Here is a 72,089-nt window from a genome sequence, read left to right as displayed (position 1 = left end):
CAAGGAGAAACCAATGCAACGATTCTATGCAGGGATGCCGCTGAGTTCTCTGGGCCCGAGCTCATCTCAGATGGTCAAAAAGACAGTGGAAATGTGCTGTGGTCAGATGAGTCCACCTTTCAGCTTGTTTATGGGAAAATGGACATTGAGTTAACTCCCAAATATGAAAGGGATCATCCAGACATTTCATCAGCAACAGCCGACAGGTCCAAAAGCAAACATCTGTCATCAGTGCAAATGAAATGGGCGACTTGCACATGTGTGAAGGTGCCACTGACATGGAGGTGTATATTGGAACTGTACAGAGACATAGCGGCATCAAGCTGATATATATATATATTTTTTTTATCTGCAAGAGTCTCCTAGAAGGAATGGATGGATATTCCAGTGCAACTTGGCATTTCTGACTAGGCCATTGGCCAGTTTGGAGAATAAAATACACACACAACAGCTTGCCACTTGGTGGCAGTGTATAGTATGATGCAATCGAGTCCACTGTAGAGTTTGATGTGCAACTGTGCAATCAAACCCATGTAAACACAAGAAAATTCCTTTTTGAATAGCTGTCCACTGTAGTGACCTCTATGTGTCAGAAGGGTTAAATTGGAGGGCTTTTGTTTGTTTGTGGAGAGCTTGGTTATTCAGACCAATAAGAGACTTTTAACTACAACATTTACTTTTTATTATTTTGTTATATATTTAATTGTCATTAAAGGCACAGCATGTTTTTTTTTTCGCCACTAGGGGTCGCTAACCTCTTCAAAACAATAACAAAGGCGTAGATTGATGACGCAGTCAAAGAGCGTGGAATCATGGAACTTGTGGTCATGCCGATGGATCTAATCATGTTTATGGGGAAATAATGTTTATGGATGAGTGAATGCATTCATGTTTTTAACATGACTGTGGTATGAAGCAGGGCGTCTTGTTGAGCTATATAACATTGATTAGTCTTATGTAGCCTACATTTGCTTACCTTGTCTAGTATGTGCAAAAGAGCGGCGTCTCTGTCAAGTCAAAGTTGTCGCAAGGCTCTTGCCATCTCGAAAAAGCCACGCCGATATTGATTTATTTCTCCTTTTGTCCCAAAGTTTGCTTGCTATAGTCCATAATGTTTGAACGAAACAACAACAGTGTGTCGCTAGACCTTACAGCTGTCTGCTCTGTTGCCATGGTTACTATGCAGTAAGGTTAACGCAGATATTACGTCATTGACAGGCGACAAGTGACAAGGGAGGGACGGGCATGATTTAAAATTGTGAATTTCTCTGAATTTACAAATTCTTGGAAACATTTAGGATAATGTAAGTACACAGCTGAACGAAATATATAACACTGTGCAAGTGTTTTTTGGATATTTTAATATAAAAATCTTACATATAGACCTTATGTAGCCCCGCCCCTTTTCAGCGTTGCGCTCGTTGTCTTTTGACTTCCGGTTTGTATTTCCACAGCGATATTACATTTATGAATGAACTGCTCGTTTTAAAATCTTCCCGATCTACTGACATTTGTTAAGACATCTGCTTTAAACATAACAATGCTCATGATAACTTTCATTAACTCTACAACAAGTAAATCCACTTAACCAACTAATTATTCTTTGACAGCGATGCCATAGAAATGTACAGAGCTACCGCAAAACGGAAGTTCAAAGACAATTTTATAAAGATGGCGGCGCGCTTGTTTCTCTGGTAAATAAGGTCTATATGAGGGTATGCACGTGACGTCATCGTCGAACGTTACGACTGCGGTCACGGCCACTGAGTGGCAAAAGACTGAAGGGTCTCGCACACCGCGCCTCACCCCGTCTTTAAAATTCGAACGCATTGTTTTCTATGAGTGTATACCGGCGGCGACATTCGGCGCCTGTTCGCGGCGCCCAGTTACGACTCAGAAAAAAAATACAAAACAATGCGTTCGAATTTGTCGCGGCGCTGCGCTTCGCGTCCGGTGTGCGGGCCCCTTGAGCGGCAGCATTGGTTTTCAGCGTGAATGTCGCGAAAAACACACAAAACACATCCAAAACGGGAAAGAGCTTTGCGACTGACTGTACAAATAGCTTTGACACAAAACCTGAGGTATTTAAAAACTGCAGAAAGCAACAGGGAAAAAAGCAAATGGATCACTGCAATTCACAGAAACAGCTCGACTCCAGGCAGAGAAACATGGATTTGCAGTTATCATTTTGTGTCAAATTGTTGGATTTTGAGGTAAAATCATACCGTATATATTGTATTGTTATATATTAGTTTGACAACTCATCAATTAAATATTTTCCATCATATATTCTGCATAATTGGGTGTTTTTCAATAAACAACACTGACAAAAACTATAAAACTATACAGTACTAGTCCAAAAGTTTGGAACCACTAAGATTTTTAATGTTTTTAAAAGAAGTTTCGTCTGCTCACCAAGGCTACATTTATTTAATTAAAAATACAGTATAAAACAGTAATATTGTGAAATATTATTACAATTTAAAATAACTGTTTTCTATTTGAATATATTTCACAAAGTAATTGATTCCTGTGATGGCAAAGCTGAATTTTCAGCATCATTACTCCAGTCTTCAGTGTCACATGATCTTTCAGAAATCATATCTAATATGCTGATCTGCTGCTCAAGAAACATTTAATGTGTACAATTGTACAAAATATTTGTGTACAATAACAGTGTTTATCTGAAATCTAATCTTTTGTAACATTATAAATGTCTTTACTGCCACTTTTGATTGATTTAATGCATCCTTGCTGAATAAAAGTATTCATTTCTTTAATTTCTTTTAAAAAAAAATAAAAATTCTTACTGACCCCAAACTTTTGAACGGTAGTGTATAATGCTACAGAAGCTTTGTATTTCAGATAAATGCTGTTCTTTTGAACTTTCTATTCATCAAGGAATCCTGAAAAAAAAAAAAGTACACAACTGTTTTCAACATTGAAAATAATCATAAATGTTTATTGAGCAGCAAATCAGCATATTAGAATGATTTCTGAAGGATCATGTGACACTGAAGACTGGAGTAATGATGCTGAAAATTCAGCTTTGCATCACAGGAATAAATTACTTTGTCAAATATATTTAAATAGTACACAGTTATTTTAAATTGTAATAATATTTCACAATATTACTGTTTTTTACTGTATTTTTAATTAAATAAATGTAGCCTTGGTGAGCAGACGAAACTTCTTTTAAAAACATTTCAAATCTTAATGGTTCCAAAGTTTTGGACTGTACTGTATATGTTTTAAGGCTGGACAATATGACGATATAACATTGATATAAGTGATTACGCGGATTTAAACCTACCTATATTGTAGTTATATAAAATATTCACAGGCAGATTTGCTTTGTTTGTCTCCCCGCCGTCGAAATCAGGCACATATAAATGTCAGGAAACACGACTCCAGGCTGCATGTCAATATCCATGGATTAGGTTTATTTGACAAGTTGTAAGGAACACATTCAATTCCAACCTTTAGTGTAATCGTTAGTTTTACTCGCGTTTTCGCTGTTTCCCCTGTTAAATCCAGTCATGCAGCAGGTTCTTTTGCCACTCAGTCCAGCTGAGGGAGCGCGCTTTCGGCGGGAAAGTGACGTAGATGCATACCCTCTATTGTGCCTTTAAATGTCCACAAATTTTAAATTGGATCCAAGATCAGGTAAAAATCTAGACACGGGGTGCTTCTCAATATCCCTCCTCGTTTCCTCGCTCCTCCATCCTATGAGCCGGAAACCAATCGAGCTCAGCCATCTTGAAGGACATCTCAATTCTCATACCGAGAGGAACGAGGAGTGAGGAAGCTTCCTGAGGTGTCATGAGTGAGGATACACAGGTGTTTCCTTTGCGGAAGTCTTTCTTGTCGAGAAACCTGACGCACGTAGCCTATACATTCTCCTCCACCTTCATATCTGTCACAATAATTTAAATGTATGCTTTTCTTTTGCAGTTTAAATAAACTTCACATCTCACATATTTCAATGGGGCATTTTGCTTTATTAATATTAATTGTTTTTAAATAACCAAACTTTAACAACATATGGGTAGATCCCGTGAGTGCAGCTGATGACGCTTTGAAGTGATGATAAAGGGAGCGAGGATATCATTTCTCTTGATTCAATTCCTCCATCCAAGGAAGCGAGGAAAGGAAACGAGGATGCACAAATAAGAATCGAGAAGCACCCACTGGTTCATGAGTTCACGCAGGTTATCGCCCCTAGTGGCGAACCATTGAAATTTTGAAACATTTCGAAGCATTTTTAAAGTAACGAAGCCTGGTTTACTGAAATAATGTGACTTTGGCAGTTTTAATACATGCTCTGCACTGGCGTAGGAACCGGGGGGACGGGGGGGACGTGTCCCCCTCAATATTGGAAAATGCTGCATGTGTCCCACCCAAAAATTAGCCTATACACCGCAGGAACAAAAACTGTACATTTTGAACTTTTATTTTGAATACGCGACGAAGAAGATATTCGGTTTTGTCAGTCAAACCCAGAGTGATTTCATTCATGTTTGAAAAATCACCATTCGCCAATCACCAGCTTCATATTCTTCACTTTTCACCTATAGTCGGACTCGGAGCATCTGATTGGTAGAGAGAAGTCAACATTACACTACGAACATTCAAATACGTTATTGGTGCGCACCAGCTTTGAACGACTCGACTTTGTATGAGGTAAATTAGTCTCAGTCAAGCGGTTTAAATTAACAAGCTTTTTAAAACTGAATTATGGATACGAGGCATGACATTAAATCAACAGTGGAATTTTGTATGGCACGTATGTTATGCTTTGCGAGAGGAGGTTAACGTTACGTTAGGTAGATAGCCATATAGCGGGCAATCGATTTCTCTGTGTTAACCTTAGCAAAAGTAAAACGTTCTGTCATCTCTTTTCAGCATAATGCCACCACAGAAAAAAATAAAACCAAAGGAAATAACGTTGCTGAAGTTTTTTACAAAGAGTAAGGTTAGTGTAAATAGTTATAATACAACACATTTTACACAAGGACAGGGCGACATCATAACCTTCATTTACCAAGCCTATATTTACATTAAAAAATTATATAATTTGTCATCAGGAGAAGGCTGGTATTATCAGGAAAGAGGCAGGTGAGGAAGGAGTGGCACATGAAGTAACAGGTGGAGGTTGTGAGGTGAGGTCTTAAAAGGAATTAATGATGACTATGAAAGTTTTTGCCTTTTATAAATTTTTCACATACAGAAGAGCCCACGATAAACATAACTGACCATGTATAAGTCCACTATTACTTTGTTTGCAATATCATATTGGCTACATTTGTTAATTTATTAGGAGAGCCATGATGCAGCCATGGACGAGACAAAAGGAGAGGCAGGTGGCACAGCAGGGTGTGAGGTGAGGTTTTAAAATGTAGAGGACAAAAATATCAAAAATGTAAAAAAAAAATTAAAAAAAAAAACTGTCATAAAACCTGTAATATTGGGAGCCCAAACTTAAGTTTGGTCTTATTTTAAAGAAGACCCTTGGCAGATTTTTTGTTGAAGCCAAACTAAGTTTAAAAAGTGAAACCAAAAAAAAAAGTTATAGATCTTGATGTTTACAAAAATGATATATTAATAATATTTTATAGAAAATATATATATTTTTATGAAACAGAATTTTAAACAGTAAACTCTAAAACTAAAAAGCCATAAATCTAAAAAAAAAAAAAAAAAAAAAAAAAGTTGTGTTCCAAATTTGAGGTTGATATCTCAAAAAATAGCTTTCTGTCAGTTTGTTTGGGTGCAGTGCCAAAGTTTCCCCATTAGATGCCAGCAAAACTCCACTGATTCACACAGTGTTTGGATTTATGATTTGCAGTACAGTTGAGTTTTTCTCTCTCAAATATTACAAGCACACCCACACAATTTTTTATAACACACATACAAACCAATACCAACACACCCACACAGTTATAGCTGCACAATTTATCCAATTGTCTTTATAATAAGCAGAAGCCGTAAAGAGGAATAAAGTGAGTATGGACGTTGATTCATAATGGCCAAAATGTCCCCCCCAATGTCAAAGTGGTTCCTACGCCCCTGATGCTCTGTATTAAAAACAAATGATTCGCAAAGGTTAAATTCACTAAGTGTTTCAGAAGAGCCCATCATTACTTCATAGTGGAGAAACGACAAAAAGAAGCTTCAGAAGAGGTTTCTCATAAAGTCTCTTCTCCTGAAGCTTCCCCTAGTGTCCATAATGGTGAACAGGAGTTTACTGTATGCAGGGTAATGTTTGTACAGTGGTAGCATTTCATGTTTAATGAAGGTTTTAAAGGTGTCAGGTGAATAAAAGGATTCAGTCATAAATAAAATATTACTGGTTATCTCATTGTTAGTCAATTTAATGGTTAGAAATGTGTTGTCTTTTTATACTAATTTTGTTCTTGATGTCTAAGAGATTTCTGGTCTAATTTCTTTGGCTCATATATGATATAGTGAGAATATGGAGCTCATACACAAGGAGGAAAAAAAAACAATATTCAGAGGCCCAAAATGAGCAGAAATATACAATTTGATGCAGTTGCTCATATGGCCAAAAAGTACAAGCTTGTAATGTAAATTAGTAAGGTCTGTATAGCAGACTACTTATATAAATATGTATACATCGGTTGTCACTGTATATCTCCCATTATGTCTTATTAGGATGGTAGTTCAGTGCTTAGTTTTATGGTCAAAGCTCTGTGGTTTTATTGTGAGGGGTTAAGAGATGAACAAATAAACATCCCTCAAAAGCCTGTTGTCACATATGATAAGTCATTTTAGCGTGATTTGTCTACGAATTCTGCATGTATAATTAAGTAAACCAAAGTTGCTTCAGTCCAATAAAGGTTCATCTTGAAATATTACAAACAAAGACCCAGTTGACCTGAGCAAATATTCTTTCTGTTGTCAAAGTCACTTATTATCAAAACAAAAGCTGCAACATCTCAGACACCCGGAAACTAATCACATTCTCCTCTCTATTCTGTCCCCTCAGTCTCCACCTACTCCCACTTTTCTCTGACTGCTGATGACTTTGCCAGCTATTTTACAGATAAGTTGGCAACCATCAGCAGCCAGTTTTCTGCACCACTTATCCACACCCAACCTCCACCCACAAACATTTCACTCTTCTCTTCTGTCTCTCCCCTAACCAAAAACTAGGTCTCCAAAGCTATCTGTCAGCCATCCTACAACCTGTCCCTCAGACCCGATCCCTCCCACCTTCTACAAGACATCTCACCAACATCGCTACTTGCTCGGACTCTGATCATCAACACATCCCTCACTATGCACAAATTTCCCATCTCATTTAAGCAAGCTCGGGTAACCCCACTGTTCAAAACTACAGAGCAGTCTCACTTCTTCTTTTTTGGTCAAAAGCTCTTGAAAGAGGTGTTCAATCAGCTGATCAATCTGCTTTTCTATCACAGAACAACCTATGATATCCAGTCTAGCTTCAAATGCAGACACTCCACATATAGACCGCCCTGCTGACTCCAGATCATCTGTCCTTATTCTACTAGACTTGTCAGCTGCCTTTGACACTGAAGACCACCAGATCCTCCTGTCCACCCTAACTTTAGTGGCTTCAGCCTTAACTTAAGGCAGATCTTTCAAAGTGTAATCGCTGATCATTGGTGTGCCTCAAGGTTCAGTGTTTGCTCCTCTTCTTTTCTCCATTTGCACAACTTCACTGGGAAAGATCATAAAGGCACATGGCTTCTTCTACCACTGCTATGCAGATAATTTGCAGCTCTATCAGTCAGTTCAACTTGATTATCCAACTGTCTCAGATTGTTTCTCTGCCTGCCTTTCAGACATCTCTGTTTGGACGAAGGAGCGTCATCTACAGCTCAACCTTGCTAACATTTCATCCAGTCAAAGAGAACCCATGTCATACCTCTAATGATCTCACTAGTCACTACACTCCACATTGTGACCAGAATCAAATGTAAGGTTTTGACACTAACTTTCAGAGCTGCCACTCAAACAGCATCTCCCTACACTCTCCCGCCAGCTAAATAAACAATGCCTTGTTGTTCCTTCTCAACGGGGCAAAAAGTCACTCTCCAGAACTTTCACCCTCTGTTCCACTCAGGTGAAATGACCTGCCAACCTCCACCTGAACTGCTGTGACCGTCATTTTCAGGAAACAGCTAAAGAGACACCTCTTCCACAAGCACTTAACCACCCTACACCCTCAAACCAATGCACAAAAAAATCTCTGCATTTCTTCTCTAACTTGCTTCCTAATCTAGTTACCAATTAAACCTTGCATTGTATAGTATGAATAATGAATATTGTTGGGTCCTTGACAGTTTTGTTCCTCTCTTATAAGTTGCTTTGAATAAAAGCTTTATGCATAAATGTAAATGTATGTGAGGATTCAGACTGCAAAACAAAGAGAAGAGAGTGTGAAGTTCGATCAGTCCTGCCAGATTAATGCATCTCAGCACCACATGAAATGAACAATATACGATCAAACAAAATGTACTTAATTTACATGCATAATCTACAGTACAGTCCAAAAGTTTGGAACCACTAAGATTTTTAATGTTTTTAAAAGAAGTTTCGTCTGCTCACCAAGGCTACATTTATTTAATTAAAAATACAGTAAAAAACAGTAATATTGTGAAATATTATTACAATTTAAAATAACTGTTTTCTATTTGAATATATTTCACAAAGTAATTTATTCCTGTGATGCAAAGCTGAATTTTCAGCATCGTTACTCCAGTCTTCAGTGTCACATGATCCTTCAGAAATCATTCTAATATGCTGATCTGCTGCTCAATAAACATTTATGATTATTTTCAATGTTGAAAACAGTTGTGTACTTTTTTTTTCAGGATTCCTTGATGAATAGAAAGTTCAAAAGAACAGCAGAGTAAGAACAGTAAGAATTTTTATTTTTATTTTTTTGAAAATAAATTAAAGAAATGAATACTTTTATTCAGCAAGGATGCATTAAATCAATCAAAAGTGGCAGTAAAGACATTTATAATGTTACAAAAGATTAGATTTCAGATAAACACTGTTCTTTTGAACTTTCTATTCATCAAATAATCCTGAAAAAAAATATTGTACACAAATATTTTGTACAATTGTACACATTAAATGTTTCTTGAGCAGCAGATCAGCATATTATAATGATTTCTGAAGGATCATGTGACACTGAAGACTGGAGTAATGATGCTGAAAATTCAGCTTTGCATCACAGGAATAAATTACTTTGTGAAATATATTTAAATAGTACACAGTTATTTTAAATTGTAATAATATTTCACACTATTACTGTTTTTTACTGTATTTTTAATTAAATAAATGTAGCCTTGGTGAGCAGACGAAACTTCTTTTAAAAACATTAAAAATCTTAGTGGTTCCAAACTTTTGGACTGTACTGTATATAACATTATATAGTAATCAACATTTGAAATGGATCAAAACCACTTGGAATTTGGAAGTTTCTGTAACAGTCTTTCTGTTGGGATACTATATAGCATAACACATAGATTCATTTAAAAATAACAGCCTGCCACTCGCTGATTTTTATTATTATTATTATTATTATTATTATTATTGAAATGTACTGATTTTGATTTAAAACATATCAATTTTGTATTTTGTTAGTTATAACAGGACAGATTCAAACTGTGAGCGGATCAAGAGTGGCATCTAGATTATTTTTATTTATTTATTTTTTCATTTGAACAGACATCCCTCTGACACTAGGTGGCACTATAATAAAGGAATTTATAATTTCGATCAACCTATAACTCAAGAAACCTAAGGGTTAGAATCAAAATTCAAAAATCAGTCCTTCTGAATCCAGTGATCACATGCTTTTTATTACTGTCAAGATACTGTCAGAGTTTTCTGTCTTAGGTATTTTCACATGTCCAATTCATAATTGTGTATCATGTAGCAAAGATTGTAAAATAAATAAATAAATAAATCATCAAATAACAGATAGAATTCATAATTGTGTATCATGTAGCAAAGATTGTAAAATAAATAAATAAATCATCAAATAACAGATAGAATCCACTGAAATGACTAATTTGATTAATTGTGAACAACAAACAAGCTTGATGATAATTGTTACACATTGAAACTAGGACATTCTCAGGACAGATGCTAAATTTTGTCAAATTCTGGCCCTGGGGGAAGCTATAAGAAAAACCATTAAAGATATTGTTTAAATCGAAATGATCATCATCAAATTTGCCAACTGACCCTTCACTGAGCCCCATTTAAAAGAATGGCAATCACAAATCCTACCTTGGCAACTCAAGTCATGTGTGTGTTTAAAATCAAAGCAAACTTGCATTCAGGCCTATCCCTAACCATCCCTGATGTGTCAGCCCTATTTTCAAGATGTAATCAGTCATCTACATTTGCTCCAAGTTAATTAATTAATGTATTGATTGATTCAGTCATAGTCGTGGCAACAGTAAATAAGGAGTTCCCAGTACCATAGTGAGTATGCTGTAAAATGTAAAAATACAACCCGAATTCTGGAAATGTTGGGACGTTTTTTAAATTTGAATAAAATGAAAACTAAAAGACTTTCAAATCACATGAGCCAATATTTTATTAACAGTAGAGCATAGATAACATAACAAATGTTTAAACTGAGAAATTTTTAAATTTTATGCACAAAAAGGGCTCATTTCAAATGTGATGCCTGCTACAGGTCTCAAAATAGTTGGGACGGGGTCATGTTTACCATGGTGTAGCATCTCCTCTTCTTTTCAAAACAGCGTGAAGACGTCTGGGCATCGAGGTTATGAGTTTCTGGGGTTTTGGTTTCCAGCTGCTGAAGAGTTTGTGGTCGTCTTTGATGTATTTTTTTCTATAGGTGAAAGATCTGGACGGCAGGCAGGCCAATTCAGCTCCCGGACTCTTCTACGACGAAGCCATGCTGTTGTAATAGCTGCAGTGTGTGGTTTTGCATTGTACTGCTGAAATACACAAGGCCTTCCCTGAAATAGACGTCATCTGGAGGGGAGCATATGTTGCTCTAAAACCTTTATATACCTTTCAGCATTCATGTGTGTTTTCTGTGTTTTATTTCATTTCATTTACAGTTTATTTCCACTACATCTGTACATGTTTACATGTTTACATATACACACATGCACATATAGCACAAATTATACATATATGCATATACATACGTACATACATGTATACACATACCTACATACACATATACATAAATGCATGAATGCATGCGTGCCCATATATTCCCACACATACATATAGCAAGCACCTACCACGCATGTACATACATGTGCACGCACGTACACACATCTGCCTACGTAGGTATCAAACATTAACATGCGCATAAGTGCAGATATTATTTCTGACACTGTGGAAAATGGACATCCTAAAAAGCTATGCAGCTTATGGCCAGGGTCCATCACCAAGTGTAAGCAAAACAGATGGTTTGGCAGATTTTAGATACTTTAAGTTGAAATAATAATATAATAGTAGAATAATGATAACAATAATTAAAAAAAAGAAATAAGTAAATAAATAAAAGTAAATATAATATAATATAAAGGGTCATAATTTCTATGTAGGTCTAGTACAGTAATATGAATATGCAGTTACTCATCATTACATCATGTAGGCACTGCATACTTCCCTGCCACATGTACAAGGAGAAATACAATAAAGTTAAGACCTCAGCCGCGATATCAGTCGTTACTATAATTTTCCAGCAGCTTACATTTTAAATTTCTTTTAAATATGGATAGTGAGGCAGACAATTTAATATCATTGTCTAACTCATTCCATATTTGTGGTCCTCTATAGCAAACACTGAAAGTAGTACATTTTAAATTCCTGATTTTCCCTTTTAAAAGAGACTTTTTCCTTGTATCATGTTGGTGCGAAGATGAGTATAGTTAAAATACTATTTAATTTGTGAACAACACTATACATTATACAAGCATTATGGTAGAAGTTACTTTCAGTAAGCTTTAGAAGACCATATCTATGGAAGATAGGATTTGTCGGAGAGTTTGGCATGGACCAAGTAATTGCTCTTAACGCTTTCTTTTGTATTACCTGAATTTTTGCAATGTAGGTGGGATATGTATTGTTCCAAATCATATTACTGTAATTCAGGTGAGGCTCAAACAGAGATCTGTACAGAGTCAACAATGCTTCAAATGGAAGCAAATGTCTTATTTTAAAGAATAAACCAACATAGTGCCTTCCAAAACATGCAAGCTGCCCATACCGTATGCACTTATGCACACCATACCATCAGAGATGCTGGCTTTTGAGCTGAACGCTGATAACACACTGGAAGGTCTCCCTCCTCTTTAGCCCAGAAGACACGGTGTCCGTGATTTCCAACAAGAATGTCAAATTTGGACTCGTCTGACTGTAGAACACTTTTCCACTTTGAAACAGTCCATTTTAAATGAGGCTTGGCCCACAGGACACGACGGCGCTTCTGGACCATGTTCACATATGGCTTCCTTTTTGCATGATAGAGCTTTAGTTGGCATCTGCAGATGGCACGGCGGATTGTGTTTACCGACAGTGGTTTCTGGAAGTATTCCTGGGCTCATTTAGTAATGTCATTGACACAATCATGCCAGTGAGTGATGCAGTGTCGTCTGAGGGCCCGAAGACCACGGGCATCCAAAAAAGGTCTTCGGCCTTGTCCCTTACGCACAGAGATTTCTCCAGTTTCTCTGAATCTTATGACGATGTTATGCACTTTAGATGAGTAGAGATTTGCAAAGCCTTTGCAATTTGACGTTGAGGAACATTGTTTTTAAAGTATTTCACAATCTTTTTACTCACTCTTTCACAGCTCTGCCCATCTATACTTCTGAGAGACTCTGCCTCTCTATGACATCCCTTTTATAGCTAATCATGTTACAGACCTGATATCAATTAACTTAATTAGTTGCTAGATGTTTTCCAAGCTGAATCTTTTCAAAATTTCTTGCTTTTTCAGCCATTTGTTGCCCCCGTGCAAACTTTTTTGAGAACTGTAGCTGGCATCAAATTTGAAATTAGCTCATTTAGTGGATAAAAGTGTTTAAACATTTGTTATATTATCTATGTTCTATTTTGAATAAAATATTGACTTATGTGATTTGAAAGTCTTTTAGTTTTCATTTTATTCAAATTTAAAAAAAACGTCCTAACATATCTGGAATTTGGGTTGTAATAATAATAGTAATAATAATAATATTTGTGTTCAATTACTGTGTTAACTGCTTTCAAACAAGACTTCTAACTCCATTTGAGTGGTTCCTAAATGGTGTGTATGTACGCCTAGGGGGAGATGTGTGTTCTGGGGGAGTGCAACAATTTTTGCAAAGGCAGAATGCCAAAATACCTCATTATATGGCAAAATCAGCAGTTCACACTCAAACTTACTGTTTTACTCATATCATGATTTGAAAACTTCTGTCATCAAACAGTTGCATCTATTTTCATAATGGGTGAGATCTGGTGGTTAATTTGCCTATTGTAGCATGCTGAGTAAAGCACAAAAATAGATGGGATGAGAACCATATAAAATGGTCCATTACTCCTAGTGTTTTTGAACTTTATACAAGGCCCATCCATATCACTAAAATAAATTAAATAATTGTTAATAGTAAATGTAAAAAGTCTAAATATTTTGTTTTTAGAGTAAATGCAAACTTTAAACTTATAAGTTCCCATAACTGCAGGCTAATTTGAGTTGACAGACTTACTTACGATGATACAGGCGTCATGCTGTAGGCATGAAAACTGTTGGTTACAGTTGATTGACAATAGGCCTGTGGCACTGCTTGTACCAACTGCAGTCCCATTGGTGAAGTGAGTGAGTTCTGCTGATTGATCACTCAAAGGTCACCACTAACTCTGACCTCGTATTACAGAGATTATCAGGAGTCTGTACCAGAGATCTGGGACAGATCCTCTCAATACAATGTTTTTAAATTGATGCAGCTTAATTTCAAATGTATGTGAAGTTTGTGGCTCCATTGTTGCAGTAAACTTGCACAACATTCTTGCATTAATAATTTATAGAGGCACGCCGGTCTGTTATAGTAGGGACATCGACTTTACGTTTTCACACCCCTAAACATGACACAGAACAAAACGAACTATGATTGGTTGTGTTACATGTCAGTTAAACGTCCTCTTGGGCGGTCCTTGGCCAATGAAAGCTGCAACAGAGTCCAGACCTTCTGCCATCAGTCTGAAGGTCTGGCTATGCAAGACTACATCATAGTGTACTTGGACCTTCAACACTGGGTGTGCAATGTGCATGTAGATTACTACCCCCATGTTTTTACAAAAAATATTAAAGGTCCCGTTTTTCGTGGTTTTTTGAAGCTTTGATTGTGTTTAATGTGCATATAACATGTTTCATGTTTCGCGTGTAAAAAAACACAGTATTTTTCACATAATTTACTTATCTGTATACCGCTGTTTCCACTGTCATAAAAACGGGCTGATGACTTCCTTGTTCTATGAAGTCCCTCCTTCAGAAATACGTAACGAGTTCTGATTGTGCAGCGGTTCCTGTGTTGTGATTGAAGCAGCTAGCGAACCTGCCCGGAAAGGTCACGTCTTACCATAACATGTGCACGCGCTAGTGTTATGTAAACATTTTTAATTTTACCCTATCAATTTGAGCCGGAATCAGACCCGGTGATTGGACTGCGGGATGAAAATAACAGCGTTTCGACGACATGGCGACAAACACACTCTACAAACGCAACTCTTGTGTATTCCTGTGGGCGGAGGTTAGTCAAAAAACTGTTTTAGTGACGTCATTAAAGAAGGAAGTAGAGGGATGTAGTCCAAACTGGCCGTTCGAGAGGCGACTTCTGTTAAATAAAATATCTCGCTTGGCATGAACTTTGAGCTTTAAAATTTTACAGATTTTATTTATACTCTAACAACAACATTACACACTAACTAAAGTTTGAAACATGGGATCACGAAGAACGGGACCTTTAATGTTTTCTGCTTAAATCATGTTTCAATCTTGACAACTCTCAGAATAATTTTAGCATGTTATTGAATATGGCAGTGTTAATGTATTTGGTCCTGGTGGACTAGATCTGCTGCTGTTGAGTATGGACTTGCTACTGCCAATAGATACACAGACACACTGCTGTGAGCATGCAAGATATGCTGCTGCTGCCATAAATAGACATACATAAATCCCATAGCAGATCTAGGCAGGTGGAGCTGGGGAGGTGGAGGATTTCAGAGGAACTCTGATAGCGCACTGCAAGACTAGCTTAAAAGAAAACGCCGAAACCAGACTATTTGAATGTTGAGAAAGCAATCTCATTGGCTGCAGGATCAGCAGAGGCCAATCAGCTTGTGCCATGCAGTAATTATGTGATTGATTGCAGATTGCATGTATAGGACCTATCAGTTCATGACTGAACTAGATATTTCATTGTGTGGACATGTTCATGTGTATGCGATACAGAATTCATGTTATGTAAGAGAGCATATGGCTCAGGGGTCAAATTCACAGGTTTGACAGCTCTGATAAAGCACAGAGTTGTCTGTCAGTAAGAGACAAGAAAAATATTTTCATTAAGCAGAGGAAAGAGCAAATACCCTGCAGTACAGGACAGGTTTATGCAAAACCCTACATACACACACACACACACATTATACATACACTTCTAATATGACAGACCCCAACCATACTTGGGGGGTCTTTTAATAGAGGACGAGAAAATTCCATCATGAACATGTGCCTGTGCCTGCATAGCTGCAGGGGGAGAAACACACAAATTAGGCAGTGGGAAACTAAAACACTTTAGAGTCTCTGCCATAAATCCTAAGGGTTTCAAGTTTTTGAAACTACACACCTTTTATTCTTTAAAAAATTTTTTTAAATACTGCCAAAACCTTGACAGCTCTGTTGTTTTTGCATTGCTGATGCCAGCATCAGAATTACAAATGTTAGTGACATCAAGGGAATGCTGTATTTGCACAGATCATGTCTTAGATTGTTTGTACATTAAGCATCTTGAAACACTGACAATTAAAGGTGAAACAAAAACAGTAAAGATTGTAGCACTGATGTAGTTTTGAATGCCAAGGCTGTTTTTATAAAGTACTTCTGCAATATACATTTTCATACAGCAGATTTAAAGATAACGTTTTTAATTTGTTCCCTTTTTTAAAAAAAAATCAGGGAATAAGGCCACAATCTCCATTGGGGGTGACCATTCTTTATGAACAATTCAATCAGATCTCACACTTTGTTGACCACCTTTAGACCCTCCAAATGAGCCACCTTCCTAATATTGTGTTGTTCCCCCTTTTGCTGCCAAAACAGCCCTGACCCGTCGAGGCATGGACTCCTCTAGACCCCTGAAGGTGTGCTGTGGTATCTGCACCAAGATGTTAGCAGCAGATCCTTTAAGTCCTGTAAGTTGCGAGGTGGAGCCTCCAGCACATCCCACAGATGCGCAATTGGATTGAGATCTGGGGAATTTGGAGGCCAAGTCAACATCTCAAACTCGTTGTTGTGCTCCTCAAACCATTCCTGGAACCATTTCTTGCTTTGTGTCAGGAGCATTATCCTGCTGAAACAGGCCACAGCCACCAGGGAATACCGTTTCCATGAAAGGGTGTACATGGTCTGCAACCAATGCTTAGGTAGGTGGTACGTGTCAAAGTAACATCCACATGGATGGCAGGACCCAAGGTTTCCCAGCAGAACATTGCCCAAAGCATCACACTGCCTCCGCCGGCTTGCCTTCTTCCCATAATGCATACTGGTGCCATGTGTTCCCCAGGTAAGAGACGCACACGCACCCAGCCATCCACGTGATGTAAAAGTTCCTTCCTTGGACCACTTTTGATAGATACTGACCACTGCAGACCGGGAACACCCAACAAGAGCTGTAGTTTTGGAGATGCTCTGACCCAGTTGTCTAGCCATCACAATTTGGCCCTTATCAAACTCACTCAAATCGTTATGCTTGCCCATTTTTCCTGCTTCCAACACATCAACTTTGAGGACAAAATGTTCACTTGCTGCCTAATATATCGAACCCACTAACAGGTGCCGTGATGAAGAGATAATCAGTATTATTCTCTTCACCATATACCATGTATAGGTGGGTACTCAGTGGGTAGCACTGTCACCTGACAGCCAATCAGAATCCATCCTGCTTTAAAGAGATCAAGCATTTAATGCAGCAGACGTCAAGACTGCAAAACGCACTATGAATAAACAGAACAATATTGTCTGCTATTGTGGATGCTAATCTAGTTACAGTTAGGTCCATATATATTTGGACACAGGCACAATTTTCATACTTTTGGCTCTGTATGCCACCAGAATAAAATGAAAATCAAAAAACCAAAATGCATTTGAAGGGCAGACTTTCAGCTTTAATTCAAAGGGTTGAAAAAAAATATCAAGTTAAAGGTTCAGGAACTGCAATCATTTTTATGCACAGTCCCCCATTTTCAGGGGCTCAAATGTAATTGGACAAATGAATATAATCTTAAATTAAATGTTCATTTTTAATATTTTGTTGAAAATCCTTTGCAGGCAATGACTGCCTGAAGTCTGGAGCCCATGGACATCACCAGAGACTGGGTTTCCTCCTTTCTGATGCTTTGCCAGGCCTTAACTGCAGCTGTCTTCAGTTGTTGTTTGTTTGCGGGTCTTTCTGCCTTTAGTTTTGCCTTCAGCAAGTGAAATGCATGTTCAATTGGGTTGAGATCAGGTGATTGACTCGGCCATTGCAGAATATTCCATTTCTTTTCCTTAAAAAACTCCTGGGTTGCTTTTGCAGTGTGTTTTGGATCATTGTCCATCTGTACTGTGAAATGCCGTCCAATCAACTTTGCTGCATTTGGCTTAATCTGGGCAGACAGTATATCTCTATACACTTTAGAATTAATCCGGCTGCTTCTGTCTTCTGTCACGTCATCAATAAACACCAGTGACCCAGTGCCACTGGAAGCCATGCATGCCCATGCCATTACACTGCCTCCACCATGTTTTACAGATGACGTTGTATGCTTTGGATCATGAGCTGTTCCAAGCCTTCTCCATACTTTTCTCTTCCCGTCATTCTGGTACAGGTTGATCTTAGTTTCATCCGTCCAAAGAATGCTTTTCCAGAACTGGTCAGGCTTTTTTAGATGTTTTTTGGCAAAGTCTAATCTGGCCTTTCTATTCTTGAGGCTTATGAATGGTTTGCACCTTGTGGTGAACCCTCTGTATTTGCTCTCGTGAAGTCTTCTCTTGATTGTAGACTTTGACAATGACACGCCTACCTCCTGGAGAGTGTCCTTCACTTGGCTGGATGTTGTGAATGGGTTTTTCTTTACCATGGAGAGGATCCTGCGATCATCTACTACTGTTGTCTTCCGTGGACGGCCAGGCCTTTTTATGTTGCTGAGCTCACCATTGCATTCTTTTTTTCTCAGAATGTACCAAACTGTGGATCTGGCCACTCCTAATGTTCCTGCTATCTCTCTGATGGATTTGTTTTGTTTTTGAAGCCTAATGATGGCCTGCTTGACTTGCATGGAGAGCTCTTTTGAACGCATGATGTAGATTCACAGCAACAGATTCCAAATGCAAATACCACACTTAGAATCAACTCCAGACCTTTTACCTGCTTAATTGATGAAGAAATAATGAAGGAATAGCCTACACCTGTCCATGAAACAGCTTTTGATTCAATTGTCCAATTACATTTGAGCCCCTGAAAATGGGGGTACTGTGCATAAAAATGATCGTAGTTCCTGAACCTTTTACTTGATTTTTTTTTTTCAACCCCTTGAATTAAAGCTGAAAGTCTGCTCTTCAAATGCATCTTGGTTTTTTCGATTTTCATTTTATTTTGTTGGCACACAGAGCCAAAAGTATGAAAATTGTGCCTGTGTCCAAATATATATGGACCTAACTGTATATACTTTTATTTATAGTTATTGTTCTTGGTGTTAACGGGCCTTTAAGAGAAAATATTCTAAATAGAACCTTAAAGGGTTCTGTAAGAAGCTTCATATATGCCTTTTAGGGGTTCTCACCAAGGGATAATTTTATGGATTTAATTTAGATTTTAGATTTTGGTTTCAGTTACTGTGTTGAAAAGTATGAAATCGATCATAACTCCTAAACCTTTAGGCATAGGCTCAAGGGTCTTATATCATTGGAATCCTTGGCTCAAGTCGGATAAAATGCATGCCTCTGATTTGATCGTGAAATTTTCAGGTATTTTGGATTTTTTGAAAATCAACTTTTACGAACTAGTCCTAGGCTGTTGGCATGATCAGAACCAAACCAGTGCAGCAAGATTCTCTGGAGTCTAATTGTCAATCATTGTCAAAAAAACAAAGTTGAAATTTCGATTCACTGTTTTTAAAGGCAGGAACACACCAAGCCAACCCCGACGAACTAGTGGCGACGAAAGCAGACTGCGGGGTTGGCTCACGTTGGCAGCGTCTGGGTCCAAAGTTGCCCTGACACACCAAACCAACGCTCGACAGCCGACGGCCAAGTGGCACGTCCGTTCTGTGCCTGCGCAAGATGAAATACCTTTCTGTACCAGCAGGTGCTAGTAGCTGAACAGCCAATCAGTATGATCAGATGGCCTGACGGACCGACGAACACTGACGAGCTCCGACGCCAATTCAACATGACGAATCGGCTGAAAAAAAGCCGATGAGGACCAACTTCAGCTGACGGTGTGGAACACACTGAGGAAAGTTAGTCGGCCAATGAACAAAAACTGCCCGTCGGCTGACCGTCGGCTTGGTGTGTTCCGGGCTTAAGGGCCACCAAAATGTTTGAAGTGGGCGGAGCCACTTTTACTAAAATGGCTATAACTTGTGAATGGGATTAGATATTTTCACCAAACTTGTTATACTCATGTACGATCTCATTCTGTGGTCACACACACAAAAAATCTGTGGCGATTCACAGTTTAGTGGCACTATTGTAAAAAAAAAAAAAAAACAGTTAGTCCGTTGCATAGTTAAAGTCAATCGGACTAAGAAAATTTGATGTGCATCATCTAGAGACCCTCATGGCAAAACGTTGTCAAAAGAATTTTGATCTATTCAAACTGATAAGTAAAAACAAGGCCATTGGTTCACTTCCAAACGAATGTAACCTTATACATTTACAATTAAATCCTTATACCTTATAAGGCATTCATTAGTAATGAAGAGAAGATATCTTGGGCAAAAGGGAGTAACACTTTATTTCGATAGTCCACATTAGACATTACTAACTATAAGTAACTTTGCAACTACATGTAAACTAACTCATTAATTTGCAACTACATGTGAATTAGAGTATTAGTGGACAGTTAAATTAGGGTTTGGTTAGGATTAGCAGAATAAATTGATATATACTTGTTACTTATAGTTAGTAGAATGTCTAAAGTGGACCACTGAAATAAAGTGTTACCCAACAGGGCTCTCTGGCACAGGAGCAGAGAGCCAGAGGCTTGGGATGTGGCAAGACATGAATTATTATGTAGAGAAAAGAAGGAGGAGAGCAGAGGATGGGAGGGGAACAGTGAGTAAAGGAATTCATTTTGAAGGATTAAAGGAATGAATGGCTTGATTTTAACTCTGATTGAATTACCTACTACATCTAATACATTTTAACGTAAACGTTTGAAACTAAAACACACTGATTGAGGAAATCTTGCAACACAATTGCTGAAAGGTATAAATTTGGCATGCTGGGATTTAAAAACATCAGCTTGCATTGTATTCGATGAATTACAGCAATATAATTGCAGTAGTGAGACTGACCTGTCTTTGTCATTTTGTTTAATAACCTAATTTAACTTGTCACAATAAATTCCATCATTTTTACTGGTTCAGGATGAATTTCCCAGTTTTTATTTCAATAGAGTGAGTACTAAAACACTTTATTCAAATTTTACTAACACTTCTTTCAAATGCACTTGAGTGCATTTACATTTATATTAAAATATATGCAAAAGAAAGACATGCACATGAAGGTGAATATATCATGCAAAGCTGTGGAAGAGTGTGTGAGAGAGAACCAGCGGATCTGCTTCTTGTCAGGCAGGTTATGTCACAGGCGTATGTCCTCTGGGCCCTTTGAGTTTCTGTCAGTAACATTGGTGGGATAACTGATTCATGTCAGGACTTAACTTGAGACTAATAATGTTATTAGACAAGAATTAAGGTTGTGCAAGTTATTTTGCGGTATTATTTCTGTGTGCAGTACCTCTTGTACCTAAAACATTTTGCCTTCATGCATGCCTTCATGCATACGGACACATTCATGCATACAGATGCTTTTATCCAAAGTGACATACATTGCATTCAAGATTTACATTTTACAGTTCATGCATTCCCTGGAATTAGAACCCATGACCTTGTCAGTTGTTGGTGTTAAGGCCCGTTCACACCAATAACGATAACTAAAGCGATAACCATGGGGGAGAAGAAACTTTAAAAAGTAATGCTTTACAATATTGCATTACTCCCACTGACCGTGCTACTTTCATGAAAAGCAATGCATTAAATTGCTTTCGTGTTGCTTTTCTCACCTGAACTGGGCTTGCTCAAATTCAGGCCTGTACAGTAGAGGCCGCAGCCCAGAAAAACCATTCAGCTGTGCTGCCATTCTGGATTGCAGAAGAATAGGACACAGGAGAAGAAAGTTCAACACTGTTTTGTGCAAGTGAGATGAGTAAATAAATGCTCACATTAAGTCTAGAGCTACGATAACCATCATGTTTACACAGCTCACACAACACCTCTGTACTTACTCACGATTTCTCTCAGCATGGGGACAGGAGAGCTGTCAGTCAATAAAAAAAAAAAAAAAAACTTGTGTTACTTAATAATAAAAAAAACTGCAATAATTTGCTGTAAGTTTAAAAGTAATGCGTCACTTTAGTTACTTGAAAAAAGTAATCTGATTACTAACTCGCGTTACTTGTAATGCGCTGCCCCAACACTGATTCTAACTATATTAGCATCTACTTCAACCAGGATATTGTACTGTTTATTACAAGCACATGCGTCTGTTTTGTTTAAAGGGAACCCCTGGTATTAAGACTTGTATGTCTTAATATAACGTAAATGATGTCTCTTACTGAAATATGTGGTAGAAACCCCATGAAAGATTTACGTTATTTAAAAAATCCATGACATATTTGGACAATGGGGGGCGCCATTTTGTTTAGTTGCACATGTCGATGTTGTCAAATGGTTGCACTTGGTGAGCTACTGACACTGTCCTGTTGCTATTTTTAACACAACACAACTCGGAATATAATACAAGATCGCTAGTAAAGCAATAAAGACTTACATCGCTTCTCTTGTGGTTCATCGACTGAAAATTACAACCAAATTAGCTGCACAGTGTGGAATCATATAATATATTCCTAGTTGTGTTGTGGTAAAAATAGCAACAGGACAGTGTCAGTAGCTCACCGAGTGCAACCATTTGACAACATCGACATGTGCAACTAAATAAAATGGCGCCCCCCATTGTCCAAATATGTCATGGATTTTTTTAAATAACAAATCTTTCATGGGTTTTCTACTACATATTTCAGTAAGAGACATCATTTACGTTATATTAATCCATACAAGTCTTAATACCAAGGGTTCCCTTTAAATGTTCAAGCTCTTTAAAGCAGGATGGATTCTGATTGGCTGTCAATGTTTTTTATCATTCATCAGCTGAAAAAAAAATAATTGTGAAAAGTGATTCCAACAATATTGTTCCTCTGTGTCCTGCTATTTTTTACATTTAGAACGATTTTTATATCTTTATCCTATGAACGGGCCTTATTGTTCCACATTTTGAGCTACAGGAGCAGTTTTGCAGTGCAATAAAATGAAATAGCTCCCATTATTTTTGATGTTGCTATGCTTGCAGTGTATCATTGATTATAATGGGAGCTAGGCTACATGATTTAGTTTTGTTGTTTTGCACTGCTTACTAGTGTAGTTTGGGTGTGATGCAGTCAGACCTTCTGTATCCATGTATAACAAGAGTCACTTTGTTCACACCTCGCAAACCATTTTCACACGCTCTGTTGCTACACCATATGTACACACAAGCCAGATGACTCCACTATCCTGATCAGATAACACAAAACAACTATTTATTTTAGCTTATTACTTTATTTCATTTTTATTTTACTATAGTTTTTCGATTTACTTTGGTTAAATAAAAATTTTATAAATCAATAAATACTTTAAATTAAAAAAAAAAAAACTTAATTTAGTTTGGATGCAATTTTGTCTCATGCATTCATACAATAATTCATTCATTTTACTGTGTTAAAAATAAATTTACATCCATATTTAATGTGTTTGTTCACATGTGTTTCTAATTTCAATAAGATATCCTATAAATCAAATGCTATTGGAATATGGCTTTATATGTTAATAACCCTAGTCACAAAACATGAACCTTTTAACACCTCCATCTGTTTAAAGCATCTATTAAAGGATTACTCCACTTTTAAACTTAAACATTTGCTGATAATTTACTCACCCCCATGTCATCCAAGATGTCCATGTCTTTCTTTCTTCAGTCGAAAAGAAATTAAGGTTTTTGATGTAAACATTCTAGGATTTTTCTCCATATCATTCATTTCAATGGGCACCAAACGGTTGAAGGTCCAAATGGCAGCTTCAGTGCAGCTTCAAAGGGCTTTAAACGACACCAGACGATGAATAAGGGTCTTATCTAGCGAAACGATCGGTCATTTTTTTTTTTTTTTTTAAATAAAAAGTTTAAGTTTTATAAGCACAAATGCTGCGCGTTCGTGACGTCACGTAATACGCAATTACGTTGAAAAGGTCACGGTTGACGTAGGCGGAAGTATCGAGTCAGTGTTTACATTACAAATGTGCGGAAGGAGCATAGACAGTAAAAGAAATGGACACAGCGACCCCATTGGAACTCAATTGAGACAAGTGAAGCCCAGTTTTAGCGATTTTTAGCACTTCCGTTTCTGACGCGCAGACTCAAACTAAGTTGATGACGTCAGCAACCTTCTGACAGATGTAAATCTTCTAGTAGCTTGCGTGTAAACTGCCATCGTTAATCTTGCAGAGACGGCGAGCTTGAGCGGGGAGTTCTTTGGCGTGAGTGAGCAGGAGTAAGTATTCTGATTAATTATTTTGTATAGTATTTTAAAATGTAACGCCAGTACGCCATATTAAGTTAATGCATACTGTTGCCTGCGAGCTTCTCCTCCTGTCTGTACGGTAATTTCTCTACTGTGCGACAGAGAGTCGAGTGGTTATGACGCAATCGTTAGCCTATTTTTACAAAAACTGTTTCTACGGGGCCATTGTAACATAGAAGGTAATGGAGCCCTTTATACATTGTTGTGTATCTTTAGAAATAAATAATGGACAAATGGAGTCTTTAAACGCCTCAGATGTAAAGTTATTCGCTGTCAAAGTGACGCCAAAATGAATGTAACTCAATGGGATGCTAATGCAAGTGAAGTTCTGCTACAAGATGGCGGCACGCGGCCGACTTCAACTTCCGGTCGACTTCCTTGGGCACTGGATTCAAACTGTGCTTTCGCGCTCTGGCAGCGAGACGGACGCGCGCTCTCTTGTCATCACAGCTATGCAGTGTTTTCAGCCACATAATGTTTCTTTTAAGGTTTCAGACATTTAAATACGCATAAGCACCATTAAACAATACATTTGGAGTTTATAAAATACACACTGATGTCAGACGTCAGTGGAAGCATCAATAAACAGTGAATTCAAATATAATTTGCCGACATTTATTCATATCAGACACACATAATGGGTCTAAGTAACTATAAAGTTTACTCTCTTATTCTTCCAGTTCACCAGCCACTTACTTGCATATATTTTTCAGGAGAAACTGATGTATTCACCTGCTGTAAATCAAACTGACAGAACTCTGTGAACTGCAGTGCAAACTAAGATGGCGGCGCCCACCTCGCATTATAGATCAAGATAAAGATAATTTATAAAGGTTTTTAAACGACAAAACACTTTCACTCGCACATATTTGAGAATCGGAATATCATATAGTTGAAGACATGTAAGCAAGTTTGCGAATATTTTAAATAAAAAAGGAAAAACAAAATAATAGTGATCCATCTCTCATACAGTGTTATTGTGGCTACGTTCAGCGCTTCCGGGTCCTAACGCTCTATCTCATACCACAAGAAAACAACAAATGGTGCTAATATACATACACGATGTGGTGTAATACTACAAAAAATATATAATTACAACCTTTATCTCCATATCAAATTTCCAGATGGCCAGACAATGATTCATCTTTTATAAATCATTAAAATATTAATATCTGTGACGCTGTGAGCACGGAGACTGTTGTGTAGACTATAAGTATTTAAAATGTTTAACTTTTTTAAATGATTGATGTTTAATATGAATAAATGGCGCTCATAAATGGCCGTCGATGGCATTCTCAAGTGAAACGAGTCGAGGCTTGGACCCGGAAATGGCGTTCTTTAAGTCACGACTTAACAAGCGGATAAGGGCAAACGTTCTAAAATAAGGGTCGCCTTAAAAAAAACACTTTGGCGGTCAGTTAGAATATTTTAAACTCACGCTTGAAAGGTGTGCGTATCCTGGGTGTTTTAATATTAGAAAGCCTAAAAGAAAATTTTTGTCCAGGACAGAAATTTGTGACTTTTCAGAGATTTCCTATACACAATCCTGAGCGAATGAAACTGTGGTTGCTACGCCTATAGGTGCGTTCACGCGGCCTCGTAATTCCTGTAGTTACGAGATTCTAGCTTGTAAAAAGCGTTCACGTCCTCGTAGAGCTCGTAATTACAGCTTGTAAGCTGGGAGTTTTCTGAAAGCTCCCAGATGTACCACGTGGCCGCGCTGTACCACCTGACCGCTGTAGATTCATTTAGGCGCATAGTGCTGCCATGGAAACGCATAATTCCCAGTTCAAGGACCAAAGGACGTGAACAGCTCCGAATATAACGTCACGTGTTGTCATTTCAAGATTCCGGTAAATACGAGGTGACGTGAACGCAGCATATGTCAACCGTGACCTTTTCAACGTAATTGCGTATTACATGACGTCACGAACGCGCATTGGAGAAAAGAGCAAAGCCAGCATTTGTGCTTATAAAACTTAAACTTTTTATTTTTAAAAAAAAATGGCCGATCGTTTCGCTATAGATAAGACCCTTATTCATCGTCTGGTGTCGTTTAAAGCCCTTTGAAGCTGCACTGAAGCTGCCATTTGGACCTTCAACCGTTTGGTGCCCATTGAAATGAATGATATGGAGAAAAATCCTAGAATGTTTACATCAAAAACCTTAATTTCTTTTCGACTGAAGAAAGAAAGACATGGACATGGACATCTTGGATGACATAGGGGTGAGTAAATTATCAGCAAAAGTTTATTTAAAAGTGAACTAATCCTTTAATGTACTTAGATTATAACCTTCCATTGTTATACTATATAAACACATTAGACTGGTCCCTTTAAAATCCTTTTTGGTGTGAGACAAATGCAGACACACCTTTCTTTCACTTCCAAATCAACAACTAGAATATTCACTAACTAGTTACAGTCTACTTATAAATCACTTAGGCACCTATCAAAATAAATAAATGCAAATTAAGTTGTAGAACATTCATGTATTACACCCAACAAAATCATTTTGCAAAGTAAGATTGTGCCTTAGGTGAAATTTCACACATTAAGAGATGTTTCCCCCTCCCTCAGCTGAAAATAACACTTTCTGCACACCGTCTTCATATTTCACAGATAGGTTTGAGAACAAACAGGAGGCACAAATGGCCCTTTACCCCAGCAAAAATCATTTGTCATTTCTCGTCCTAAGTGATGACTTCAAGGTTCAAACATCCAGAAAGAACACCTCAGTTCTACAGGAAAGAAATGTTTTTGCTTAGCTTTGCATGACTGATTCTCCAATTACACATGACTGTGCAATGAGGTGACCAGAATATTAACCAGATGCATGAACAATGCAAAAACATTATTTGAACAAGGCTCATTTTATGTGATTTCATAATAACCTGAGCTAGTTTGACAGAGCAAAGTATGTGGCCATATGTGTCAGCTTGTATGCACACCTGTGTGTCTTAAAAATGCCTTGAAAATGGAAATGTAGTATCTTCTAGATCTCATTGTAGCTTCAGTGCCACAGGCTTTTCATTATATTGTGATCATTTTCCACTTTGCTATACGCTCTTGCCTGATTTCATTTGTAGTGTACTTGAAGATGTTCATACGAAGCATTTACACATGTATTTGGATATATACTGAAACAATATGAACATATTGGTATTAACGTATGCACAGCTTTAGAAATGTAAACATATTTGTGAATATTATAATATATACTATTAATTATAATATTGGTACACTTACATTTTATACCAGGTACATTTTGAACAGTTACATTTTATAGTGTGTTTACCATTTTCTTGTAGCCTCATGCGAGAATGATTCAAGAATTATACGGCTATGCAATGATTAAACAATGACAGAATTTTTATTCATTTTAACATTTTAAAGTAACTAAAGTGATGGATACATAAACATTTATACAATAAATACAATAAAATGTGATATACAATCAGATCAAAACCTAATACACTGATATACACACACAAAAAACCCCAATTAATCAACCTATTGAAGTCAATATTCTATAAAGCAAAAAGGGATCAGTAAACATTTATACCAAGTTCAGTCATGCCGCTGATTGGCTGTCTTGTCGCCAGTTCTTCAACCATTCGATCACTTCTTCCTATCTATGCTTGCCTTAATTTTTTCCGGGCTGACTAGATGGACCTCAGTCTGTGCACCTGACTTTAACCCTCCCCCTCCCCAGCACCACCTGTCTAAATCTGCACCGGGTTTCACCTTAGTCTTGCAGCAGCATGTTTTATTATCATACACTGTTGGGGTTTGACAGAGCAAGTCTTCATATTTTGCTCCACAGCAGCAGTATGTTTTCTTCTCTGTATTTCTTTTTGTTTTAGCAGAGCGAGTGTGCATACTCACAGCAGCAGCATAGCAGATTTTGTTTGTGAAAACCAAACCTATTTACATTTATATTTTTTATTAATAAAATGTGTTACAAACTACTCCCGAGAGCTGCCTTTCTACATGTCAAATGCTGGTGTTTTAGAATAATGTACATTTCAGTATCTATGCAAAAGGTGCATGTGAACCACATATTGCCTTCAATCACTGATGAAATCATGTTGCTTTCTCACTTGCACCCTCATATACTGCAATGCCACTGCTGCAGGTTCAACATCAGCACTCGTGTCACTGCAGTTATTAAAAAGATGCAGTGCATTGCAGAAACCTGTGGGAAAAGTACAGCATTTATGTAATGATCCAGCTGTTGCACGGGCTCAGTCATGCACACCGAGCTCATAGCCAGAAGATGAAACTCAAAAACTATTTGACTTTGTACTGAAGAGTCATCAACAGAGTAATAAGACTAATGTGAGATGCACAAAAAAACAAATATACCAGATTTTAGTTTTAGCTTTGTGGTGTATTACTGCAGTATTTCGATGAGCTCATACATGCCTGCTGAACATCTTTCTGTTACTCTTTGTAGTAAATGTGCTTGTCAAGACCATCGAGAGTTACAGGTTTGAATGCATTCTGAATCCTGAAACCAACACAGAACAGATACGGGCCACCACGCCTTCAGGGTCAATATGACCCAAGGGTTTCCAGAGTCTCAGGTGTCCATTTGCAGTCAAACCCAGAGGACATAATAATGAAGAATCAGAACAATGTGACAGATCCTCCTTAACACGCCTATTGATAAGTGCTACGGGTTCAAAACAGGTTTCAAGCCCATCTACTCCACTTTATGCTAATTGATTCAAACATTATTTGCTTTTGTTTAAATGTAAGAGGCTACTTTATACAATACAAGTGCACTGTAAACCCTAACACTCAAAATAATTAATTGGTCTGAGTAGGATAAACTTAAATTAAACAAATTAGTTCAGTCAAATTAACTTTTATGAGTATTTAGCACTTTATTTTTCCTTTTCACTTTATAAGTCCACAGAACTGATATAACTTAAGTAATCTGAACTGATTCATTGTTTTGAGTTTTATGAACTCATTTTAGACAAACTTAAGAACAATTAAAATGTATGAGTACAAAATAAAAACCAGTTCTGCTTACTTAAACGTAGAATTTCTTAACGTAAACATTTTGAGGCAACTGATTGCCAACTTATTTAGGTTTACAGTGTGTCTTTACAGAAACTAGAGCCTCAATACATGCAGTGAGCAACCCAAAAAACTCTAATGGACCAGAGAATGACCTGTCGAGACATGATTTACAAGATTTACAAGATGGTCTAGCACAAACATCATTACTAGTACACTAAAGCTCTTTCTGTGAATTAAATATTCTAGTAGATTCTCTTACACTTGCAGTAAAAAGGCAACATGTTCACACAGCGCACCATCAGCAAACGATCTCAAATGTCCTCGTGATAGAGGTGTGTCATCCTAATCAAATCATTGTAGTACTATGAGTCTTCTGCTAAAGCACTGCAGAGTAGAAAGCATTTCAAATGTGCAAAAGACAGCAGTTTTAAGACTTAAGTTAGTGTGACTCAGACGGTATACTTTACAATAAAGTTAAATGTCCACATTAGTTAAAATAGCTCATGAACACTGAACAATTTACAGTAGGCTATGTATTAATTTTAGTTCATGTTAATTCCTACATAAACTAAAAGTGCATTGAAAAAAAATAAGTGTAGTGTAGAAGTGTAGGCTGAATAACCAGCGAATTCAACAAACTACACAATATTTTGTTGTTTAATTTTAACATTTATTTTATGTATAGGCTACATGCACTTTGTGAACTCTATCATGATATCAGTGACACTCGCTAAACCAATAGCTAGAAGCAACAACTGGTTTTACAGTCAAAATAGATCATAAAACAAACAATTCATTTATGACTCGGTGAGGGCGAGTCTCAACTGTGAGCTAATTGACACTCTCTCTGTGGATGCTTTGTGAGTCTTTTGGTGCTCTGGCCAAATGTGTGATTCAGAAAAGTAAAAGGAGGCCACCCATTGTCAATTTTGCATTTTTCACTACAAGTTGGCTCATGCCAGTTCGATCTGGTCTCAAGAGGTAAAAAGCATTGTTGGGACCTTGCCCCTTTATAAAAGTGTTTATGGTAATTATCAAAGGCAAGTTATGATCTGTGTCAGGAACACTAGATAACTTGAGGTATCTTTGATGCCTCATTATAATGTGGGGCGGTGTTGCAGTGGTACATTTTGAAACATTTGTTTTATTAGTCGAACATAAAGAAGACCAAAAACACAGACAAATATATAAATAATAAACATATGCATTCATAACAATTTTGTGTTTTAGTATTATTTATATACCATTTGAATTTTCATTCATATTTTGAATAAGTTATAATTTAATGTTTTCAGTTTAATTCTGTCATTTTAGTGTGCTTTTATCATTTTTAGTATTTATATATATTTTTTTAAATATTTCTATTTAGGTTTAATTTATTTTATTTCAGTTTTTGTTTTAGTTTAGTAATAGGTTTTATTTATTTCCATTTTCCAGTTTATTTCCAGTAATTTTGTGCTTGAACTTAAATTTTCGGTTAGTTGCCAAGGCAGCATTTACAAGTTTTTCAACAAATATTTATTTATTATATTAATAGTTAATAGTTGGTAATGACCCTGGTTGCACATATTAAATAATAATGAAAAAATAGCATTAAAACAAAACAAAACAAAACAAAACAAAACAAAACAACACAGCACCAAATACTGTATAAGTCGAATATTACCATCTCCAATTAGTTATACATTTCATTATATTTTAAGAATCACCATTAAGGGTTTCTAACCAAAAGTCTTTCATTTTTTAAGTAGTTCATTTTTTTTTTAAAGGCATTAGACCATCCATTTTATCCAATGACTTTAAATTCTTCTGGGTAAATGATGAGTTAGCTCAGACTGTAAGAACACAGACTGTTGTGTTCAACAGGTTGTGGGTTCGAGTCCCAGTTGAGTTGGTGTGTTCAGAGCTGCTGTTCCTAAGACCATGGACAGGTGGTTTATATCACACCATAGACAATAAAGGGGTCTAAATGAGTGAAGGAAGAGAAAGATTTGTGTCCTTCATCAGATGACTCCTAACATGTTTCCTATGACATTTTTACTACAATATTTTTACATGCATCAAAGGTAAAAAACACTTTAATTTTCTAATATTATACATTTCATATCACCTAATTTCTGGAAAGTGTCTGAAAACGGTTTGTTCGAAGATTCAGTCTCTCTAAACCCCTCTTTTCTGAGAGTTTCCCCTGCTCTGATTGGTCAGATGGTTCAGTCTGTTATAATTGGTTGACCGCTTAGAGCATGTGTCATATATGAAACGTCTATTACCATATCTGAATTTCAGCTCCGGATCATCCTCAGCACTTGATTCGCAATGCTACAAACAGTAATGATGGCGTCCATTTATTATCAATTTGAACCCAAGTCCTCCTCCTTTTGAAGTGCATGCAAAGTGGATTTACTTTCACAGTGCTAAAAACAGCATCTTCACGACATGTCGACGAACTAAACTCTTCAAGGCCTCAGCTACAATGTTTGAGGGAGGGTCAAAGTAGCTGTTGTTCACAGGCAATTTTTGCATTATTGCATTAATTACAAAATTTTAGTTAGTAATTAATAGTATTTCAATATCTTACATTGGTGTTTACGAATGCAGTGTATATCAAATAAGTGACATTTACTGTTCAAAACAGAATGTATTCCTATCTAAACACAGATATCCTAAATGATTGCTAGGCATGTGAAAGTGTGAGTTTAAGTGGAATTGGAGCTTCCTGCATGTTATTAACGGTAGGCTTTTGAAATGGAGAAATCTGTGAATATCACTTAACAGGATAGAGAGGTCAAGTGAAACCCAAGAAACTGCAGACTTTGCCAAATCATTTACTTCATATACACCAATTCCCATGGGCACTCACATTTATTGTAGACGCCCATCACCACACCTCGCTGGTCCATGTTAAGTCGGGTTTATGAGTGAAAAGGGGCCTCAATCACACCTTTTCTCAGAGCTTGATGACCCAGCCCTTTGACTCAGCCTGGAGACTCTGAGACAGAACAGGACGTTTCAGTTATCATTCGAATAATTAAAGGCACTCCTATGAGAAAACTCTTTCCAAAGGAGCTGCACATGGGGGATGCTTCTTTCCACAGATGAGCTGCACATCTCACCACATGCAAACTTATCTCACTTAGTTTGGTTTTCTTACATGGGGAAACATCAAACATGCTTCTCCTTATACAGAAAAGTAAAAGAAGGGTGTTACGATGAACCATGTGCTTTGCATTTTAGGAGACACCTGAAGCATTCCTCAGCCTGTGCTGACAGGCATTACAAATGTTTCTGCAAAGTTTCTGTATGAGAAGCTTGAAGGCAAAGCCAGCAACAATTATAACAAAGTTAGGTAGAAAGTTAATATTTCAAATGTAAAGCTTAATAGTTTTTATTTATATATATATCTATACAGGTGCTGGTCATTTAATTAGAATATCATCAAAAAGTTGATTTATTTCACTAATTCCATTCAAAAAGTGAAACTTGTATATTATATTCATTCATTACACACAGACTGATATATTTCAAATGTTTATTTCTTTTCATTTTGATGATTATAACTGACAACTAAGGAAAATCCCAAATTCAGTATCTCAGAAAATTAGAATATTGTGAAAAGGTTCAATATTGAAGACACCTGGTGCCACACTCTAATCAGCTAATTTAAATGGTCTCTCAGTCTAGTTCTGTAGGCTACACAATCATGGGGAAGACTGCTGACTTGACGGTTGTCCAAAAGACGACCATTGACACCTTGCAAGACACAAAAGGTCATTGCAAAAGAGGCTGGCTGTTCACAGAGCTCTGTGTCCGAGCACATTAATAGAGAGGCGAAGGGAAGGAAAAGATGTGGTAGAAAAAAAGTGTACAAGCAATAGGGATAACCGCACCCTGGAGAGGATTGTGAAACGAAACCCATTCAAAAATGTGGGGGAGATTCACAAAGAGTGGACTGCAGCTGGAGTCAGTGCTTCAAGAACCACTACGCACAGACATATGCAATACATGGGTTTCAGCTGTCACATTCCTTGTGTCAAGCCACTCTTGAACAACAGACAGCGTCAGAAGCATCTCGACTGGGCTAAAGACAAAAAGGACTGGACTGCTGCTGAGTGGTCCAAAGTTATGTTCTCTGATGAAAGTAAATTTTGCAATTCCTTTGGAAATCAGGGTCCCAGAGTCTGGAGGAAGAGAGGAGAGGCACACAATCCACGTTGCTTTAGGTCCAGTGTAAAGTTTCCACAGTCAGTGATGGTTTGGGGTGCCATGTCATCTGCTGGTGTTGGTCCACTGTGTTTTCTGAGGTCCAAGGTCAACGCAGCCGTATACCAGGAAGTTTTAGAGCACTTCATGCTTTCTGCTGCTGACCAACTTTATGGAGACGCAGATTTCATTTTCCAACAGGACTTGGCACCTGCACACAGTGCCAAAGCTACCAGTACATGGTTTAAGGACCATGATATCCCTGTTCTTAATTGGCCAGCAAACTCTTTCAAAATCATTTCAAAATGAGATTTTCCCCCTATTTAAAATTATTATTCTCCAATGAAAGGTTGGATTTTTGTAGATTTTTAAAATAAAAGATCAAAATGATTAACGATGCAGATTTATTTTCACAGCCTTGTTTGGTCATATTTACTACGGGTATGAATAATTTTGAGCACAACTGTGTGTGTGTGTGTATATATATATATATATATATATATATATACAGTGCCCTCCATAAGTATTGGGACAGTAAAGACAAAATTGCTCTGTTAGCTGTGGTGTCAAGACATCTATAAATATGATTAAAAGATTAATATGAGGCAGAAGTACAGAATGTCACATTTTATTATTGACTGTTTCAACACAAAATGTTTTACCAACTCAGCAGTACAGCACTTTTGGAGTTTCATCCCTCTGCCTAATGTGAGCATAAGTATTGGGGCGGTTTAACTTCAATGTAAGCTATGATTAGTTGTAAATCCCTTGCAAGCAATCACAGGAGTGAGTCTGTAACCCATAGACATCACCAAACTCACATGGTTTCACACTTTGAAATGCTTTTCCAGGCCTTAAATGCAGCCATTTTCAACGGTTGCTTGTTTTGGGGAGTTTCTGCCTTTAGTCTCCTCTTCAGCTGGTGAAATGCTTGTTCAATAGGATTTACTTGGCCAAAATAAGACCCAAAATTTCTTTACCATGATAATCTTGATTGAGTTGGCAGTACTAGTGTTTGGGTCATTGTCCTGTTGCCATATGAAGCACTTCCCAGTGAGTCTGGTGGCATTTTCTTGAACACTGGTAGGCAAGATTCTTTTGTACACTTCTGAATTCATTCTTCTGCTGCCATCATTGAATAAGTCATCAATAAAGATGAGTAATCCAGTTCCAGAGGCAGACATGCATGCCCATGACATGACACTACCTCCACCATGCTTTCCAGATGAGCTTGTATGCCTCATTTGCAGTTTCTTTTTTTCTCCACACTTTTGCTTTCCCACTTTGATAAAGGTTAATCTTTGTCTCACGTCCATAAAACTCTGTTCTAAAACTCTACTGGCTCATCTCTGTGTGTTTTTGCAAATTCAAATTGGCTTTCCATTTTGGGTACTGATCAGATGTTTGATCTTGCTGTGTATCCTCTGTAATTCTGCTGGTGAAGTCTCCTGTGAACAGCAGATTGTGAGACCATCACCCCAGCTTTCTGGAGGTTGCTGGTGATTTTAATGACTTTTAGAGGTTTTTTTTCATAGCCCTTGTCATTTGTCTATCATCAACTGCTGTTGATTTTCTCAGCTGACCTGGTCGTTGTTGGTTGCTGAAGCTTGCCGGTGGGATCTGTCTTTTTCAGGACATTCCAAACTGGGCATTCCAAGTCAATCTCCATATTTAAATCCTATTGAACAAGCATTTCACCAGCTGAAGAGGAGACTAAAGGCAGAAACTCACCAAACAAGCAACTGTTGAAAATGGCTGCTTTAAAGGGTTAGTTCACCCAAAAATGAAAATAATGTAATTTATTACTCACCCTCATGTCGTTTCACACCCGTAAGACCTTCGTTCATCTTCAGCAATGACATTGAACTTCTCAAGATCCATAAAGGTACTCAAAACTATTTAAAACAGATCATGTGACTACAGTGGTTCAACCTTAATATTATAAAGCGACGAGAATACTTTTTGTGCGCCAAAAAACAAAACAAAAGTTGTTATTTTGTTTTTGTTTTTTTGGTGCACAAAAAGTTTTCTCTTAGCTTTATAATATTAAGGTTGGACCACTGTAGTTGAACTGTTTTACATATGTTTTTAGTAGCTTTCTGGATCTTGAGAAGTTCAATGTCATTGCTGGCAATGCAGGCCTCACTGAGCCAATAGATTTAATCAAAAATATCTTAATTTGTGTTCTGAAGATGAATGAAGGTCTTACGGGTTTGGAACAACATGAGGGTGAGTAATAAATGACATAATTTTTGGGTGAACTAACCCTTTAAAGGCCTGGAAAAGCCTTTCAAAGTGTGAAACCAAGAGTCTGATGATATGGGTCACAGACTCACTCCTGTGATTGCTTGCAAGGGATTTACAATTAAATATTAGCTTTTACACATTTACATTTACTTATGCTCACATTAGGCAGAGGGATGAAACTCTAAAAGTGCTGTACTTCTTAGTTGCTAAAACATTTTGTGTAGAAACAGTCAATAATAAAATGTGACATTCTGTATTCTATTAATCTTTTAACCATATTTATAGATGTCAATACACTGCGTTCCAAATTATTTATGCAGTTGACATACCAGTAAGATTTCTGTACAATAAACATTCAGATTTTAATTTTTCTAAGAAAATGTTTGTTCGTTTATTTATCCATGTCTTTTTAGATAACTGGTATCAATCTCAGATAAAATAATTTGCCGGGTCTATGGAAACCCTACTTAGAGGTTGTTCCACATTATTAAGCATGTCACAGTTCTCATGCAATATGGGGAGGAAGAAAGATCTTTCTGAAGATGAAAAGCATGAAATGGTGCAATGTTGTGCAAAAGGCATGAAAACAACTAATATTGTGTGAAACTGAATGGAGATTATCGAATTATCATAAGATTTGTGAGTGATTTAGAGCACAGCAGAATTCGGTCAGATAAAAGTTTATTAATGAAAGTTCCTATCAAAAAAATGTATTGTATTAAAAGGGCAGCTATAAAAAAGCCAGTGTTGAGCAGCAAACAGGTATTTGAAGCTGCTGGTGTCTCTGGAGTCTCGAGAAGCTCTCCATCAGGCTGGCAGTTGTGCGTAAAGATGCATTTTAGACACCACTAACCAAACCTCACAAAGAGAAACATTTACAGTGGGTGTAGAAATACATGAAGACTCATTTTTAAATAGTTGTATTCACTGACTAATGCCGTACTACAATGGATGGTCTAAATGGATGGATTTCTGGATGGTTGGTGAATGGCCACCACGTTCCAATAAGACTGCAGCAAGGAGCTGGTGGGTGATGATTTGGGCTGGAATACTGGGAAGTGAGATGGAGGGTATTAAAATGACTTTTGCAAGATATGTGGAGTTCATAACTGGCCATTTTCAGCTATGGTATAAAAAGGAGGATAGTGCAACGCACTATTGTACAATGCACTATGCACTATCCCATGCTGCAAAAAAACACCACAGCAATAAAACTGTTTGAAAATGTATTTCTACACCCCACTGTAAATGTTTCTCTTTGTGAGGTTTGGTTAGTGGTGTCTAAAATGCATCTTTACGCACAACTGCCAGCCTGATGGAGAGCTTCTCGAGACTCCAGAGACACCAGCAGCTTCAAATACCTGTTTGCTGCTCAACACTGGCTTTTTTATAGCTGCCCTTTTAATACAATTAATTTTTTTGACAGGAACTTTCCTCAATAAACCTTTATCTGACTGAGTTCTGCTGTGCTCTAAATCACTCACAAATCTTATGATAATTTGATTATCTCCATTCAGTTTCACACAATATTAGTTGTTTTCATGCCTTTTGCACAACATCGCACCATTTCATGCTTTTCATCTTCAGAAAGCTCTTTCTTCCTCTCCATATGTCATGAGAACTGTGACTTGCTTAATAATGTGGAACAACCTCTAAGTAGGGTTTCCATAGACCTGGCAAATTATTTTGTCTGTGATTGATTCCAGTTATCTAAAAAGACATGGATAAATAAACGAACAAACATTTTCTTAGAAGAACTAAAATCTGAATGTTTATTGTACAGAAATCTTACTGATTTGTCTCTTGCATAATATTTTGGAACGCAGTGTACATATGGATGGCACTGTATGTGAACAAATAAGAAAATTCCTGTATTTTTCACCATTTTCAACACCTTTGTGCCTCCACTTGTTCGATTTAACAAAGGAATGTGGAATATATCATTAGTATTAATCTTTAAAACACTAATCAATTAATAACTGTACTCTATATCAAATCTCAAAATGAATATCCATTTTTTATACTGCACATTATAATGTTGTGATGTCTAAATTTACTACAGTAGAAACATTTAACATTTTTGATTTTAGTTTTATTTTTAGTTTATTTTGTTTATTATGGATCAGTTATCAGCTATAACATGAAAACAAATGGTAAAAATGGGTGCATCCATATTTGAACCTATTTTAAAACTATTTTAGTGCAGAAATGAAGCACTTCACAGGTCATAAGTCAATGATGACATAAAGTTGAGGTACTTCCAATGCTTTAACACACTTTTTACTTTTACATTGACATGCCATTTTTACTTGCACAAAGTTTTGTTTCTTAGTGCCTTTTGACAGAACAAATAGTTCTTGCAGCTCATTCCATGTGTATGTTTCTCAGAGCACTGAAACTCGAATAAGCGCATACTGAAGAATCTCTTTCATTCCGCATGCTTTTAAAATGCATCTGAATAATTAAAGGCACACCCATAGGAAAATGATAATTTGGAAAAGATTAGCACAGTTAATTATTCCTATCTACAAGTTATTCAAATTGATATTATTACACATAGAGTTGTACACAAGTGAAAGTGTGCCCAAGGTGTATATTTTTTATACACAGGACATTTACTCCCATTATGTAACACAAACTGAGATTTTGGTCAGCAGAAATCATTTCATGCACACAAACCTGACTCCACACAGTAGTAAATGTTATTTTATTTCATAAAGACAGTTATTTCATGAGTTCATAAGGCCATGTTTTCGTGAATGGTTGTAACCATATTTGGAAATTAATCTCAATGGCTTGGGTGTGGACAAGAAAAGGGGTGTGGTCTAGAGGGGTGGGACCCTTCATACTCATTAGTGATTGGTGGACTTTCATGAAAAGGAAGCTATCCCTTGTTTCAACATGATGCAAACGTGTACGTTTGAGCAAGCATGCAACTCTCACATTTCAACTCAAGAGCTGACTTTTAATGGCATCATACATTATAGAAGACTCTGAAAACAAAGGAGACATTATTATAGAGTAAAACTAAGTAAAAAAAAATGTGGTTTGCATTTTTCATTGTAGCCCAATTTCACTCATTCTTTTGTGAGATGCACACAAAACAGCTGATACACTGATGTAAGCAAACAGATTACAGCAATAATCACACAGCTCAGGAAATAGCAACTCTCAGGAGATATATATTTACAACCACGTTAAACAGAAATGACACGGAACAATGAAAAGACAGATCTTAAAGTTATTAAATACACAGACAGAGTAATCAAGGTAAAACAGAACAGATGTAGGAGACTAACTAGGAACACAGACGGGCAGGCAGACAGGGAAAACCAAACACAATGACAATAAAACCAAACATAACCATTACAAATGGGGGTTTTTACACTTTTTTACCGATAGGCCATAAAACAGAGATCAATTTGCTACAGTCAAAAAGTCACACGCTGAAATAATAAATTATAGACAAAAGATCATGTAAAAGTATGAAGTATCAAGTTCAACAGTGGAAGTTACAAGACAGTAAAAAGACACTCCAGTAAATACTTGCATAAATCTCAATCTGGACCATTTCCAAGCATTGCGTTATTGGCACTTTTGGGCCCCACCTAATGTGTACAACAAAATTACAGCTTTCATGTACAGACAATATAAAACACATACGTATGACTAACCGATCAACGATTTACTTTCTTTGTTGCTCAGTCTGGTGATGCCTGACTTAAGTCGAGTACACACTGCATGATTTTTATCTCATGACTGTTGCGTGCCAGACTGTGTGTAATTATCCAAGTGAGATCTTGGGTAAAACCAAAGGTACAAGCCATAAACTTGTGGCGTACGAAAGTAGCTTTAACACAAAAGCATTTTAGTGAAGCCAAAGCTTTTAGAGAATACTCTTGGGATAAATTCAGTTGCATGAAAAAGTATGTGAACCACTTGCAGAATCTGTGAAAATGTGAATACTTTTAACAAAATAAGAGAGATCATACAAAATGCATGTTATTTTTTGTTTAGTACTGTCCTGAGTAAGATATTTTACATAAAAGATGTTTACATACATAATCCATAAGACAAAAAAAAAAAAAATAACTGAATTTATCCTGTTCAAAAGTTGTGAACCATTGATTCTCATACTGTGTGTGGTTACCTGATGATCCACGACTGTTTGTGTGTTTTGTGATGGTTGTTCATGAGTCTCTTGTTTGTCCTGAGCAGTTAAACTGAGCTCTGTTCTTCAGAAAAATCCTCCAGATCCTGCAGATTCTTCAGTTTTCAAGCATCTTTTGCATATTTGAACCCTTTCCAGCAGTGACTGAATGATTTTGAGATTCATTTTATCACACTGAGGACGACTGAGGGACTCAAACTCAACTATTAAAAATCATTCAAACATTCACTGATGCTCCAGAAGGAAACACGATGCATTAAGAGTCGGGGGGTGAAAACTTTTGAATTCAAATATCAAGGTAAATTGTACTTAATTTTTCTGCCGGGAAACATGCAAGTATCTTCTGTTGCTTCCGAAGGGCAGTACTAAATGAAAAACAATGATATTTAAACAAAATAAGAAAAATTGCGACATCTTCATCCTGTTCAAAAGTTTTCACCCCCGACTCTTAATGCATCGTGTTTCCTTCTGGAGCATCAGTGAATGTTTGAATGATTTTTAATAGTTGTGTTTGAGTCCCTCAGTCGTCCTCAGTGTGATAAAATGGATCTGAAAATCATTCAGTCACTGCTGGAAAGGGTTCAAATATGCAAAAATGCTTGAAAACTGAAGAATCTGCAGGATCTGGAGGATTTTTCTGAAGAACAGAGCTCAGTTTAACTGCTCAGGACAAACAAGAGACTCATGAACAACCATCACAAAACACACAAACAGTCGTGGATCATCAGGTAACCACACACAGTATTGAAAACCAATGGTTCACATACTTTTGAACAGGGTTATTTTAATAAATTCAGCTTTTTTGTCTTGTGGACTATATGTAAACATCTGTTATGTAAAATATCTTACTCAGGACAGTACTAAACAAAAAAATAACATGCATTTTGTATGATCTCTCTTATTTTGTTAAAATGATTCATTTTCACAGATTCTGCAAGTGGTTCGCAAACTTTTTCATGCAACTGTATGTGTATAAAACAATGTCCATTGAAGGAAGGTATCCACAGACACCAGAGGAAGGAAGACAGAAGACAAGGAATTGGTCTGGTCTGACTTCATTAATGCTCCCTTCACGTGCAATGGGAAATTTGATAATTCCCACTTCTGAAGTTGTGATTACGAGCTCATCACATTCAAGTTTCAAAATGGGAGAGCGTTCATGTGCATATTTTACCTAGGAAACTCATATTTACGATAATTCCGAGAGCATGTGAAGGCAGCATAAGGCCTTACTAAGGTAGAGGCAGTCAGAAAAGCTGAAAACGTCAACTGTCAAAAATAGTTTTCCTGATTTTGTTCACCTCCTCTCTTTCCTGCAGCAGGCAATGCTGATTAACGCCAGGTGTCATCCATAATCACCAACAATGAATCCTTTGTTGCGATTGGGAGAACGAGGACGGGGATAAATTAGAAGCAGAAACACCATTTAATAGGGTATGATGTAACTAGCTATGCTTCCATCACCCTGTTTTTATGTGCATTTTGAAGTATCGCATCAGAAACGAGTGATGGAAATGCCAAAATTTGAATGAAAAAAAAATCCCTTAATTTGCAAAATTACGCTCGCCCCAGGAGGTTTTTTGACTTGTGCATTTTTTAATGCATTTGCCGAATAAATTCTGACGAAGCAAACATTAAACCCACGTGACTAATGGGCTGTTTCCGCTGATGGTGTTTTAGGCCCTGTCCACGCAAACAAGGGTATTTTCAAAACGCAGCCTTTACCATTTGCTTTGGCCATTCGTCCACACGCTAACACAGTATCAGGTCACTGAAACTGAACCTTTTTGAAAACTCCTGCTGGTAAAGATTTTCAGGAACTCCAGTTGCCGTGTTGTCGTGTAGCCGGTGAAACCGGACACTTTGTCTTGTTATCTCCTTTGTTTGACGTCACATCGTGTGCCACTATCTCCTTTATTTACATGAAGCCAGTCTGTGCAATGGCGGACGTAGCCAAAATATTGCTGCTAATAACGGTGCTAACAGGGCTTTGATTGGCCAACATGGCTTTTACGGTTAGGCTTATATTGCCGCCTGTTGTTTCGGCAGGCTCTTGACAGCACTTCATAGCTTGTTTTTGCATTTTCATGTGGACAGAGATTTTTTTTTTTTTTAACGGAGGAAAAACTCTATTTATAAAAATACCTGTGGACTAAGCCATATTTACTGTTGGTTACTAGCTTACCAATACCACTGTCATCTGCTCGAACAACTTGATGGAAATGCACCTAATTTTCATTCTTTTTTTGCAAACTTTGAAAAGATTCGCTTCACGTTTGGATGGAAACCCCATCTCCGCCATGCTTCATGATGTTACAAATGTGCCAGCCTATTTTGATATTGTTTGCTTGGCTATTTGTGAGAAGTAGTGTGTTTGATTTGTTTGTTTTTAACGTGTGACCAAAAAAAAAAAAAAAACCATGGTGCTATATGAGAAAACACAGAGTGGAATGTTGTTCAAATGTGCCTCCTGCAATCATAAGTATTATGTAAATATAATATGTATATATTAAGTATTAAGTATTAATATTATGTTATAATATTAGATGTCCTGTTTTAAGTTTTTAAATTTTAATGCAAATGTTTCACAATATCCTGCCTGAGATGTTGTTGCTGCACCTTTTTAAATGTGTTTTCCCTTTTTTTTTTTTTTTTTTTTTTTAGTTTTTCTCTTGTCATAGACTGGTAAAGTAAAATGTAATACTATTTTGTCTAAATAAATAACAAATAAAACAGTAAAAACTAAAATCTATCATTTTAAATGCTATCAAGTGAATTTAGGCATTATAAAATTATAATGTTCAGTATGAAAAATGAATATTTGTTTTAATATATGCTAAAAAATAAAGACTAACTATTAGTAAATATGATGTGTGTATGTATATATATATATATATATATATATATATATATATAGTGTGTGTGTGTGTGTGTGTGTGTGTGTGTATCGAGTGAAACCTAACCTAACAGTCTGTTAGTTGACATGTAGTTTCAAAGTTACTTATAGTTATTGAATTAAAAAAATAACACTAAAGTGACAACAAATAATTACAACTGAGTACACAAATTTCACATTTGCCCATGCTAATGTTATTGAATGTTAATTCATGTCTTTTTGATCACATAAAAATATGTGGTCTCTATAGGGGATGCTTTTCACAGCATCTTTGATCTCACAATTCAATCTCCCACATTGTTTAACTTGTATCACCTGATAGATTGCATTATGTACATTCAAAGATGCCGGGGTGAAACTCCACCAAAACCCCCTCAGCATCTGACAAAGACTTGACAGTATCAGTGTTCAGATCAATGGATTTGCAATGGGCTGTACCATTTTTAAAAATGCACTGGGAGCTAAAGTACCATGTTAAAAAAAAAAAAAAATAGAGTGACTCCTGATTTTATTTTATTTATTTATTTTTTACAAAGAAATATACCTGGTTTTCCCCTCAGCAACAAGTGGCTTTGCTTATAGAGGCCCCTGCTAATGTGCTAGCCCTCTCATGTCAATAAACCCAACATTATCTCTTCCTGTTGTACTTTGATGAATACTTACAAGGTTTCTACATTAATCTCTCAGACCTGTCCACTTCAGCAACAAGTCTGCAGTTCTAAACCATTTAAACATGATAGGGGAGATAATAACATGCTAACAAAAGCAGCACGCGTTGTTAAATAATGCCACCTAAGGACAGGTACAAAAATAACCACGCTGCTCTTGCAGTCACCATGTACTGTTGTGAGTTCTGATACTTACCTGTAACTATCAATTAAAGTTAAGCACACTAATGAAAGCAATGCTGTATACATTCCCATTAACGTTTGTGCCGTGTGTTTTATTACGCGGTAACATAAAAATCTGCTTTGCATGGAACTGCATCAGCCCTCTGGGAACCACAGAACAAGGTGGTGAAGTAGTGTTCGTGACAGAGCCATTTAGGTGAGAGAACAGTGGCTTGATTGTTTGACTGGAAAGAGGAGCCTGCAGTTCACAATGGCTTCCAGGACAAGCGCCAGGCTTCAACATTCAAGCCCTTCATCAAATATTCCCCCATTTAATACTCCTGCATGACGCTTAAAGCAAACAGAGAGCCCAAATTCATGAAATATGCATGTTGTTTAGTTAGTTTGCCATGCGTTAATATATAGAATGTATAACTACAGTGTTTTGGATTACAGAGCACTAGTAAAATACAAAAGTTTTGTAGTAGAAGCAAAAGGAGGGTGTGTAGAATTACTGGAAGTTTTGACCCTGTTTTTCTACTCCCTGTTCTTCTTTTAATTTTTGCACTTTACATGAGTGTGTGTATGTAAGGCAGGGTGTGGCCTGACCCTGCTGAAAGTACTCCCATACCAGCCCAGCAAGATGGGTGTATGTATCAGTTGGAGAGTGGAGAAAGGCAGGACAGGAGCCTGAGGCCGAAAGGGGAGTGATCAGATGAGCCCCTCCCGTGGCATAAGAGGTATAAAAGCCCTTGCTGTCCTCGGAGAAGGCACTCAGAGGGATTTATCTTTCCTCTAGTGAGCTCACCTGCTCTGGATCTCTCTCTGTCTCCTCCTGCTCTTTCTCTGACCAGTCCTCATCCCCTCATAGACGACAGCAGCCATGACTTCAATTAAAACAGTACAGTACAGCAGCGGCGGAAGCTTGAGCGGCGGCTTTTGTGGTGGTGGAGGTATTAGAAAGAGCTTCTCTAGCATGTCTGCCAGCGCAGCTCCCATTGGCAGCAGGATGAGCTCTGTGTCATTCCGTCGCTCCGGCGGTGGTGGCGGAGCCGGCTTTGGAGGAGGATCCGGCTTTGGAGGAGGATCCGGAGCAAGCTACAGCTACAGCATTGGCGGTGGAGGTCTCGGAGTTGGTCTCGGAGGTGGTTACGGCGGTGGTGCTGGATTCGGCGGTGGTTCAGGTTTCGGAGGTGGTGCAGGATTCGGTGGCGGTGCAGGATTCGGTGGTGGTGCTGGATTCGGCGGTGGTGGATTTGGTGGAGGATTCGGTCATGGCGGTATGGCACCCATCACAGCTGTCACAGTCAACCAGAGCCTCCTAGCTCCATTGAACCTAGACATCGACCCCAACATCCAAGCTGTCCGCACCCAGGAGAAAGAGCAGATCAAGAACCTCAACAACCGCTTTGCTTCCTTCATTGACAAGGTTAGTTTTCTCTTTGCAAACATGCACAGCTGCACAACACAACAATCTGATCTTGTTCCTCTGACATTTTGAATGTTTGGTTTTCATGCACACATTTCAAGGGCCTTCATCTGATCTGGGTTCTGCTCATTAAATATTTCACAGCCAGTCACTTGCACCCAGAAATCCTGCTAGTGTCAGGTTCAGTAGAACAGTAAGCACATAGGATGCCATTGCATATGCATCATTATCACTAAACTTCAGTAAAGCAGTCAAAATCTACATCTTAGCACAGGCTTGAGTTGTTTTCCTTGTATGCAATTGTTCTTTGATGGTGAGGGTGAGTTTGGAAACCCAAGCCAGGTAAGATCCAATGACTGGACCAATCCAAATAAGGGCATGGATCAAGTTTTCATCTATCCATATGGCAGCAATGCAGATATGTATATGTGTGTGTGTAACAGATGAGTATCATCTTTAACTCTTACTCAAAGTAATACCTTGTCATAAAATGCTCCTAAAAGTCTTATAGACGTAACTTCATGTAGGTCCTAATAATCACTTTCATCTTTTCTTAAACAAACCTAGATTCCTGTTTTGATTATCTTAGACCTTTGGGGAATTCACTATGTAACCACACCTTGTAAATTTCACCCCATACTTAATGTAGCTGCTACGCCCATTTGTGTGATTCTGACAAGAGATATGATCAGCAAGCATGTAGCTCAAATAACAACTGATGTCATCAATGTTTTGTTCTTTTTATGTGAATCCTCAAAGTTCAAAGTCATTGTGAGGTTGTGCACATAATTAAATTCATGCCAAGAATCTACAGAATGGAGGGTACAGTTAGCACCTGAGGGTAAAGGCGTGCCATATCATCTCTGTTAAGGCCTGGCATTTGGCACAGGTCTTCTAAGAGCCTCGCCTTTATGCCAGGAGGGAAAGGTTTTAGGAGTAGTCTGAACATGTTGAGGTGTCATGTGAGGTTAACATTATATGATCTCAAAGGGGAGAGTGCATATTAATTAGACAGTTACTCCAAGAATCTGTGCTGGCCAACACGGCATGGCACACATGCTAACAAATTTCTCTAAAGTTGCCAAAGGTGTGTCAACGCAAGTCTAGATATGCAATAAGAGGTGTGCTTGATAATTACTGCATAAGACACATCTTGGGCATAAGTAATTGCATATCAAATGGCCCTGATGCCTTCTTTTCCTAATAAAGCCATTTATTCAAATTCTTTATTGGTTTATTTCAAATACAGGTGCGCTTCCTAGAGCAGCAGAACAAAGTACTTGAGACAAAATGGAGTTTACTGCAGGACCAGACGACAACCCGCTCCAACATCGACGCCATGTTCGAGGCCTACATCGCCAACCTGCGCAGACAGCTTGATGGACTTGGTAATGAGAAGATGAAGCTAGAAGGAGAGATGAAGAACATGCAGAATTTGGTGGAGGACTTCAAGAACAAGTAAGTACAGTAGCTGTGTGTTTAGGGAGTCTAGGTATAATTTCACAAGAAATGTGCTAAAATGGAAAACTTATCTTTGCAGATATGAGGATGAAATCAACAAGCGTGCCGCAGTGGAAAATGAATTTGTCCTGCTCAAGAAGGTAACACCTTTGGCTGCTTTCTTGACCCTCTAGTTATATTATTTTCAACTATTTTGATTGTTCATCAGTAGAGTCTACCCATTATATTGAGCTTTGTGCATTTCTTCATAGGATGTTGACGCTGCTTACATGAACAAGGTTGAGCTTGAGGCCAAGGTTGATTCCCTTCAAGATGAAATCAACTTCCTTAGAGCCATCTTTGAGGAGGTGAGCGTTTGATGGAATTATATGATGACTGCAATGCTAGTTTCCAATGTTAGGTTTATCTCAATGCCTTATACCCTCACCTTGCAATTTTAGGAGCTCCGTGAACTCCAGGGACAGATCAAAGACACATCAGTCATTGTGGAAATGGACAACAGTCGCAACCTGGACATGGATTCCATCGTTGCCGAGGTCCGTGCTCAGTATGAGGACATTGCCAACCGCAGCCGTGCTGAGGCCGAGTCGTGGTACAAACAGAAGGTGAGAAAAGAATCAAGCATCAAATATCAAACAAAGACTATTTTGAAGCAACCAACTGGCAGATCCTAATGATAATGTCTCCTTTTTCACCTCCCAGTTCGAGGAGATGCAGTCATCTGCCGGCAAATATGGAGATGACCTTCGCAACACCAAGGCCGAGATTGCTGAGCTCAACCGCATGATCAGCAGACTTCAGAATGAAATTGAATCTGTCAAGGGACAAGTAAGTAGTTGCTTTTTGGACGAGGTTTCGGCCTAAATTAGATTGCCAACTAAATCCTTAGTGTGTACTAAATGTGCTTTCAAATAAAAGTTCATCCAATTATCGAAACGTGCATGTTATGTTAGGAATAATGTAATGTAAAGGAGTCCCTGAGAAGTGGACAGGAATAATGTAAAAGTGCTGCTGAAAACTAAAGTTGTAATGTCTTCTTTGAATTGCTCAGCGTGCCAACCTGGAAGCTCAGATCGCTGAGGCTGAGGAGCGTGGAGAACTGGCAGTGAAGGATGCCAAGCTCCGCATTAAGGAACTGGAGGAGGCCCTGCAAAGAGCAAAGCAGGATATGGCGCGCCAGGTGCGTGAGTACCAGGAGCTCATGAATGTCAAACTGGCCTTGGACATTGAGATCGCAACCTACAGGAAGCTTCTGGAAGGAGAGGAGTCCAGGTTAGTCACTTTTCTAATCTGAAAGTTGAAGTATTTTTTATTCTCTTGAAATTTGTCTATATCTAGACATTGACATTTATTTTCTTTTAATTTTATTAGGATTGCTACTGGTGGCAGTGCTGCAACCATCCACATCCAGGAGTCAAGCAGCAGTAAGCTTATTATATTTTTATCTTTACCTTATATAAAAAGATATTTTCAGCACATAATTTGCTGTAATAGAGTGCATTGGTGTTGTTCAGTATAACTAATGTCTTTGTTCGTTGGTTCACAGGTGGTGGCGGCAGCTTCGGATACGGTGGTGGTAGCGGCTTCGGTGGAGGCAGCGGCTTCGGTGGAGGCAGCGGATTCGGTGGTGGCAGCGGCTACGGTGGTGGCAGCGGCTTCAGTGGTGGCAGCGGCTTTGGATATGGCGGTGGCTCCAGCCTGAGCATGAGCGGTGGCGGCGGCGGCGGCGGTGGTCAAATCTCAGTGTCCCGCTCCTCTGTGGTGCAGTCTAGCCAGAAGCGCCGCTTCTAAACTCGTCCACCCAGTTCCCTCTTCCTCTTCATCTACCACCTGGGAAACAAGATCTTTTCACTCCCCATTTCAATGTGTTCATACATTTTTGATGTGTTTAACCCCCAAACCACCGTGACCCAAAGAGACTTTAATGTCAAAGTGTTACACCTGCAGAACGTCTTGTCACATTCACCGTGTTGTCTTTATTCTTGTTGTTTCCTCTTGGCATCGCTCCTCATCCAGAGTGCAAATTGTCCTTAAGGGGATGTACTATTGGAAAAGAGCTAATAAGAGAGACAAAGCATGAAGCTCAAGATGAATAGCTTTTGTTGCTCTGTGTTACAACATGTAAGTATTAAATGCAAACAACTGCTTATCAACTGACATAAATTCCTTGTCACTACGACCAGCGTTGTTAATGCTTCGGCTGCATTATAGTGCAACAAAAGCTACTCATTTGAGATTTTACTTCCCTCAGAGAGGAGTAACTTTTACTCTTTTCTGTCCCTGATTTTGGATGATGGGCTGATGAGCTGTTCTGTCAAAATTGTTGTATTCATCAAATCATGAACTATGTACCACATGGAAACATCAATAAATCAGGGTTCTATACAATCATTTGTCTTCAGTTTTTATTTCATCAACTTTTCTCTTTTACACAATATAGGAATACACAAATGTAACTAAAACTTGATCATTTAATCATCAGTGCTATAGAGGTATATGGGTCCATGATATAAGAGTGTCCACAATCAAGAAACGGAATATAAAAAAATAAAAAATAAAACTTTTTTACCATTTTCAAGAAAAGTTTAAATCTAAAAATGCAGTGGAACTGCAAAATTAAAGAGTTATAAGATAACACATTAATCTTAAATATTAAATACATGTGAGTGTACACATATTAGCTTTCAAAAATATTTAAAAATATATATATATTTTAAGGTATTTTTCAAATATTACAAATAGTCATTATGTTTTTGGTGACAGTATTCTTTTAAATACTTTGGAATACTATTTTTTTTTTTAAAGGGACAAAGCTCCAAGACCAGCAATTATTAGTAAAAGTAATTAAAATCAGCACAAAATAATATTACAAACAAGGACATTTAGGCATATCTCATATTCCAGATCCATAGATGTGACCTGTTTGAGACTGGATATTGATCCACCACTGTTCTGAATATTGATTATGTTGTTAGGACATGAAGCTGGTGCAATAGGGAAAAATGACACACTTCTTGTGATCATCACCTCAAGATTTGGAAAAGGTCATCAGGCGCAATACATTCAGAAAAAACATGCAAAGTCACAACACTTCTGAGAGTTAAATATCGCTGTTAAATGTACACTACACTTTAAACATGTGTTGGCTAAACAGATAAACACTACCCAACCACTATTCATACGCGTTCCCATAGGACCTAAAAACCACACCTGACCAAGCAGAGCCAAAATATCGGGTTACAACAGGGGAACTAAGCTTCCATTCAATGAGGGTTTGGCTGGCAGGTCAGTTAGCATTACTCATACTCCTTAAAGGACAATTCTGTTGTTGTCTTAAGTGGATAAACCTGATAGTTAATTGTCCTTTGAGAGATCTACCCTCTGTTGAAAGCCGTCGATTGATTTATCAGAGCGAAGACCTCGCGACCAGGTCAAATGTGATGTATCATTACAAACTAACCTGATACAGCTTCTTGACACACTATCATCCCGCTATCCAAAATTAACGGTGCGGGAAAAACATCAAAGCATATCGGCATTGCTCAATGGAAACTTGTGGTAACTTAAAGGGCAGTGTGTAAATTTTAACAGCATCTAGCAGTGAGGTTTGCAAATTGCAATATAGGAGAAGCTACGGTGGCCAACACAGGACAAAGATATTGTCGTCTGAGACAGCAGAGAGAAGACATTAAGCAAACACGCTGTGTAGAGCAGTTTGTCCGTTTAGGGCTACTGTAGAAACATGCTGGCGTGAAATGACGACTTATGTAAGGGGAGCCGCGGTGTATGCAGATAGAAATGGCTCATTTTAAGGTAATAAAAATATAACGGTTCATTATGTAAAATCTTTATAAACCACTGAAAGCATAGTTATGTATATTATATTGCATTTCTGTCAATAGATCCTCTTAAAATGGACACATTGCACCTTTAAAATTACTAACTTATACTAGCTAATAGCATCCCCTAACGGTTATTTGTCAATTTTACATCTAACTAACGTCAAATTGCTTATCTATCTATCTATCTATCTATCTATCTATCTATCTATCTATCTACAGTACAGTCCAAAAGTTTGGAACCACTAAGATTTTTAATGTTTTTAAAAGAAGTTTCGTCTGCTCACCAAGGCTACATTTATTTAATTAAAAATACAGTAAAAAACAGTAATATTGTGAAATATTATTACAATTTAAAATAACTGTGTACTATTTGAATATATTTGACAAAGTAATTTATTCCTGTGATGCAAAGCTGAATTTTCAGCATCGTTACTCCAGTCTTCAGTGTCACATGATCCTTCAGAAATCATTCTAATATGCTGATTTGCTGCTCAATAAACATTTATGATTATTTTCAATGTTGAAAACAGTTGTGTACTTTTTTTTTTCAGGATTCCTTGATGAATAGAAAGTTCAAAAGAACAGCATTTATCTGAAATACAAAGCTTCTGTAGCATTATACACTACCGTTCAAAAGTTTGGGGTCAGTAAGAATTTTTATTTTTATTTTTTTGAAAAGAAATTAAAGAAATGAATACTTTTAGCAAGGATGCATTAAATCAATCAAAAGTGGCAGTAAAGACATTTATAATGTTACAAAAGATTAGATTTCAGATAAACACTGTTCTTTTGAACTTTCTATTCATCAAATAATCCTGAAAAAAAATATTGTACACAAATATTTTGTACAATTGTACACATTAAATGTTTGTTGAGCAGCAGATCAGCATATTAGAATGATTTCTGAAGGATCATGTGACACTGAAGACTGGAGTAACGATGCTGAAAATTCAGCTTTGCCATCACAGGAATAAATTACTTTGTGAAATATATTCAAATAGAAAACAGTTATTTTAAATTGTAATAATATTTCACAATATTACTGTTTTTTACTGTATTTTTAATTAAATAAATGTAGCCTTGGTGAGCAGACGAAACTTCTTTTAAAAACATTAAAAATCTTAGTGGTTCCAAACTTTTGGACTGTACTGTATAGATATAAATAAATATTAAATATAATTATTAAATATTAAATACATTATATATATATATATATATATATATATATATATATATATATATATATATATATATATATATATATATATTTTTTTTTTTTTTTTTTTTTTTTTTTAATCTGTGTAAAAAATGTAAAAAGACAAAAATGTGATTAAAATATTTGAATAAATAAAAGGTTATGAGTAGAACAAAAGAAACCTAATGTAATTTAAAAGAAACTAAATATTTTCACAATAATATTTTAGATATATAATATTAATTCCACAGTATAAATTGGGTATTAATACATTTATATACAGTTGAGCTCAAAAGTTTACATACCCCTTGCACAATCTTTGAAAATGTGAATAATTTTAACAAAATAAGAGAGATCATACAAAATGCATGTTATTTTTTATTTAGTATTGTCCTGAGTAACATATTTTACATAAAAGATGTTTATATATAGTCCACAAGACAAAAAAAAATGCTAAATTTATAAAAATGACCCCGTTTAAAAGTTTACCCTTGATTCTTCATATGCTGTGTGGTCACCTGGATGATCTACGAACTGTTTGTGTGTTTTGTGATGGTTGTTCATGAGTCTCTTGTTTGTCCTGAGCAGTTAAACTGAGCTCTGTTCTTCAGAAAAATCCTCCAGATCCTGCAGATTCTTCAGTTTTCAAGCATTTTTGCATATTTGAACCCTTTCCAGCAGTGACTGAATGATTTTGAGATCCGTCTTTTCACACTGAGGACAACTGAGGGAAAAAGGTTCAAACATTCACTGATGCTCCAGAAGGAAACACGATGTATTAAGAGTCAGGGGGTGAAAACTTTTGAACAGGATGAAGAAGTCCAAATGTTTCTTATTTTGTTTAAATATCAGATTTTTTCATTTAGTACTGCCCTTCGGAAGCAAAAGAAGATATTTTCACATTTCCTGGAAGACAAATTTGGTACAATTTACCTCGATATTCAAATTCAAAAAGTTTTCACCCCCCGACTCTTAATGCATCGTGTTTCCTTCTGGAGCATCAGTGAATGTTTGTAATGATTTTTTTAATAGTTGTGTTTGAGCAAAAAATGCAATGCAAATAATCCTTCGAAAACTGAAGAATCTGCAGGATCTGGAGGATTTTTCTGAAGAACAGAGCTCAGTTTAAATGCTCAGGACAAACAAGAGACAACCATCACAAAACAAAAAAACATTTTTTTTGTCTTGTGGATTATATGTAAACATCTGTTATATAAAATATCTTACAGTGTCTTTAATACTAAACAGTACTAAATTAAAAATAACATGCATTTTGTATGATCTCTCTTATTTTGTTAAAATTATTCATTTTCACAGATTCTGCAAGGGGTATGTAAACTTTTGAGCTCAACTGTAGATGCCTTTTAATTTTTTTTTTAGGATGGGTGTCCTCACACGAGGATGAACAGTTAATATTAAAGGTCAATATAATATAATATAATATAAAGAAAGAACAAAACATCCACAAAAAAAAAAAAAAAATCACATTTATTTATTTATTTATTTTTTTACACTTTTATCTTTCCTCATTTCATTATTATCTTAAAATACTTGAGTACTTTAAAATTCTTTAAAAAAAAAAAAAAGTTGGTTTACACACTTGATGTAGTCAATATCTATATTTGAAGATAGCCAGTTAACAGTGTTTGATAACATCAGGTTTCAAAGGTTTTAAAGATAACTAGCTAATGCTGTTTGATAAAAAAAGCAAACAATAGTTCAATCTGTGTCTAATTCTTTGGAGTGCTGTATGTACAGATGAGGTATTATGTTGCAGTCACTCCGGGGTTGTCTGGGTCAAATGTCATGATCTCCATGTGGATAAGACCTGGGAGACATAATAGCAGAAGAGCTTTAAATACAAGTAAGAATTTAGAAATGTTTTAGAGCAGGTTAAACAGAGTGCAGAATAAATTGTAAATGTTAAATAAGACAGAGTTTTATGTGTGTATGCATGTGCTCTCACTCTTCCATTCGCTGACGGCCAGATCCAGACTCTCAAACGAATCATCGTATGCTGGAGACACAGGCTCGTTTTCAGGGTCATGGAACTCAGACAGATATGGATGTGAAAGGCCGTGTTTTGCCGTAAGTCTGACCTCCGGGTCCAAAACCAGCATGCCCTCCAACAGATCGATGGCTGTAGATGCATTAAATCAAAGCTGAATTATGATGCAACAGATGGGAAACCTTGTCAAGACAAACTTTGATATTGGCTTTACGAAGCCTTGTAAATCAAACAGCTATCATAGTACTGCAGCGGCTAATGCAGTAGTCTACCACTAGAGGGTGACTTTTACTCATACAAAAGCAATGCAATATAAGAGAATTAAAGCAGTTAAGTTAATTATTACTGGTCTAAAATGTTTATAAAAGTGAAATCAATTTGGTAGGTGTGGACATACCAGTAGGATCCATACCAGAAAAGACCTCTTTGAAAGCCTTTTTCTTTTGCACTGGAAGTGAGCGTACATATGACTGTGCCTGCCAACACATCAGTACAATAATGACAAACAGACTAGAAGAAGAATCCTAAAATAGACAATAACAGTCCTCTGATGGTATTTGCCTACATCTTTGCTTTGCATTTTCATAACAAGCGTTGAGTTTGGTGTGCCTGTCAGGCTGAGGATCTTCTTCAGCTGGTCAATACCTAGACATAACGTTAAGGAATAGGCACTATTTTGCTCAAAAGACATATTTAGAAAGCGAGGAAAGAGAAAGGATACTGTCACTGCCTGGGAAAAGCACCTCTCCTGTTATCATCTCGGCCAGGATGCAGCCAGCGGACCAAACGTCAACTGAACAAAGAACAGTGCATTGTGACAAAAGACTACAGTGACTTAAAACAGAACAACTTTTACACAATGCGTTGGGTGGGTCAATAATTAAAGGGTCAAAGGTCACCTGTTTGAGTATAATGCATCCAGTTGAAAATGACTTCGGGGGCTCTGTACCAGCGTGTCACTACATAGCCCGTCATCTCAGTTTCTGTGTGTCTCGCCAGTCCAAAGTCCAGAATCTAACAAAGAGAGTAAGAAACAGGCCACATAAGCCACTTTTCACTGTTGGACCAAACTGTTCTTATTGCTTCACCGTTCCATTCCGTGCAGATCCGGCCCAGCCGGTCAAAATAACGGGGGTGAGACCTATTCTTTAAAAGGTTGAGCTGCTTTGACACAATTGCTTTAAAGGTGCACTTGATATGTAATAGCGACCGCGTTTGGAGGATCTCATTCTTTTAATTTTAAAGCTTTGCTCAAATACCGTGCTTGACCAGCTACAGAGAAACTGGCAGCCAGGTGACAGACAAGTAACCAATCCTGAGTTGCAACATCAGGCATTCTACCAGCCTGACGGTTCAAACGTGCTGAGAATTCAATTCTGAAATCATGGCGTACCAGGCTCAAGTGAGTGCGTTCTTAGAATCGGCCCGATTGGGATAGTAGTTAAGGACATGTCCAACTCTCTTTAGGTGTTATGTTGCTTTGAGCATGAAAAAGGTTGCAAACCAAAGCACAAATCAAGCAGGAGTTCTTCTCTATATCAGGCAGTGTTTCAACTCCCTGAAACACCTCCATTGGTCTTGAGTTTTCTTCCAAAACAAACATAATCTCATTTAAATAATTGCCATCCAAGGATACTCAAAATAAAGGACTTGGGGGGGTTGACTTGGTATTCTTTATTATTTTTTTTAAATTAAATTTTATGAGCGTTGTAGAAATCATGTTCATGGATGCGATCACAGCCGGTATTACCAATTATCGTTACTGTAGTGTGAAGCAGAGCAGGAGCGAGTGTTGTGGAGCTGAACGAGGAGCTGGAGCGATTGATCAACACACGCCTCACGAGCAGCGGGACTTTTATTATGACACAGTCGCCGGCGCCGCTTCCGCTTTTCCGGTCATGAGTATGAGGTAACGCAGCTCTGTTTATCATATTAGATACATTTGACGAGTGTTGAAAATGATGTATAACGTTACTCTGTGCGTTCGCTCGGCGGCTGCTGTGAGACACTGTTACACACTGCAGTAAGATAGATCGATTTTACAATATCATATTAAATGCTGGATGATTGTGTTGATAAATGGCATGCAATTAAAGCTTTTAAAACCGTATTGTATGATGGAGAAAATTCTGTATTACTGTTACTAGAAATAAAGCTGCATCTGATTATGCTATGTTAGCTCACTTCACAAAATAGTGTTTTTCTCTGAGGCATGGTAAAGCATGGTACTCGCAAAAAATCAAGACAATTAGATTTAAACAAAAGACTAAACGTGTTGACCAGCTATATAACAATGATTAGTTTTTGGAAATGTTTCCATGGTTTCTACAAAATAAAACCGGAAATTGAGGGTAACGCGGGTATGACGCCATTGACAGGCGACTCCTCACACGTCCCGGAGCCTTGGGTAAAATTGCAACTTTTCTCAAACATTTGGGATATTGTAAAAAGTACTCAAAGTGAACAAAATATATAATTCACTGGCAGCTAGTGGTTTTCTGGATATTTTACTGCAAAATTTCTTACATATTGAAACACCGTTAATAGTGTGTTGAAACCTGGGGTTACGGTAAGGGGCGGGACATTTCCAAAACACGCTCAAATCACAACACACTTGATCCAGACGGCATACTCAAAATCAAAGAGGCGTACATTATGCTTTTCAGAAGGAGGGGCTTCATAGAGACAGTTGAATGCTGAACAGCATTACTTTTTTTTACAGACTGGGAAGAGAGGTGCTGCAATAGTGTAAAATATGTGAAAAATAATGTGTTTCTATCTGAACTATTTAAGCATGAATCTAACCTATTCTAGTCTATCTACCAAAAACAAAATCTAAGATCTATCTGAAAACTTTAGGGCAATAATATGGCCTTCTATAAATAAAACAGACAAGAGAGTGATTCTAAAAAGTTTTATGAGGCGGTAATCTTGGGAAACAAATGATCATTCACCTCACAGTTTGGAAATAATCTTATAGGACTCGGGAAGATAATTTCACTGTATCATGGATGCTGATCATTTAACGGTACTGTAGTATGAAGCATTTTATTTAGGAGCGAGTGTAGTTCACCCAACGAGGAGCTGGAGCGATTGACTCAACACACTGCAAGTTCCAGGACCCGTAAGACCTTCATTCATCTTCAGAAACACAAATTAAGATATTTTTGATGAAATCCGATGGCTCAGTGAGGCCTCCATTGACGGCAATGCCACCGAACTTCTCAAGATCCAGAAAGCTACTCAGATCATGTGACTACAGTGGTTCAACCTTAATATTATAAAGCCACGAGAATACTTTTTGTGCACCAAAAAAAAACAAAATAATGACTTTATTCAACAATATCTAGTGATGGCCGATTTCAAAACACTGCTTCATGAAGCTTTACGAATCATTTGATTTGAATCAGTTGATTCGGATCGCGTATCAAACTGCCAAACTGCTGAAATCATGTGACTTTGGTGCTTCGAACAACTGATTCAAATCAAATGATTTGTAAACCTCCGAAGCAGTGTTTTGAAATCGCCCATCAGATATTGTTGAAAGGTTGTTATTTAGTTTTTTTGGTGCACAAAAAGTATTCTCGTCGCTTCATAACATTAAGGTTGAACCACTGTAGTCACATGAACCTGATTTTAAACACAGTATGTCCTTTAGTAGCTTTCTGCATTTTGAGAAGTGTTAATGATCATTGCTGTCAATGGAAGGCCTCACTGAGCCATCGGATTTCATCAAAAATATCTTAATTTGTGTTCTGAAGATGAATGAAGGTCTTACGGGTGTGGAACAACATGAGGGTGAGTAATTAATGACATTATTTTCATTTTTGGGTGAACTAACCCTTTAACTAACACCTGTTTAACTATGTTTACCTTTAATTCACAGTTTTCATCCACTGCGAGGTTGCTAGGCTTAAGATCCTGAAACAAGAAACTAGTGTCATTTCATCAGAGATTGTTTACATGCACAGAAATATTCCATTGTTAATCAGAATTTGGTCATATTCTGATTATTTAAGTGTCATGAATATGCATGAACATATATATTATTTACAATTTTACATTTTTAACATTTAAAAAAACAATGAGCTACAGTACATTTGTAATAATCTCATGACTAACATTTTGCATTTAATCATGCTTTTATGTCTTACTGTTACGAACATAACACACACACACACACACACACACACACACACACTACAGTTCAATAGTTTAGGCTCAGTAAGATTTTTTTTTTTTAAAGAAACTAGTACTTTTATTCAGCAAGGATGCATTAAATTGATCAAAAGTGATATTAAAGACATTTATAATGTTCAAAAAACATTTCATTTTCAAATAAATGCTGTTCTTTTGAACCTTCTATTCATCAAGAAATCGCATAAAAAGTAACACAGTTTCCATAAATATATAAAGCAAATGTTTATAACATTGATAATAATCATAAATGTTTCTTGAGCATCAAATCATCATATTAGAATGATTTCTGAAGGATCATGTGACACTGAAGACTGGAGTAATGATGCTGAAAATTCAGCTTTGATCACAGGAAATAAATATACTTCAAAATATATTCAAATAGAAGACAGCTATTTTAAATTGTATTAATATTTCACAATATTACTGTTTTTACTGTGTCAAATAAATGCAGCCTTGGTGAGCATAAAAGACTTTTTCAGAAACCCAAAGTTTTCAACGGTGGAGAATATTTATCACTGTATGGATAAATAGGCAAGATTTACTCTACATAGTACATACCCGATGAATAATCCCAGCAGAATGGATGTACTAAGGAAAAAAACATATCAATATCAATCAATATTCATGTTTCAATGTCATCAATAAGTGGTATTACAAGGAAGTCAGTGAATCGGAAGTACAGAAGAATGAAAGAGTTTGAATGAATATGAATGAAGGCAGACCTTGAGTCCTCGCAGTATCTGATAGAACAGGTATATGATGACTTTGCTGGTTAATTGTTTCTTCTTCATTATGTGACCAAGATCCTGAGCTACAAATGGCATCACCATATAGCTAGGGACAAATATTAGAAAATGTAGGCATTTCAGTATCACTGAAGTTTGTAATTTAGAAAAGCTGGGATGAAAAAGTAGTCTAAAATCAAAGAAACACACAAATAGATTTTAAATGGCCTCTGTATGGAGCACATCCTCTCACTCACACACAAATACATCCACACGCATGCACTGCATCCCTCAGCCTGTCGTGACAAGTGCAAGATTTCTGCACAGGAATGCATTCTGTTCATCTCGACACTCACAAAGTATCAAATTTCTCCAGCGAGGAATCAGGGGTGAAGACATTGAGGAGGCAGATCACCTACAGGAAGAAGAATACATTTGCATTCAGGAATGATCTGTGCATTACTAATTAGTGAATTGTTAAACATCATTCATTATGATTCATTTCACAAGGACGTGAAGGACAATATAAGTTATGAAATTTATCCCAAGAATGGCACATATATAGTATTGGTTCATTTTCTTATAATTCTGCTGCTTCTCGCATAATAGAAGTATATGAAAGGCCATAGGTTTCGGTCTGAAGTTGTGAATATTATAAGACAAATTGCTCTAACTTTTGAATATATTACCTAAAATCATACATTTTCGCCCAGTGTATGTCTAAGGGGACATGGAGATGGGTGGAAAAAATATGATGGAAGGAAGAATTATATTTTTAGTGTTTTTGAATTCACTCCAAAACTTTTCATTTCCTCTAGAAGCGCATTTGCTTGAGAAACTTTGGTCTGTCCTGCTAAACTTTTACTTTCCCTCGAGAAACTCTGCAGAAGAACACAAAAGGTTTGCATTCCCTTACAAAGTGCAACACTGGTGATGTGAATAATATGAGTTGGGAGGAATAACTATGTTAGTTTTATTATATCATTATATCATTTCTTTTTCAAGCAAATGCAAAATTTCTCAGGGGAACGCAATAATATATATATATATATATATACTGCCCTCCAAAAGTTTGGAAACACCCGTGTGGTTGGACGATATCAGCATAAATCCTTATCATTTTTTGGTGCATATACATTACAGTAACTTGACATTATCATTGAAGACCAGCAATAATAATTTTCATTTTGATTACATAATAATGGCAATATATACATGTCAAAGTCAGATGTGCCCCTTTGCCAGCTGTGATGCTGGTTACTGGTTTAAACTTGGCCCAGGTTTGCAAAAGATGTTTGGGTCAGCACACCTTAATAGCTTCAACAATTGATTGCCAATTAAGTTTAGAATACAATGAACCAATCAGAACCCAGTTTAGGTCAGATAGCTGCTAATGCTGGATATTTTGATGATTTTTTTCTTTGTATAAACTGTTTATGTAATAAAATATGTTTTTGTAGTTTGTGTTGTCCCTTATCAGTGCAAAATTATCACAAATTAAAAAGGATTCATGCCAATATTGTCCAAAACCCCACTTTTCTAATGCGTTTTCAAACTTTTGAGGGCAGTGGGCATATATATATATTTTATTATTATTATTTTTTGTTCCATTACCATGTCTCCTTAAGGGCTCTGTAAGGGCTTGCAGAATAAAATGATTAATAACTTTTCACAATTTTTTTACAATTTGCACAGATGTATGTGTTGTTTACACTCATCTTATAAAGTTTCAAATCATCTTTGGACTAGGCCTCACTAACAGAATTGGATTTAAGGGGATAGTTCACCCAAAAATTACAATTATGTCATTATTTACTCACCCTCAGTTTCTTTCTTCTGTTGAACATAAAGGAAGATATTTACCAAACAGCTGCTGGTCCCCATTGACTTCCATAGTACAGAAAAAAATACTTTGGAAGTCAATGGGAACCAGAAACTGTTTGGTTCCCAACATTCTTCAAAATATCTTCTTCTGTGTTCAACACAAGAAAGAAATTATTTTCTTGATGAAAAATTATTTTCATGATTTGTTATTTCAACATTTTTTTTTGTTTTGTTAAATCAACTTTTTAAATCAACTATTTTGAGTTTCTGTTGATTAAACCAGTCGCCTTCATTGTATTAACTTTTTGATTTTTAATTTCAATGAACTCAAAATTTTAAGGCAACCTTTTTTAAGTTAAACCAACAATTATTTTTTACAGGGTAAGTTTGGGTGAACTATCCCTTTAAAAGGAATATTGATCAACTGTATTCAACAACACTTGTATTGACCACACAAATCTATGCAGACCTATACTGTTCTTTTGTGCTTGAACCCATAATTGCTGCTTGCAGATATGCTTATTTGCTGTTGCTTAAAAAATCATTAAAGCAAACTTTGCCCTGGCAAACTTAGAATAATGAATTTGTAATTCCAGTGACTTAACTGGTCTGGGATTTGAAAAGAGGATAAAATATTGCATAAATTATTCTTGATCCTCTTGCTACTCAACTTGAGGTCAGGCGCACTGTTTACTAAGCACAGAAACCGGTTTGAGAAGATGAAGGGGGGCTTTCACAACAGTAGTATCGTGAAATCTGTTCATTCTCTTTCAATTGACAGAAGGATTATGATGCTGTTACAAACTACATACATACAAAACAAATGTTAAAGCTCTGGTCTAAATGATAAATGAAAGTTAAGAGGCTGTCAGTAAGAAATAACCATGCAAATGACACAGAAACATGTGATATTCAATCCTTTCCTAGATTTATTGTCTTCCTCTTGGGAATCTGAGACTTACGTTGTCGTGTTGGATGTGACGGAGCAGTCGGAGTTCTCTGTAGGCACGTTTAGCATGGATCAGAGACTGGAATGGTCTGTAAAGCTTTTTTATGGCCACCTTTTCCTTTGTCTTCTGGTCAATTGCAGAACTGCACAGAAGTTGTTATTAGAAACCATCACATCACATAATTAATTTGACATGAAATTCATTTTCACAGATAACAGAGAGATGGCATACAAGCACTGCCTCATACAACTAAAAACTATAAATTATTCATCATTTATTGATGGATTCACACAATTTCGGTATAAAGAAATGTTAGAGAACTAAGAAGGGCGACTTTCCTGGTATTATTACATATTTTATAAGAAATTATATATGAATTTTCCTGTTTGATAAACAATGTATGTTTGATTGCTTCGTTTTAGTTCATGCATATTTAAATAATAATAATAATAATATAATTATAGAACCATTTTGCATATTTGTAAATCCACTGCTCTCTATTTAGTGAATATGCAAATCAGTTAGCTCCAGTGCAACAAATGTTCAGGAAAGAGCTAGGGATGCACCGATATGAATATTTTGGCAGATACCGATAACCGATATTTCTTTATATTTGAAAGCCAATAACCGATATATTGGTCGATAAATCTAAATCTAAATTTTTATTTCATTTTTGAGAGCCTGATTACAAAAAAACAAAAGTTTCGCCCAAGCACACAATTATAATGATGTTATTTTATATCATAATAATTTTATGTAGCCTATATGACAGACAGAGCTGGGTAGTAACGGATTACATGTAATCTGGATTACGTAATCAGATTCCAAAAATCAAGTACTTGTAATTTGAGTAAACTACTTCTTAAAATACTCGTAATCAGACTACAGTTACTTTTTATGGATTACATGATTACATATTTACACAATGGCAGTAAGTTGTTCACAATTCATTGATTCTCCTAATTTTTCATTTTTTTTTTTTTACATTTATATTTTTTTCATAATAAACCTGCCGATTATATACATTCATGATTCTTTGAGTTTTTTTTCTGGTGGTGATGGGGAAATATAGATGAATATATATGAAATACAGATAAAATAATAATAATATATGAAATATAGATTAAATATATATGAAATATATGAAATATATATATGAAATAATAATAATAATAGTAATATATTAAATATATATGAATATATATGAAATATAGATGATATATATATATATATGAAATAATAATAAATATATATGAATATATATGAAATATATATGAAATAATAATAATATTTTAAATATACAGTCCCCTCCAAAAGTATTGAACAGTGAGGACTATTCCTTTATTTTTTCTGAGACTGAAAACATTTGGGTTTGACATCAAACAATTTATATGAGACAAAAGATCAACATTTCAGCTTTTATTTCCAGGTATTTACATCTGGATCTGATACACAACTTAGAAGATATAACCTTTTGTTTGAACCCACCCATTTCTCATGTGACCAAAAGTATTGGAACAGATTAACTTAAAATAGATTAAAGTGAATAAGACTTCATATTTAGTTGAAAATCCTTTGCTTGCAATAACTGCATCAAGCCTATGACCCATTGACATCACCAAACTTTTGCATTCTTCTTTTGTAATGCTTTTCCAGGCTTCCACTGCAGCCTCTTTCAGTTGTTGTTTGTTTTGGGGGGTTACTCCCTTCAGTCTCTTTTTTAGCAGGTAAAATGCATGCTCTATAGGGTTTAAGTCTGGAGATTGACTTGGCCAGTCTAAAACCTTCCACTTTTTGCCCCTGATGAACTCCTTTCTTGCTTTGGCACTGTGTTTGGGTCATTATCTTGCTGCATGATGAAGGATCTCCCAATCAGTTTGGTTGCATTTTTCTGTAAATTGGCAGACAAAATGTTTCTGTACACTTCAGAGTTCATTTTGCTGCTGCCATCATGTGTTACATCATCAATGAAGATCAATAAGCCCGTCCCAGAAGAAGCCATGCAAGCCCAAGCCATGACATTACCTCCACCGTGTTTCACAGATGAGCTTGTATGTTTGGGGTCATGAGCAGATCCTTTTTTTCTCCAAACTTTAGCCTTTCCATCACTTTGGTAGAGGTTAATCTTTGTCTCATCAGTCCATAAAACTTTGCCCCAGAATGTTTGAGGCTTGTCTCTGTAGTTTTTGGCAAATTCCAGCCTGGCCTTCTTATTCTTCTTGCTAATGAGAGGTTTGCATCTTCTGGTGTAGCCTCTGTACTTTTGTTCATGAAGTCTTCTGCAGACAGTAGACTGTGATACCTTCACTCCTGCCCTCTTGAGGTTGTTGCTGATGTCACTAACAGTTGTTTTAGGGTCTTTCTTTACAGCTCTCACAATGTTTCTGTCGTCAACAGCTGATGTTTTTCTTGGTCTACCCATTCGAGGTCTGTTACTTAGTACACCAGTGGTTTCTTTCTTCTTCAGGACATTCCAAATGGTTGTACTTGCTATGGTCAATGTTTGTGCAATGGCTCTGATTGATTTTCCATCTTCTCTCAGCTTCACAATTGCTTGTTTTTCACCCATAGACAGCTCTCTGGTTTTCATGTTGGTTACACGTCTAACTATAAATGCAGTCTGCACAGGCAAAACCCAAATCTGAAACTGAGTGCAGACATTTAGTGCTATTTATTGTTTGAATAATCAATGTAATAGGACACACCAGGGCAACAAAACACACCTGTCAGTCACATGTTCCAATACTTTTGGTCACATGAGAAATGGGTGGGTTCAAACAAGGTTTTAGACTGGCCAAGTCAATCTCCAGACTTAAACCCTATAGAGCATGCATTTTACCTGCTAAAAAAGAGACTGAAGGGAGTAACCCCCCAAAACAAACAACAACTGAAAGAGGCTGCAGTGGAAGCCTGGAAAAGCATTACAAAAGAAGAATGCAAAAGTTTGGTGATGTCAATGGGTCATAGGCTTGATGCAGTTATTGTAAGCAAAGGATTTTCAACTAAATATGAAGTCTTATTCACTTTAATCTATTTTAAGTTAATCTGTTCCAATACTTTTGGTCACATGAGAAATGGGTGGGTTCAAACAAAAGGTTATATCTTCTAAGTTGTGTATCAGATCCAGATGTAAATACCTGGAAATAAAAGCTGAAATGTTGATCTTTTGTCTCATATAAATTGTTTGATGTCAAACCCAAATGTTTTCAGTCTACAGAAAAAATAAAGGAATAGTCCTCACTGTTCCAATACTTTTGGAGGGGACTGTATATGAAAATAGATGAAATATAGATGCTGTGAATTTCATGTTTTTCAATATTTTTTTTTGTAATGTTGCTGTTTTCTATATATACATAATTTTAAGTAAATATGTTTTAAAATCATAAGATGTGATTTTGTTTTACCATCAGCAAACACTAACAGGTACATTAGTGTTAGTATTCTGAAGCATTAACTGTCTACATTTCACTTTAAAAACAATCTGTTGAGGCTAATAATAGAATATATATTTTGGACTATATTTTTTCTTTGTATCTGTCAAAATAGTACAAGATTATCCTACAATATATGTGACATCAAATAAGGGTTAGCACAAACGTAATCTAAATGTAATCCAAAAGTAGTCCGATTATGTTACCAAAAATGTGTAATCTAAGAGATTATATTATTGATTACAAATTTTGTCAGGTAATTTGTAATCAGTAACTGATTACAATTCGAAATCTACCCAGCTCTGATGACAGATTTGCACTTAACTGTACTTTCATTTTTGAAGTGATTCCAATCATACCAATTCAAAAGCATCATAGCGATCAGTGTGCAACTGAAGTGTCTCAGCTGAAGGAAAGAATCCATTATTTATCGGCTTTAATACGATATCATGCATCCCTAGAAAGAGCTGTAGTGATCTCTATCAAATGTTATCACTAGATTTACTATATCCAATATCCAAAATGTAGTATTTAAAGCATATTCTTTACATCTTTTTTTTCCCCTGTAAATTTTGTCTGTATTTATGTCTGTTTAATGGTTCTTTTAACATCTGGCCAAAGGACTACAGTTGGAAATGAGCTAATACTGGCACTTTTACAGAAATGTTAATTAATGTGTATTGTCCTCATAAATAAATAAAACAAAACAGGCTCATGACAGAAGAAAGCTATATTGATTGAGACGGTGTCAGTATTTTGGGGGGAATTTCTGTGTTATCAGCAAACATGCTGAAGCCTGCCCCTCAGGTATGTGAGTCCACAGCTGTTTATTTTACCTCAGGCTCACTCACTCTCAAGTCTATGTCACAAATGCATATAGCAAATCATTTACATTACTGAAACTCTACTGCATTATGAACATGACAGCAGATTTGAGTGCTGGACAGTACTGTTTGTAAAAACAATGATGCATTATGCAAAAGTCAAGACAGAGAATTATTACTACATCATCATATTACACCACTGATTAGTACTGTTTTCTATTACAATAGCGACATTGAAATAGGTTTTATTCATGTCTATTCATCCAGAATCTGGCAAAGGCTATAAAAATCTCCTTGTATAAAACTACTTAACAAAGGCTATGTAAGTCTTTCAGTCCCTCTGAACATATTTGCCCTATGCCATCTATAAATTCCCCTTATCATGTACAGTATAAACTCCACTTAACATATTTAAGATCCATTTTCACATATATATAAATCTGACCCATAAGTCCCCCTTACCACACTGTCCCATAGGCTCCAGAGCCAACGGGCTTGAGTGAGGTGTATCGGTCAGGAACATCCCATGTAGTTTTCTGGATCTCCAGTCTGTGGAATCCCGCTTTCAGAGGTGAAGCCATGGAGAGGTGCACCTTATTCTGCGTGTCCACTTCCGAAAACAGAGCTGTTCGTCCACTCGGACTGTTCACAGTGACCCAGGTGAGCGCCAGGCAGAGTCGCGAGAACACGCCCACCTCCACGCACCTTCACCGTCACGTGATTTAGGTGAGGGTCCCTGTGTTCTGCTCAACCAAAATAACAACTAATATGATTATAACAGCAGTTATTTGTCTTTTGCGTCGAATAAACCGTCTGTCTTTATTCCTCAATAACAACGTGTTGAACTTCCAGGAAGTTGAGGGTTTTATTGATCACTACCATAAAACATTAAATAAACAATAGAATCTGAAAGCTCTTAGAGGGAGATCCCATTTTAATTTATTATGGTTTTATAGTAGTAGTAACTATTTGTAGTGGTAACTATTGTGTTTTGATAGAAACTATGATAGTTTTTTTTTTTTTTTTTTTTTTTGTACTGGAAAATATTAAAATATTTGTCATAGGCCTAATATGGCACTTATTGATGTGGGACTGTTTACACGACACCGTTTTCAACTAAAAACAGAAAACTTTTTGCCGTTCATGTACACGACAGTTGCGTTTTGGTGGCCTGAAAACGCAAACTTTTGAAAACGAGTTTACCTGCAAATGCGTATTACATTTGGGTCATTCTACAGAAACGTCCACTTTTCTGTCCCTAGACTTTACAGAAATACTTGAAAAACACTTTAGGATTACATTTTTTTAATGAAAAAATATGAAACATATCATATTGTTTCATATATTTTAATATGAAACAATATGTTATTTGAACAATTAAACCTTTGTAACGTCTGGACCAATCAGCCACACAATTATTCATTGTATTTAATGAATTACCCATAAACTCACTCTCACTATCAAAGTTCTCTGAACTCATCCCCCTAAAACTGTAACCAGCATCCCAATGTTGCTAGCACACAGGCCAACCTAGGTGTCCTGTTACAGTTATATGGTACTTTTATGATCCAGAAGAATTCTGGAGAGACTAGTGACTCATTCTTCCTGAGAAGGACAAATAAACTCTCTTAATCCTATGTATTCTCTATATAACCACTTGGGAAATGTATAAACATGTATCCAATTTTCCCATCTCATGACTTTCCTTTTATAGGCTTTATTCTATGTATTAATTCTCTCTTTTGAACTATTTTGGTATTAATGTTCCATAGTTGCAAATGTATAGTTAACTGAGATCACATTGGCAGCATGTTTGGTATCTACGGACTCCAACTTTAATTTCCTATTTGGTAATTTATGTTACATGTTACTAACTCTGTGACATGTTAGAATTATAGGAAGCTAGAAGGTTATTCTCTCATTCATCCAATCCAGTGTCTTATGCTAATATCTTGCTACAGAACAAAGACTCGTAAAACTTCCCTCTGAAAGAGGAACTCCTTATTGGCTCAGACACCTCAAGAGGGTGTGACATCTTCACCCCTTATATTCACTGATCACAAGGAACCCCCTCTCTTCCTGCTCGTCCTCCTCTTCTTTTCTTTTACTGACAAATGCTGACGTCAAGATGATGCTGTAAGAAGCTAGAAGCTTCTAAGGAACCCCAAGCTTGTACCAGGCCTCGGCCTAGACCTTCCATTCACCAAAGATCCTCTGAATCCAACTGGTTCTCTTTCATCAAGACAATATCAGCAAAGATTCAACGGAAGCCTCCACAAATTGCATCAGGACAGTTTTAATTCAACTTGGAGAGACATGCAAGTATCAAACTTAGTCTCATTATCGGATACATTGAGTATCCGTACCCCTTTGAAAGAAGGGCCTGTTAAAACTAAACTGATGGTTTGCTCAAGGCTGTTGATCTGCTGAAATGTCCAACAATGCTGTAACCTCTTGCTTCCTGTACTCTGCTTTAGCCCTCTCTCTCTTGGTAAACTGTATGCATGTATGTGTGTGAATGTTAGAGTAGTTTAAGTGTTTAGTCTAGTTAATAAAGTCTTGTTCATGTCACACGTAAGGTTGTCCGTGTTTTGCGCTCATATACGGGAGTCCCTATTCATGTCGGTCCTGACTACAGGCTTTTAGTAGAATAAGATTGTTATTTCCCATAACCTGGAAATGAACATTTCTTAGAATTAATAAACAATTAACACTGTGTGTTCATTGAACAACAGGTTAATTGATTGTAATATTAATTTTATTACATTAAGTTAATTTTATTAACTGATTAAAATATTAATAATTAATTATAACTAGTTATGATTAATTATTCATATTTATTTTGAGCTAACTTGCTACACCTTCTTGAGCATCAATGTGGCAATATTTGTTTTTTAATTAATTATAAAAATTCCAAGCACCACAGAAGTGCTCGTCCCCTCAGATATATATATTTATTTTGAGCTCAGAAACAGGTTTTTCTATTTCAAATACAATAATGTATGCATAACTATATGATGTAAATGACATAAAAACAAAAACAAAATGCTGAATAAATATTATAAAATATATAATGAATGTAGTGGTCCCCTGGTGTTGTGTCACTGGTGTTACCTTTAACAAAAATCTCTTATTTTGAAGTAAAAAATCACATTGATGACATCACTTGACTTCCTTCTTCCTGAAGATCCATGAAGAAAGGCCAATGGAAAGTCCACTGTCTCTTTTCAGTTATCAGACATTTTAATTAGAAAATCATAATTTTACATTAAGCTTTTAGTTGGAGTCACTGGTGTGACCTACTTTATTGTTAGGGAATTTTTAAAAACTAGAATACAAATGGATTAAATTACTTGATTGAGTGAATATACCATGACTGACAACATGTTTTTTGACACCTTGCAGGAGCCATTTTGTAATTTTTCATGCATTTTTCATGCATTTTTCATGAAAAATGTCACTGGTGTTATGAAATTGTCACTGGCGTTACCATCACTGGTGTTACCCGTTTATAGATAAACTTTATTTAAAGCTATCCATTAAGTTCTTTTGCATAAAATAGCACTAAGATTACATGATTCTAACTTTTCTTTCTCATTGTTAATCCTCCTTTGGGCAGATATAACTAAATTCAGTGCAGCGACTTTACAGACAGCATATTTTACAGACATTTTTAAAATGTTTATGATATTTTACTGACTGTTTCCACTAAGTGTCAATGATAGTCTTTGATTGTATACCAAATGTAAAAATTTGGTCTCATCTACTTAATTCTAGTTGAAGAATGAGGATCTTTGGTCTTATGTATACGTCACTGGTGATTCATTGTGTCACTGTGTTGCTGTTTTTTGTCTGTCACATTAAATAAAATGTGTCACATGTGACATGATGATAATTTTACATCCATTGAATTCTGCTACACTCAAGAATTAAGATGTAAAGGATTGCATCATTACTTGTTTATAACTGTTTTTCAAATATTTTCATTGTTATAGCAAATACATGGTTGCGCAATTGAATTAACATCATTCAATCACACTTTTAACTAACCTGATTAAAATAAAAAAACACAATCTCCTTATTTTTTGTATCATCATTATTATTCTGTAACTCTGACTGCATGTGCTGAAAAACTTGAAAAATGAAAAAATGTTTAAAAATGCCAGAAAAGTAAGGTAACACCAGTGACAAAAAAAATGGGTACATGCGGTCTTTAAATAAATGCACAAAAAAAAAAAAAAAAAAAAAAAAAAATCATGTTCAAGCTGTCATTTATGTGTATTCATAAAGTCAACGTGTAATACAATAATGTGGTCTAAGTTTAAATGTTAAAAAAAATAAATACATTTTAAGACATTTTGTCATACCAAAAGTGGACGTTTCTGTAGAATGACCCATTTAGTCTATCCACCTTATTTGTCAATGCGGAATTAAGGTATTTCTGTGAATGTGAGAGACTTTATTAGCCGCTAGGGAAATAATGAGAAGAATATGAAAGTGCAGTAAACTGTAATAAAAATAAGGTGGAGAAGCTTGCGCGTTTGGCGCGAGTGCTCTGTAAAAGAATGCGTTTGCGCAGGCGCGTAATCTTTTTTTACAACGTGACATCGCCAACTACTTGTCTGGTATGCATAATACAGCGTTTGTAGTCATTTTCGGGGATAGTTTTGATAATGTTGTCGTCTGTACATTTCCATTTTTAGTACGTAATCATGTAAATGTACCCTCTGACTAGCTATATGGGCACTGTTTTTCATGTTTGATATTGTAAAGCTGCTTGATTTTAAGCAATCTATTGAATAAAGTGCTATATGAAGATGTGACGTGACTGGAGTGCTAATTTGCAGAGCTCATGCTAACATACCCATGTTGTTATGATCAGACGCTTTTCTTATGCTTTCTATAATAAATGCTTGCTGTTTTTTCATTTTTGTTGTGTTTAGTTCGTTACTGAGAAGAAAGTACACGGCACATATTTACATATTCATCTAACCGTCGCTCTCAGCAGTGTGGGCGGCGTCAGATGTTCAGTATATCGCTGGTCACGCATTCCGAACTTCGTTTTACCCCTAAAAGAAGAACGAAAAAGAACTTTGTTTGAAGTATACCGGAGCCTTTAAGGTTCTCTGATGTAGGTTAATGGTCACATGACATGCAGGCAAACAAATAATATTTATATAAAAAAAATATTTTTAGTAGTTTTTTATTGTTTTTTATTTAAATAATTCATTTTAAATTGATTTTTCTTTTTATGATTTAATTACTTAATAGCTTTTCATTGAACCCCCTGCAGTTCCTTCACGACCCCCAGTTTGTTAAACCCTGATGTAATGTAATATTTAATGCATTTCATGTTGTTGTTGATAACAAAGAATGGAATATATTTTCTTTCTCTTTATATTTTTATATCAATATGGTACAAGATTATAATACTCAAAAAAACGTGATAAACAAGTTAGGTCAAAAGTAATCCAAAAGTAATCCAAAAGTACGCAGATTATATTACCTTAAATATGTAATGTAATGGATTACATTTTTTGAGATGTAATTTGTAATCAGTAACCGATTACAATTTGTAAGTAATCTACCCAGCTCTGATAGCTGTTTTTATCATCAATAATAATCAGAAATGTTTCTTGAATCCAAATATTACAAATATGCATTTTTTGATTAATTTGAATCATAACCGATTACAATTTGAATGATTTTTTTATCTGAAGGATCATGTGACACTGAAGACCAGGGGACCCTGATCCTGACCAGATTTGGTGAGCATAAGAGTCTTCTTTCTAAAACATATACATACAACTTTTCAACAGTATTGTGTCTTGTGTGGCCAGATCTTTGGACGTTATAAGGTCTGGTCAAGAACAACCCACTTAGACAGCAAGAGACCATCTGGCATGCTGTTTATGCCATACCAGTGTGGAAAAAACTCATTTAAATGATGTTGTGCCAGTCTCAAATAAAGCTATCATTTAGAGATTTGATGTCACTAACCTTGCAAACTTTAATCTTCAAAAGCACCTGCTGTATTACTCCAACTTTGTAACTCAACTTTGTCACCAGAGAGAGTGATTTAAAAAAGCCTTTGTGCTTTTACCCCCCAAAGACAATCAGATTAAAACTTATTACATCAAAAAAGTGTTTTCCAGATTTGTGTGCAATATGCATCAGACAGTTAGTGCACAGACTGTGGGCGGAGTGTGTGACGCTTGAGGCTGAGACTAATGTATGACATGATTACAGAGCAAAGTTTGAGCAAATGAACAGAAGACAAGATATAAAGAGATGACATTCAATGCTGTCATAGGGTAAAGTGTGCCGTGATGATTAATGGGATCTTCCAGATGAGTCTCACATTGGCCTACATTGACATTGCTGCAGATAATATGACTCATTGTTATTTGTCAGAGGGTCATGAGACTCTGGGAAACAGTACGAGCTGCATGTACAAAAAATGGCTCATTGGTTCAGTTGAAAAATGAAAATTCTAATTTAGAATGACACTCCAAACCTGTATGACTTTCTTTCTTCTGCAGAACACAAAAGAACTCTGGTGTCCAAACAACATTGAATCCGATTAGCTTTCATTGTACATAAATATAAAGATTAAAAAATAAAACACATTT

General features: G+C 36.6%; 2 protein-coding genes and 1 non-coding gene across 3 annotated transcripts; 2 read left to right on the top strand and 1 right to left on the bottom strand.

The window, feature by feature from the left end:
* The first annotated feature begins 31,115 nt into the window (after positions 1-31,115).
* On the top strand, positions 31,116-31,247 carry LOC125260859. Its single transcript, XR_007183151.1, has one exon. It is a non-coding gene; the product is annotated as a small nucleolar RNA SNORA11 (small nucleolar RNA).
* Positions 31,248-44,326: 13,079 nt separating this feature from the next.
* krt5 (keratin 5) lies at positions 44,327-48,846 on the top strand. Its single transcript, XM_048178472.1, has 9 exons — positions 44,327-44,997; positions 46,247-46,455; positions 46,538-46,598; positions 46,710-46,805; positions 46,899-47,063; positions 47,161-47,286; positions 47,510-47,730; positions 47,830-47,882; positions 48,005-48,846. Exons 1-9 carry the CDS (start codon positions 44,452-44,454, stop codon positions 48,247-48,249), a joined length of 1,722 nt encoding a protein of 573 aa, XP_048034429.1. The 5' UTR covers positions 44,327-44,451; the 3' UTR covers positions 48,250-48,846.
* Positions 48,847-53,037: 4,191 nt separating this feature from the next.
* Positions 53,038-71,657, bottom strand: zgc:171775 (STKc_p38 domain-containing protein). The gene is made up of 13 exons (XM_048178836.1): positions 71,458-71,657; positions 65,920-66,200; positions 61,215-61,344; positions 58,785-58,843; positions 58,426-58,537; positions 58,262-58,291; positions 57,377-57,424; positions 54,403-54,517; positions 54,225-54,296; positions 54,069-54,148; positions 53,901-53,979; positions 53,462-53,635; positions 53,038-53,323 (listed from the first exon to the last, which is right to left on the bottom strand). Exons 2-13 carry the CDS (start codon positions 66,036-66,038, stop codon positions 53,262-53,264), a joined length of 1,080 nt encoding a protein of 359 aa, XP_048034793.1. The 5' UTR covers positions 66,039-66,200; positions 71,458-71,657; the 3' UTR covers positions 53,038-53,261.
* Positions 71,658-72,089: the final 432 nt, after the last annotated feature.

This window comes from Megalobrama amblycephala, linkage group LG24 (assembly GCF_018812025.1).
Source record: "Megalobrama amblycephala isolate DHTTF-2021 linkage group LG24, ASM1881202v1, whole genome shotgun sequence".
NCBI lineage: Eukaryota > Metazoa > Chordata > Actinopteri > Cypriniformes > Xenocyprididae > Megalobrama > Megalobrama amblycephala.
This window is presented reverse-complemented; position numbering and strand designations above follow the sequence as displayed.

What these genes read in the sequence shown, in the direction of transcription:
- krt5 (XM_048178472.1), top strand. Translation starts at nt 44,452, where the DNA reads ATGACTTCAATTAAAACAGTACAGTACAGCAGCGGCGGAAGCTTGAGC. An exon ending in AATTTGTCCTGCTCAAGAAG is followed by an intron (nt 46,599 to 46,709) that starts GTAACACCTTTG and finishes ATTTCTTCATAG; the next exon opens with GATGTTGACGCTGCTTACAT. An exon ending in CTGGAAGGAGAGGAGTCCAG is followed by an intron (nt 47,731 to 47,829) that starts GTTAGTCACTTT and finishes TAATTTTATTAG; the next exon opens with GATTGCTACTGGTGGCAGTG.
- zgc:171775 (XM_048178836.1), bottom strand. Translation starts at nt 66,038, where the DNA reads ATGGCTTCACCTCTGAAAGCGGGATTCCACAGACTGGAGATCCAGAAA. An exon ending in ATGAAAACTGTGAATTAAAG is followed by an intron (nt 54,518 to 57,376) that starts GTAAACATAGTT and finishes TCTCTTTGTTAG; the next exon opens with ATTCTGGACTTTGGACTGGC. An exon ending in TTCTGGTATGGATCCTACTG is followed by an intron (nt 53,636 to 53,900) that starts GTATGTCCACAC and finishes ATGCATCTACAG; the next exon opens with CCATCGATCTGTTGGAGGGC.